General features: G+C 47.6%; 3 protein-coding genes and 1 long non-coding RNA gene across 4 annotated transcripts in view; 3 read left to right on the top strand and 1 right to left on the bottom strand.

Moving 5' to 3' along the window:
- The window catches only part of LOC138731474 (sentrin-specific protease 2-like), a 5321-nt gene extending 2288 nt beyond the window's left edge, over positions 1-3033 (bottom strand). Inside the window, exons 1-6 of the mRNA XM_069877416.1 lie at positions 3004-3033; positions 2494-2525; positions 2287-2338; positions 724-855; positions 394-597; positions 184-266 (exon numbers count right to left, since the gene is read on the bottom strand). Of these exons, the coding sequence (XP_069733517.1) occupies positions 184-266; positions 394-597; positions 724-855; positions 2287-2338; positions 2494-2525; positions 3004-3033 (533 nt within the window). The remainder of the gene's footprint in view (positions 1-183; positions 267-393; positions 598-723; positions 856-2286; positions 2339-2493; positions 2526-3003) is intronic.
- Positions 3034-23399: 20366 nt separating this feature from the next.
- On the top strand, positions 23400-26540 carry LOC138731473 (sentrin-specific protease 2-like). The gene is made up of 6 exons (XM_069877415.1): positions 23400-23528; positions 23655-23858; positions 23986-24068; positions 24554-24638; positions 25764-25859; positions 26478-26540. The coding sequence occupies exons 1-6, from the start codon at positions 23400-23402 to the stop codon at positions 26538-26540; spliced, it is 660 nt and encodes a 219-aa protein (XP_069733516.1).
- A 16425-nt stretch (positions 26541-42965) lies between these two features.
- LOC138731626 (uncharacterized) lies at positions 42966-45412 on the top strand. The gene is made up of 3 exons (XR_011339180.1): positions 42966-43846; positions 44243-44341; positions 44726-45412. It is a non-coding gene; the product is annotated as an uncharacterized lncRNA (long non-coding RNA).
- A 15409-nt stretch (positions 45413-60821) lies between these two features.
- On the top strand, positions 60822-61778 carry LOC138731471 (olfactory receptor 14C36-like). The gene has a single exon (XM_069877414.1). It carries the CDS (start codon positions 60822-60824, stop codon positions 61776-61778), a length of 957 nt encoding a protein of 318 aa, XP_069733515.1.
- The last annotated feature ends 8511 nt before the right edge of the window (positions 61779-70289 follow it).

Here is a 70289-nt window from a genome sequence, read left to right as displayed (position 1 = left end):
GGGACTGTGTGGTACAAGCTAAGTAGCCAATGTCACACGACTCACAGCAAGGCAAAGATTCCTGCTTCGTTATCTAAAAGAAATGTGGAAACTTGCAGTTGTGTTCCAGTGACAAGTTTGGACAAGGTCCAAAAGCCTTCTGATAATTCACAACTTGAAAGCCGCACCAAAGCCATTACTTACAATAGAGTTTCACAGATCTCCTTCTTTCTTTTTACTGCTGCAGAATCAAAATATTTGATTGTCTTTTTTCTCATGTCGATGACCTGTGATTACAAAGGGACTGTCAGACAAAGCACAAACTTCCACTGCACACACGTCAAAACAGACACAGCTTTTGTCACCAGGTTTCTCTCCCTGTCCAATTCCAAACGAAAAACCAGTTCGACTCACCGCAAGAGTAAAATGGCAGTTCATGAAGACAGGCACAAACACAATATGCTTCGTGAAGAGATTAACATCTTCGGTATATTTCTTTACTGCTGCATAGCCACGAGTAGCTAGTTTGCAATAGAAGTAAATAGTAAAAGCTTGAACTGCAGGATACTCTTCCTTCTTGCTTCTTTCAGTGACAAGGTTCAAGTAAAAATGAATGATCTGTACCATAAAGAGTGAGCTTGAGATGTAAAACAAGACACTAGCTTACCAAAAGAATGATACAGCAACAACGGCCATGAGGCTTTGCGCCGGATGAAGATATCGTCATGCTTTGGTCAGTTTTACCTGAGCACTGAGCCAGCGAGATCCCTTCAGCCTCCAGATGTCAAGACGAATGATGTCCATTTCGAAGGCACTGCTAAGGACATCATTTGGATTCCCGCGGCTAAATGCGGCCTCGATCTCTCTCTCCATGGCCTAAACCAATTAAATGGGGAAGGACTCATGAAATGGAGTAATGAGCACACTAACAAGCTTTCAGCTGCAAGAAAGCCTGCAATGAATCTCAGGCACTAGCTTTTTGCTAAGTTAGTAACAGCACTTCATTGTCAGTTCAGCACCCCAACTTTCAACTTCACAGCCCAGCTTTGCCCCAGTTTGTTTTCACAAAAGGAAGCCGATAGCCAACATGTGGACACCAAACACACTAAAGGAGCTGAAAAATTAACAGAAGTAGAGAGAACCCTTTTCCCACGTGATGCTGCAGCTCTCGCCATGCTGAGGGTTACGTAAGGTAAACTGAGGCAGCTACACTAGAGTCATGCAACCACAAGTCCACGCTGTGCATCCAGCTATCTGCAAGATGGATGTTGCCATCTAAGCCTGCGTAAGAAATGCAAATAGACCACTAGGTCCCCTTCTTGGTTGCATCTGGGCTGGCAAATTAAGCACAACACCTGGTTTTCCTTCTACTGAGCAGACTTTGTAAACCCTTGGAAAGGACAAGTTAGCCTCTGCCTTTCTCCTCAACAGGCAAAACCAGAGGTGGTCAATTAGGTCAGCACTCCAATGAATAAAAGCAGCCAAAATTCAGGTAAAAAGGGGAACCTGGACTCCCACTCCCCGTTGAACAGTGTAACTAAGATAACTCCTCCAGCCACTGCAATGCTCAGCACACACAAAGGGCTCTGCGGGGTCCTGAGCGCCCACACGCAGCTCTGTGGGACCCTGAGAATGCACCCAAGATGCTCAGCTGACCCCCAAGCAATGCAGCGCTATGGATCAGCCAAAGCTCAGTTTTCAGGTTCCACCAACACAGTAGGATAGGACAAAATCATTTAAGAGGCTCTGCCTCTTAACCAGGTGAATCGGGTTAGCACTGCTGTGTTGTTAAGCCTGGCCTAGCTTTTGTCCTGGTAGCAGAAGCCGCATAAACTCTTAGGTGAGCTCTACTGAAGGAGCACGTAAGCATATTAAATCCTTAAAAATCAGCTTTACTGCTGACACTAGCACTGTGTCCTGTCTAACAAACCATCAGCTATGGTAAGTGAGCAAGGAAACACACTTTTTTGCTAGGTGATAGTGCAGAAAATCTTGCTGATGTATAAAATTGGAAGGATTTTTGTACACACATCCAGCCAGCAAACTGCAAAGTTACTTTTTATTGAAAATAAAAGCGTGGAGAAGAGAAAGAGCATAGTGCTTGTGATAGTCCAGAAACTAAACAAAGGACAGCCGGAACCCCTTGGTGATAGCACTACTTCTCACACATTCCCTCTTTCCCTGAGCAAACCAATCGCCACAAACACATTACTCACTCAGCAATATGTGAGTGAGGAGGACGAGCATTTCTGATCACAAAGAGCTGCATTTGCTTAAGAAGTGAAATCACGAATAACACAAACTTACCTCTGCAGCGGCAAGCTGCCCTGGCCTCCCATCCTCCACAGTGTTTTCCACCCTGTGAGGTGAGGGAGAGAAAAAGAGAGAGGAGTGAGCTATGTATCCGTACTGTCCCATGGAATTGTTCTGGATAAGAGACACACGCAGAGCTAAATGACAGGAGAACAGTGATTACAAGAGACACTACCTGGTCACATCTCCTCTCGGAGGCACCTGTGAGCTGCAAACATCTCCATCTTTGAAACCTGCACAGAAAAGCAGTCTTATGAGAACAAGAAGCCAGCTTTCATTTACCATCAGATGCACAAAGTCCTCGCTTCCTGGGTGATAAATACAAAAAAACACTGGTAATGACGACTGCACGGTCAGGAAGTTTGAACTTGGGCAGTTTCATAGAATATCATAGAATTGTTTGGTTGGAAAACACCTTTGAGATCATCAAATCCAACCCATTCCCGTCCACTCCTAAACCAGATCCCTGAGCACCTCATCTCTGAGCAGCCTGGTCCAGTGGGAGGTATCCCTGCCCATGGCCGAAGGGTGGGACTGGATGGGCTTTAAGGTCCCTTCCTACCTAAACTAGTCCATGATTCTATGAAACGCAGAGCACTAACACAGTGCTGGCACCAAAGGAAACCACCAGTCAGCAAACCACTTTAACGAGCCCACTCTGCAGAAGGGAACTCCTTCAGCAGTTACCCATCTTCAGCTCACTAACTGTACCTGCTGTGGTACCGTGCAGTCAGCTGACATCGTTCCGAAGCTCTGCTGTCACTGAAATAGTCACACACAGCACTAGAAATGGACTAAAGGCTGACAACTCCCAGTCAAGCAAGGGGTGCCTGAGGGCGAGCAGCAATATATCGCACTCCGCTGCTGCAAACAGCCACGTGCTGTGACGTTCTGCATGGGGCAGACTCACATCTGCAGCCATAAACATCACTGGCACAATAATGTGTCTTGAGGGCCAGTTTGAACAGTTTTTCAGTACACCAAAATTCTTTCAAAGGCATTTTAGTCAGTAGCTACTGTTGGGGCTGGTGCTGTCCTCCTCTTTCTTTCCCAACTCCCCACCCCCTGCCAAAAAAAAAAAAAATCACTAGGATTTACAAGCTGAAATTAGCATTTAAAACAATTTCTTCTGGCAAGCCAATGGTGGACATAGAACTGCAGTACTGCCCCCAAGGCAGCTCTTGCACCAAGATGACGAGATAAACGCCCCAGTGCAGAGACAACGCAAGGATGCAGGGAAGAATTCATATTCAAGCATTGCCAGACGCAACCTAGATGTCGTGACTTCAACACTCTAAGCTCAGAGGGTGGAGCTGCACCTCACACACAGCAGGCCTCACACACAGCAGGGTGAAGAAGAAATGCTAGAGTTCCCTCCACTACAGGAAACCTAAGGAAAAAGGGGCACATTAAATCCTCGTGTCACATGCAGTACCTGTCCTTGCCTTCTTTGCTGGTGGCTCATCAGCACTGTCCGACGGAGCTCTGAGGAAAGAACACGGAACACAGTTTCACAACTGCACATAACCTTCCAAGACACTGACTGCCCTCCACAGTGCCATGTTTCCAAAGGGAGGTTCCGTATCGCCAAGGTCTCCCCTCTCCGTGCACCCCTGATCATCCCGGAGCAGCCACTGGCCCGGTGGGCCACATAACACAGCTAGCTGGCTGTGTTGGAGTTGAGGGAGGCAAAGGAGATGGTGAGAGCCCAAGTTCCTACTGCTCCTCCAAATCTGTTTGCAGTGTGGTTCCTTGCACAGCGCCACCACAGCTGGCTAAGCTGTCATGTAAGAGGCAAAGGACCACTGGTGTGTTTTGAACCTTGGCTTCAAAGGACTAGGAGGTGCCTTAACGAGGTAGGAAGCTTAAATGAAGATTACAGCAAGTTCCTTCTGTTTCTGTATGTTGTTTTGTTTTGTTTTTCCTGAGGTTTTAATTTTGGCAAACTGCTCTTTGTCTAAATTCTGGTGATCCCTCTGCTTATATTTGAAGAAGTTCCAGTCTTTAGAGCACTGTGTTTTATTGGAGACTTGGATGCTGAAGGTGCTCAGATAATTATACTGCTCTAGCTAGGGGGGATGAGAGGCCCAAGCCCCCGTGTCCCACCCAGCGGGGCAGTGCCAGCACCCATCTCCCCCATCCCACCCGCGGTGCCGGATGCTGCTCACGGCCCGGGTGCCGTCACGGGTAGGAGGTGGTGGCAGGGCAGGCAGTGGCAATGGGCGCGTGGGTGCCTGGGGAGGGGAGAGAAAGGCTGGGTTTGCTCTGGGGGCACATGGATCGCAGGCAGCAGCGAGGGGGCAGGCACTGCCCTGTAGGGAGTTACTGCATTTGCAGGGGGAACCGTGGGGGGTTGAGCCTGGCTTATTCCCCACCACCCTAACACGGTTCCTCCCGGCTGGATGCTTCCAGATTCAATGGGTTTGGAGCAGGGAGAATGATGTTTGTGGGCTGGGCATCAGCTCAACCTCATATTAGCCACCAGAGAATCCACAGAGGGGAGCCGGCAAGGCCAAAGGAATCGAGTGTCATAGCTCTTGCTGAGCTGAGATGCTGCCGGCCTGGGAGCAAGCACTAAGGGATTTAGTGAGGGCATTTAGGGTAAAAAAGATGGCGTTCACCCCGAATCCCTTCCCCAAATTCCCCTAACCCATGCCTTTCATCTCTGATCTCATGACAAATGCCCATAAAATATGACTTTCTCCCAAAATCCCTTCCCCAAAGTTCCCTAACCCACGCTTTCACCTCTGATATCATCGCAAATGCCACAAAAGATTACTGCAACCTAGGGAGGGGGCACAAACCCTGGGGTGTGGGGGAGGGGGTCAAAAAGAGGGTGATGGAGGGGGAAAAATGGAGGGCTAGAAGTATTTTGGGGGCAGGAGGGGGCTGGGGGGGCCAAAAGGGGGAGTTTCTGGGTGCTGGGGGAACAGAAAAAGGGTGCTGGGGGGGCAAAAAGGGGGTGCAAGGAGTATTTGGGGAGCAGGGGAGGGGGTTATGGGGCTGAGGGGTCAAAAAAGCAGGTGGGATGGGGGGGTCTGACATGCTGCCCTCCGCAGGGCTCACTCTGGGCTGTGGAACCTCTTTCCCAGAGTCTGGACTGGCTGGGACCCCCCTGCAGGGCTGTGGGAGCCACTGCCAGAACTGACTCTGCCTCAGCCGCCACCAGGTGGGTAAGACCCGACCCCCCCGGGACCCCCTGGACCCTTTTGTGCCCAAAAATCCACCTTTTCTGCCCGAAAACCCGCCTTTTGTGCCCCCATATCCACCTTTTGTGCCCCTAAATCTTCCTATTGTGCCCCAAAGCCCACCCCTGCAACCCAAAATCCATTTGTGTCCCCAAATCCACCTTTTCTGTCCCAAAACATATCCCCGTGCCCCAATTCCTGCCTCCTGCCCCCCATTCACCCCCACAGGAACCACAATTGCCCCCCCCAGATTCCCTCCAGGAACACCAATTTCCCCCCAGTTGCCCCCCAGCATATCCCAAACGCCCTTGCCCCCCCCATTTGTCCGCAATTGCCTCCCAGTTTCCTCTCAAGAACCCCAGTTGCCTCCCCTTCCCCCCCAAGTGCCCCCCAGGAACCCCAGTTACTCCCCAATTGCCTCCCAGTTGCCCCTCAAGAATCCCAATTCCCCCTCAGACCCCACCCAGGAACCCCAATTCCTCCACTAATTGCCCCCTAGTCCCCCCACAGATGCCCCCCCCCCCAGATGCTCCCCTAACCCCCCAGTTGAGCCTCAGGAACCCCAATTCCCCGCCAACTGCCTCCCAGTTGCCTCTCAGGGACCCCAATTGTCTCCTCAGGTCCCCTCTCCAGTTGCCCCCAGTCCCCCTAAATTCCCTTGCCCCACCCCAATTGCCCCCCAGGAAGCCCAGTTGCCCTGCCTTGCCCCCCAGTTGCCCCTCAGGAATCCCAATTGCTCCCCCAAGTCCCCCCCAGGAACTTGAATTCCTCCCCAGTTGTACGGCAGCCCCACCCCTCCACCCCCAAAATGCCTTTGCCCTCCCCAGTTGCCCCCCTCAGCCCCCTAATTTCCCCCCAGGAACCCTAATGCTCCCCCAATTTTCCCTCCTCGCCCCCCAGTTGCCCCCCAGGTGCTGTACGGGCGCTACATGGAGGGGCACATGGTGGCACACGGGGAGGGGGCCGGGCGCCCCCTGGTGCTGAGCCTGCCTGCCCTCTCGGCCTGGTGCTCCCCCTGCAGGGGCTACGTCCACCCCCCCGTGAGTCAGACTGGGAGCACTGGGAATTGGGGCGGGGGGGTGGGCAACACATCTACCACCTCTTGAGCGATACTGGGAATTGGGGGGGTGCATCCACCACCCCGTGAGGGCTACTGGGAATACTGGGAGAAATGGGAATGGGAGGAGGAGGGGCTAAGACTCTTCTCCACTGCCTCAAGTTCGGCGTCAACCTCCCCTCTTTTTTACATGCCCCCCCTCCAAAAAATCCTCTTTTTAATGCCCAGCACACACCCCCATCACCAGCACACCCAACCCCCCCGCCCAGGGCCACAGGGGTTTGGATCTCAAGGAGAGGAAAAAAGTGCTCAGCGACGGCTGTTTCCCCCCTGTCTCCAGGGGCTGCCTCTGGCAGAGCCGGCATGGAAGCCACACAGTGAATTTGGAGAGAGGGAGGGAGTTCCCGTGACCAATTGCAAGGGGAGAGGCTGATGAATTCTCTCACTCCCCAAGCTGGCTGCACACAAACAGCTCCCACAACCATGGCAGCTCCAGAAGAATTCCCAGAAGTCCCTTAAAGTGCTCCACATGGCACAGGCAACATTGTGCCAGCGAGACTCCCAGTTTACAAGAGCAGAGAATCCCATTCCCTTCCCTGGGCACTGTTTAACCTCAAGCACAAAATCATGGAATCACTAGGTTGGAAAAGACCCACAGGATCATCAAGTCCAACTGTTCCTATCAAACACTAAACCATGTCCCTCAGCACCTCATCCACCCATCCCTTAAACCCCTCCAGGGAAGGTGACTCAACCACCTCCCTGGGCAGCCTGTTCCAGTGCCCAATGACCCTTTCCAAAAAAATGTTTTCCTGATGTCCAGCCTGACCCTCCCCTGGTGGAGCTTGAGGCCATTCGCTCTCGTCCTGTCCCCTGTCACTTGGGAGAAGAGCCCGGCTCCCTCCTCTCCACAACCTCCTTTCAGGGAGTTGGAGAGAGCAATGAGGTCTCCCCTCAGCCTCCTCTTCTCCAGGCTAAACACCCCCAGCTCTCTCAGCCGCTCCTCTTAAGACTTGTTCTCCAGCCCCTTCACCAGCTTCGTCGCTCTTCTCTGGACACGCTCTGTTCTACCATGTGCTTAAACTTAAGCAAAAAAACATGAAGGATCTAAAAATCACAAATGTCTCAACAGCTTTTGAAGCCACATGACACAGTTATAGGGTTCACCACCTACTTACTCACGTGTCTCCAGAGTGCCAATCAACCTTAGAGAGTATAGAGCAAAACACATGTTGTACCACAGAGGAGCTGGACAACGCATGCATTTGCTTTGCAAAGAGGTATTACAGAATATTATTATTATTATATGGTCCAATTATCATACACATTTCAAGGGAACCATGAAAAAGAAATCAGATCAGTAAGTTTCCCAGACAACAGACTGGAAAAATAAAAGTCCCCTTGATAATCTAATGCGATTTCAAAATAACCAAGAATGTGTTGCTGGTTATTTGTCCTCATTGGTAGAGATCTGTTACTTAAATGAGGCAACGGTAAAGGTAGAGAGAGAGATATAGATAAAACCTTTCCATAACAGCAAGAGGTTTCTGAGGAAATAAAGAAATCTTTATCCAATCCTAAATTAGGAACAAACACATAAGAAAATCTAGGAAAGCCAAATAATCTAAAATTCCATGGAAAGTTGGTGCAGGCAGCCTGGTTGAAAAATCTGGGGGTTTTGTATATGAATGAGGGCAGTTAATATTTCCCTGAAGTTTCACTAATGTGAAAGCCTGAAAACAGGAAAAGAGGATTCCTGTTTCAGGCTTGTTGGCATTTTCAGAGGCACCCAAGATCAATACCAATCATTCCACTTCTGTTTTCACAGTTTGCATCTTTCTATGCCAACTTAGGAAAGAGAAATCTCTGTGCATTTTATTGGAAATTCTCTTTTCATGCGAAGACAGTGAAATCCCAGAGGTGCATTAAATTATTGTGAATGAAGTTCTGAAAGAACTCTAATTTAAACAACCTTTCTACTAAATACTTCCATGAGAATATGACCAGTACATTTGGATTTCACACTTTTTGTGGGTATCAAGTCAACAGTTGTTTTGCCAAACTTCAATTATCTGGATGTGATTAATCAATACAAACATATTCACGACATGACAAGAGAAGAAAAGATAAACAGTAAAAGAAGAGATTACAAATGAGTAATTGATGCAAAACATGTCTGTTCTTTTGAATGCAAAGTCTCTTGCTCATGCAAGAAATATCCAACTATTAAGGATTTGATAAGAAGAATATCAGTACACCAAGTCTGGAGCAGGAGCAGCCTGATCCAGTGGGAGGTGTCCGTGCTGTGGCAGGGGTGGGGCTGGATGGGCTTTGAGGTCCTTTCCCACCCAAACCATTCCATGATTCTATGAATCAGATTTAGTGGGTTGATCCCTAAGGCAAAGAACTGCCAAGATTAGCAAGCCAGCAATGTGAAAGCATCAGCAAGCACGTGCTTCTGCGACTCGCCCCGCTGGTTTGGGAACCGCGAGCTGCAGCCCAAGCCCCTGCTGGTGGGCACTGAGCGAAAGCCGGGGCAGCTGCAGGGTTTGCAGGGCGCGATGCCCAGAGCAGCGATCGCAGCTGCTGAACCCGCCCCGGCCCCTCCAGGGGTGAGAGCAGGGATGGGGGAAACAGCTTTTTGGCCACCATCTCTTTGGTAGGGGCTGCGCCAACAGGCGCCATCCCAAATACACATAAAGTGGAGATAATTTAATGACAGATTAAGCACATTACGCTTTATATGCCTAAAGGCTTACGATTCTGTATAGCCCTAAAATTACCAGTCATTCCTCCAGCCCCCAAATGAATTATTCAGTGGAATTACTTTGTTATGTGGGGGCTCAGCCACCCTCCCCGGCCGAACCCCGACGTGCTAATTAAGCCCCTAAATCACTGCTCGGGGTCCCCCCCAGGCGCAGGTGGGCGGGGCCCGGGCTGGGGCGGGGGGGGTGTCATGAGCTGCGGCCGTTGAACCGTTGGGCGAGTCCCCGGCCACTGACTGCCAGCAGTCGGTAGCTTGTGCTCTCCTGGCGCGATACTTTGTGCTCGCGTGTGCAATACTTTGCGCTCTCCCAGCGCGGATACTGTGTGCTCGCCTTGGGCGACACTTTCTGCTCGCCTTGGGCGGCAGTTTCTGCCAGTTCCTGCTCGGCTTCTGCTCAGTTTCTGCTCAGCTTCGGCGGCAGCTTGCTTGGCAGCAGCCACGATGTGGAGCAAGAAGCGACAGGTGGCGCGGAGCGCTCGGTAAGCACGGGGACCGCCCGGGGAGCCGGAGTGACTGCTCCACGCCTCGTCCGGGAGCGGGGCCGGGCCGGGAGCAGAGCGGGCGGTGTGAGGGGCGGGGCTGGGGGTGCGACCGGGGCGGGTGTTGGGGGGGGTGGGGTGGGGCCGTGGCCTTAGGGGGGAGGCATGTTGGGGTGCAGCCACATATGGTGATAGGGGTGTGGCCATATATGGTGATAGGGCGTGGTCATATATAGTGATAGGGCGTGGTCATATATAGTGATAGGGCGTGGTCATATATAGTCATGGGGCGTGGCCATATATGGTGATGGGGCGTGGCCATATATGGTGATGGGGCGTGGCTGATGAGTGGTGGGGGCGTGGCCTCTGCGGGGCGTGTCCATATATGGTGAGAGGGGGCGTGGCTGGGGAGCAGCAGGGGCGTGGTCTCTGCCGAGGGGGCGTGGCTAACAGCAGAGACCCTGCAGGGCGCTCCCCGGGTGCAGCCAATGGGAGCACGTGGTGCCGTGCTGGGAAGGATTTAGCAGGGAAAGTCATCTTTAAGGGGCATTTGTCATGAGATCAGAGCTGAAAGGCATGGGTAAGGGCAGTTTGGGGAAGGAATTAGGGGTGAAAGTAATCTTTTTAGGTATTTGTAAGGAGATCAGAAATGAAAGGCATGGGTAAGGGGAGTTTGGGGAAGGAGTTCAGGGTGAAAGCCATCTTTTGTGGCATTTGCAAGGAGATCAGAGGTGAAAGGCATGAGTAAGGGGAGTTTGGGGAATGATTTAGCAGTGAAAGTCATCTTTAAGGGGCATTTGTCATGAGATCAGAGCTGAAAGGCATGGGATAGGGGAGTGTGGGAAAGGGTTTCAGGGTGAAACCCATCTTTTGGGGCATTTGTGAGGAGATAAGTGATGAAAGGTATGGGTAAGGGGACTTGAAAGAAAGGATTCTGGGTGATAGCCATCTTTTGGGGCATTTGTGAGGAGATCAGAGGTGAAAGGCATGGGTTAGGGGAGTTTGGGAAAGGGATTCAGGGTGAAAGTCTTCTTTTGGGGGCGTTTTCAAGGAGCCGCGCGGTGAGGCCGGGGGCAGCCATGTCCTCCCGTCCGGGCCGCGGTGCGCACGCAGCGCCCCCTGCTGGGCGAGTCTGGGATGGCCGAGAGGGGCCGCAACTTTTACCACACATCTCCTCACAAATGCGCCCAGAGGACAACTTTACACCCCAAGGCCTTTCAAACCCCGCAAAACCATGACTTTCACCTCAAATCTTCTCAAGTTTCCCCTCAAGCTGCCCCAAAACTTGATTGTTTTACCCCACATCCCCTCACAAAATCCCCCAAAATGCAACTTTTACCTGACCACATCTCTAAGACTCTTTACACCCCAAATCTCTTCCCCAACTTCCCCCAAACCATGTCTTTCACCTCAAATACTCTTACATTTTGCTTCAAACTCCCCCATATGTGATTTTTTACCCTAAATGCCCTCACTAAATCCCTTAGTGCTTGCTCCCAGGCCGGCAGCATCTCAGCTCAGCAAGAGCTATGACACTCAATTCCTTTGGCCTTGCCGGCTCCTCTCTGTGGATTCTCTGGTGGCTAATACGAGGTTGAGCTGATGCCCAGCCCACAAACATCATTCTCCCTGCTCCAAACCCATTGAATCTGGAAGCATCCAGCCGGGAGGAACCGTGTTAGGGTGCTGGGGAATAAGCCAGGCTCAACCCCCCACGGTTCCCCCTGCAAATGCAGTAACTCCCTACAGGGCAGTGCCTGCCCCCTCGCTGCTGCCTGCGATCCATGTCCCCCCAGAGCAAACCCAGCCTTTCTCTCCCCTCCCCAGGCACCCGCAGGCCCATTGCCACTGCCTGCCCTGCCACCACCTCCTACCCGTGACGGCACCCGGGCCGTGAGCAGCATCCGGCACCGCGGGTGGGATGGGGGAGATGGGTGCTGGCACTGCCCCGCTGGGTGGGACACGGGGGCTTGGGCCTCTCATCCCCCCTAGCTAGAGCAGTATAATTATCTGAGCACCTTCAGCATCCAAGTCTCCAATAAAACACAGTGCTCTAAAGACTGGAACTTCTTCTGGAACTTCAGTGGCTACTCCGGGATGATCAGGGGTGCACGGAGAGGGGAGACCTTGGCGATACGGAACCTCCCTTTGGAAACATGGCACTGTGGAGGGCAGTCAGTGTCTTGGAAGGTTATGTGCAGTTGTGAAACTGTGTTCCGTGTTCTTTCCTCAGAGCTCCGTCGGACAGTGCTGATGAGCCACCAGCAAAGAAGGCAAGAACAGGTACTGCATGTGACACGAGGATTTAATGTGCCCCTTTTTCCTTAGGTTTCCTGTAGTGGAGGGAACTCTAGCATTTCTTCTTCACCCTGCTGTGTGTGAGGTGCAGCTCCACCCTCTGAGCTTAGAGTGTTGAAGTCACGACATCTAGGTTGCGTCTGGCAATGCTTGAATATGAATTCTTCCCTGCATCCTTGCGTTGTCTCTGGACTGGGGCATTTATCTCGTCATCTTGGTGCAAGAGCTGCCTTGGGGGCAGTACTGCAGTTCTATGTCCACCATTGGCTTGCCAGAAGAAATTGTTTTAAATGCTAATTTCAGCTTGTAAATCCTAGTGATTTTTTTTTTTTTTGGCAGGGGGTGGGGAGTTGGGAAAGAAAGAGGGGACAGCACCACCCCCAACAGTAGCTACTGACTAAAATGCCTTTGGAAGAATTTTGGTGTACTGAAAAACTGTTCAAACTGGCCCTCAAGACACATTATTGTGCCAGTGATGTTTATGGCTGCAGATGTGACTCTGCCCCGTGCAGAACGTCACAGCACGTGGCTGTTTGCAGCAGCGGAGTGCGATATATTGCTGCTCGCCCTCAGGCACCCCTTGCTTGACTGGGAGTTGTGAGCCTTTAGTCCATTTCTAGTGCTGTGCGTGGCTATTTCAGTGACAGCAGAGCTTCGGAACGACGTCAGCTGACTGCACGGTACCACAGCAGGTACAGTTAGTGAGCTGAAGATGGGTAACTGCTGAAGGAGTTCCCTTCTGCAGAGTGGGCTCGTTAAAGTGGTTTGCTGACTGGTGGTTTCCTTTGGTGCCAGCACTGTGTTAGTGCTCTGCGTTTCATAGAATCATGGAATAGTTTAGGTTGGAAGGGACCTTAAAGCCCATCCAGTCCCACCCTTCGGCCATGGGCAGGGATACCTCCCACTGGACCAGGCTGCTCAGAGATGAGGTGCTCAGGGATCTGGTTTAGGAGTGGACGGGAATGGGTTGGATTTGATGATCTCAAAGGTGTTTTCCAACCAAACAATTCTACGATACTCAATGAAACTGCCCAAGTTCAAACTTCCTGACCGTGCAGTCATCATTACCAGTGTTTTTTATATTTATCACCCAGGAAGCGAGGACTTTGTGCATCTGATGGTAAATGAAAGCTGGCTTCTTGTTCTCATAAGACTGCTTTTCTGTGCAGGTTTCAAAGATGGAGATGTTTGCAGCTCACAGGTGCCTCCGAGAGGAGATGTGACCAGGTAGAGTCTCTTGTAATCACTGTTCTCCTGTCATTTAGCTCTGCGTGTGTCTCTTATCCAGAACAATTCCATGGGACTGTATGGATAGATAGCTCACTCCTCTCTCTTTTTCTCTCCCTCACCTCACAGGGTGGAAAACACTGTGGAGGATGGGAGGCCAGGGCAACTTGCCGCTGCAGAGGTAAGTTTGTGTTATTCGTGATTTCACTTCTTAAGCAAATGCAACTCTTTGTGATCAGAAATGCTCGTCCTCCTCACTCACATATTGCTGAGTGAGTAATGTGTTTGTGGCGGTTGGTTTGCTCAGGGAAAGAGGGAATGTTGTGTGAGAAGTAGTGCTATCACCAAGGGGTTCCGGCTGTCCTTTGTTTAGTTTCTGGACTATCACAAGCACTATGCTCTTTCTCTTCTCCATGCTTACTGTTTTGGGCACAGCTTGGAAGTCTTGCACTCAGACTTAGTCGTCCTGCAAAGCTGGGCTGCGGTATCTTTAGTCCTGGCTTGTTTTGTGAGGCTGGCTCTACACTTCCAACTTTCATCTCTGCTTGGGATTGAGATCACACAGTTTTACTAGTGGAAATGGGAGCTGTTAATTTAAATCTCAATTTGATACGCACAGGCGGAGGCTCTGCTGGGGTTCTTTAATGCCAAACTGACCTGGTGCCTCTCCTGCCTCTGCTTAGCTTTGAGGGCAGCGCTGCACGGCTGGAATGCATTCCTCAATAAAAAGTAACTTTGCGGATTGCTGGCTGGATGTGTGTACACAAATCCTTCCAATTTTATACATCAGCAAGATTTTCTGCACTATCACCTAGCAAAAAAGTGTGTTTCCTTGCTCACTTAATGTCCTTTTGCCCAACAGAACCAGAATGGATGCGACATCTCAGGAGATGGGTTATACGAATTACATCCAGCATCTGTTCCTTCCAGAAAATCACCCACCCTTGAGGTTGAAGCAAACAAATCCCCAGACTTGGGAAAAAAAGGAGATGACTTTCCTCCAATCACAGAGGTACCATAGCTGATATTTTGTTAGACAGGACACAGTGCTAGTGTCAGCAGTATAGCTGATTTTTAAGGATTTAATATGCTTACGTGCTCCTTCAGTAGAGCTCACCTAAGAGTTTATGGGGCTTCTGCTACCAGGACAAAAGCTAGGCCAGGCTTAACACCACAGCAGTGCTAACCCGATTCACCAGGTTAAGAGGCAGAGCCTCTTAAAAGGATTTTATCCTATCCTACTGTGTTGGTGGAACCTGAAAACTGAGCTTTGGCTGATCCATAGCACTGCATTGCTTGGGGGCAGCTGGGGAGCAGAGCTGCGTGTGGGCCCTCAGGACCCCGCAGAGCCCTCTGTGTGTGCTGAGCCTTGCAGTGGCTGGAGGAGTTAACTTAGTTACACTGTTCAACGGGGAGTGGGAGTCCAGGTTCCCCTTTTTACCTGAATTTTGGCTGCTTTTATTCTTTGGAGTGCTGACCTAATTGACCACCTCTGGTTTTGCCTGTTGAGGAGAAAGGCAGAGGCTAACTTGTCCTTTCCAAGGGTTTACAAAGTCTGCTCAGTAGAAGGAAAACCAGGTGTTGTGCTTAATTTGCCAGCCCAGATGCAACCAAGAAGGGGACCTAGTGGTCTATTTGCATTTCTTATGCAGGCTTAGATGGCAACATCCATCTTGCAGATAGCTGGATGCACAGCGTGGACTTGTGGTTGCGTGACTCCAGTGTAGCTGCCTCAGTTTACCTTACGTAACCCTCAGCATGGCGAGGGCTGCAGCATCACGTGGGAAAGGGGTTCTCTCTACTTCTGTTAATTTTTCAGCTCCTTTAGTGTGTTTGGTGTCCACATGTTGGCTATCGGCTTTCTTTTGTGGAAACAAACTGGGGCAAAGCTGGGCTGTGAAGTTGAAAGTTGGGGTGCTGAACTGACAATGAAGTGCTGTTACTAACTTAGCAAAAAGCTAGTGCCTGAGATTCATTGCAGGCTTTCTTGCAGCTGAAAGCTTGTTAGTGTGCTCATTACTGGATTTCATGAGTCCTTCCCCATTTAATTGTTTGGTTTAGGCCATGGAGAGAGAGATCGAGGCTGCATTTAGCCACGGGGATCCAAGTGATGTCCTTAGCAGTTCCTTCAAAATGGACATCACTCGTTTTGACATCTGCACGCTGCAGGAAGCTCACTGTCTCAATGATGAGGTAAAACTGGCCACAGCATGACGATATCTTCATTTGGAGCAAAGTCTCAAGGCCCTTGTTGCTGTATCATTCTTTTGGTAAGCTAGTGTCTGGTTTTACATCTCAAGCTTACTCTTTATGGTACAGATCATTCATTTTTACTTGAACCTTGTGAGTGCAAGGAGCAAGAAGGAAGAATACCCAGCAGTGCATGGTTTTAGTACTTTCTTCTATCTCAAATTAACTTCTGGTGGCTACGCAGCAGTGAAGAGATGGACAAGAGATGTTAATCTCTTCGAGCACGATATTGTGTTTGTGCCTGTCTACATGACCTACCATTTTACTCTTGCGGTGAGTAGAACTGGTTTTTCCTTGGGAATTGGATAGGGAGAGAAACCTGGTGACAAAAGCCATGTCTGTTTTGACGTGTGTGCAGCAGAAGTTTGTGCTTTGTCTGACAATCTTGTAATCACAGGTCATCGACATGAGAAAAAAGACCATCGAATATTTTGATTCTGCAGCAGTCAACAGAAAGAACGAGATCTGTGAAACTCTGTTGTAAGTAACGGCTTGGGTGCGGCTTTCACGTTTTGAATTATCAGAAGGCTTTTGAACCTTGTCCAAACTTGTCACTGGAACACAACTGCAAGTTTCCACATTTCTTTTAGATAACGAAGCAGGAATCTTTGCCTTGCTGTGAGTCGTGTGACATTGGCTACTTAGCTTGTACCACACAGTCCCCTCCAGTCAGGGCCTTGGGTACCTGGGTTCTGCCACCTTCCCACCACACACACGCACACACAGCCTCGCTGCCAAATACACGGTAGCCTGGTGCCACCTGTACTGACCCTGTTAGGAGCAAATGCAACTGGGCTTTAAGGAGTGAGCTTATGCTTTTGTGGAAGCCTCTGTTGGAATCACTGGTCTCATTCCTGACTAGTAAACTTTAACTCGCAGCCTCTCATTATGTCTGTAAATGTAAGACTTGGATTTTTCCTCTGAAAGCATTAAGTCAGCTGCTGTATGGATGCTCTGACGCAGTGCTGGCCTGCTGCTCAGCTCCCCGTGATCCTACAGCAGCTCTGTTTTTGTTGACCTGCATTTTAGAGGCAAAGAGTTATTTTGATTTGCTCTCAACAGCAAATACCTACAAGAAGAAAGTCAGCAAAAAAGGCACCTGGAGCTCGATCGTTCGGAGTGGACGCTTCGCAGCATGCGGTCACATGTACGTGAGCACTTCTGGGATGTGAAATGTGAACTCTCAACTCCTTCTTCATAGAGGTCTTGACACTCTCTAAGTCCAAGCTTTTAGAAAAGAGCCATATGCATCTCATGTTCTTACGGTGCCACCTTAGGCTGCGGCTGACCCAGGAAACCATGGAATCGCAGAGTGGTTTGTGTCAGGAGGGACCTTAAATCCCGTCCAGTTCCAGCCCCTGCCATGGCCAGGGACACCTTCCACACCAGCTTACTCAAAGCACCATCCAACCTGGTCTTAACCATGCTGGGATGAAATCTTTCAGCATAACCTCTCCTTGCTAGATGTATGCTTCAGTTTTTCTATTTAGTCTGCCGTATTCAGGTGAATCTGACTTTTCCCCAACTTCCCAAGACAAACTTAATCAGTTTAGCACTTGTTGGCGAACACAGGCTTTGGAAATGTGTTTGGAATTTGGGGTAATTATTCTGGTTGGGAGCACAAGTCCTGGTGTGTGACAAAGCAGAGGGTTGAGTGGGTGTTTCCCTGAGTTGGGCTCCAGGAAAGCTGGGGAGGGGCTTACCAAGGGCATGGAGCGATAGGGCAAGGGGGGATGGCTTTAAATTGGAAGGGAGAAGATTTTTGTCCTAATGTGCAATCCAAATTCCTCATGATGAGGGCAGTGAGGCCCTGGCCCAGGTTGCCCAGCGCAGTGTTGGCTGCCCCGTCCCTGGAGGTGTTCAAGGCCAGGCTGGATGGGGCTTGAAGCAGCCTGATCCAGTGGGAGGTGTCCCTGCCCAAGGCAGGGGTGGGACTGGGTGGGCTTTGAGGCCCCTTCCAACCCAAACCATTCCATGATTACTTAGTCTCTTCTAAAATTGTGGAGAGAGAGAATTTGACTCCTGTATCTTGGGTCTGCCGGAGCAGGGAGGGCATCTTTCTTAGGAGGCTGCTCTCCCTTCTCAGCCTGCCAAGAACTTGGATTGTAACACCCAAGTGAAGAGCTGATGTGTGGTCAATCAGGTCTGTTCCTTGAGTTGTGTGATGGTGATTGGATTGTCCCAAGTGTCTGTTAGGATGGGTAACAAGTAGTGCTTCCAAACTGCCTCTCTTTTACGGTATTGGAAAATTCTGCTTCTTTGCATTCATTAGGAAATCCCTCAGCAAGAAAATGGAGATGACTGTGGAGTTTTTGTATGCAAGTATGCAGATTACATCAGCCGAGACAGACCATTAACTTTTACACAGGTGAGTGGGAGTTCAAACTGGCTCCAGACATCTTTGCTCAGATACAAGAGCCAGGGAATGTTAGAGATTCCTAGACTGTCCTGAGCTGGAAGGGACCCACAAGGCTTATTGAGTCCAAGTGCTGTCCCTGCACAGGACACCCCAACATTCCCACCGTGGGGCTGAGGGCGTTGGCCAAAGCCTTCTGGAATATTGTCAGGCTGTGACTGCTTCCCTGGGAGCTGTTCCAGGGCTCCACCACCCTCTTGGGGAAGAACCTTCTCCCCGTGCTCAACCTAACCCTCCCGTGGCATCTTCCTGCCATTGCATCGGGTCCCGAGTTCCACAGCAGCTGCTGATTGTGCCTGGAGCAGGGATGGTGGTTCTATCCCTTGCTCTGGTGTTGGTGCGTAGCTGGTGGGGTTGGAGCTCCACGGTGGCCTTGGAAGGGCAGAGCTGTGTTCTCTATCCTTATATCTGGTGTCTGCTACCTACTTCACTTCATGCGATGCCACAGGTGGTGGGGTTTGGATACCTGGCCCTTATATCTTCTGGAGAAATGGATTTTCTGCTTTGAGATGTTTGTGCCTATTTTCTGCCTTGACTTTGTGTTTAAAGGATTTTTCCTTTTCTTTCCAGAGTGATATCCCTTACTTCCGGAAGAGGATGGTCTGGGAGATCATCCACCATCAGCTGCTGTGAGCCATTGTCTTAGCTGACAGGAAGGCTGGGGAGAGGCCCTTCATCAGGAAGGGCTGGGATTGGGCAAAGGGGACCAGTTTTCAGCCAAAAGAGGGGAGATGGAGATGAGATCGTAGGGAGAAATATTTTGCTGTGAGTACGGGGAGGCCCTGGCCCAGGTTGCCCAGCGCAGTGGTGGCTGCCGCATCCCTGGAGGTGTTCAAGGCCAGGTTGGATGGGGCTTGAAGCAGCCTGGTCCAGTGGGAAGTGTCTCTGCCCAAGGCAGGGGTGGGACTGGGTGGGCTTTGAGGCCCCTTCCAACCCAAACCATTCCATGATTACTTAGTCTCTTCTAAAATTGTGGAGAGAGAAAATTTGACTCCTGCATCTTGGGTCTGCCTGAGCTGACTGTAGCCAAGCCTCTGAATGGAAGCTGCCTCCTTGTGGAAATACCCTTTGCATTTTGTCATGACAGCAGTGCATGAGACAGGGTGTTTCTGTCAAGGGATTAAATGAAAATTGTGATTTTTCTGGTTTTTGCTGCACCGCAGGGGTCAAGCCTATGTGAAGCCACCAGTGCTTATTGAGAGTCCCCTGGAAGAACACAAACCTGAAGGAACCCTCTACCCGAGCGTCCCACGGAAGTCCGGTGAGTATCGCCGTGATTCATAGCTGTTCCCCTGCGCAGGAAGACTTCAAATCCATACACCATATTCCCCTAAGTCTCAAGAGCATAGATTGTGCTGAAGAGATTTGTCAGTGATGGTGTGCAATTAATCCATGTCTTTTTATAGTGAAATATGTACCAGGCAGCGTGTTTGTGCTGGTGTAGCTTCTGTCAGATCCTAGAATGGAATGAGCTGGAAAGAACGGGAAAGAAAGAGGAGGACAGCACCAGCCCCAACAGTAGCTACTGACTAAAATGCCTTTGGAAGAATTTTGGTGTACTGAAAAACTGTTCAAACTGGCCCTCAAGACACATTATTGTGCCAGTGATGTTTATGGCTGCAGATGTGACTCTGCCCCGTGCAGAACGTCACAGCACGTGGCTGTTTGCAGCAGCGGAGTGCGATATATTGCTGCTCGCCCTCAGGCACCCCTTGCTTGACTGGGAGTTGTCAGCCTTCAGTCCATTTCTAGTGCTGTGCGTGGCTATTTCAGTGACAGCAGAGCTTCGGAACGACGTCAGCTGACTGCACGGTACCACAGCAGGTACAGTTAGTGAGCTGAAGATGGGTAATTGCTGAAGGAGTTCCCTTCTGCAGAGTGGGCTCGTTAAAGTGGTTTGCTGACTGGTGGTTTCCTTTGGTGCCAGCACTGTGTTAGTGCTCTGCGTTTCATAGAATCATGGAATAGTTTAGGTTGGAAGGGACCTTAAAGCCCATCCAGTCCCACCCTTCGGCCATGGGCAGGGATACCTCCCACTGGACCAGGCTGCTCAGAGATGAGGTGCTCAGGGATCTGGTTTAGGAGTGGACAGGAATGGGTTGGATTTGATGATCTCAAAGGTGTTTTCCAACCAAACAATTCTATGATATTCTATGAAACTGCCCAAGTTCAAACTTCCTGACCGTGCAGTCTTCATTACAAGCTTTTTTTTGTATTTATCACCCAGGAAGCGAGGACTTTGTGCATCTGATGGTAAATGAAAGCTGGCTTCTTGTTCTCATAAGACTGCTTTTCTGTGCAGGTTTCAAAGATGGAGATGTTTGCAGCTCACAGGTGCCTCCGAGAGGAGATGTGACCAGGTAGAGTCTCTTGTAATCACTGTTCTCGTGTCATGGTGGTAAATGGAGTTTACTCCAGCTGGAGGCCAGTGACAAGTGGTGTCCCCCAGGGCTCAGTGCTGGGTTCAGCCCAGTTCAATGTCTTTATCAATGACCTGGAAGAAGGCATCGAGTGCTCCCTTATCAAGTTTGCCGATGACACTAAGCTGGATGGATGTGTGGATCTGCTGGAGGGTCGGGAGGCTCTGCAAAGGGATCTAAACAGGCTGGACCGCTGGGCGGAGACCAATGGCATGAGGTTTAACAAGGCCAAATGCCAGGTCCTGCACTTGGGGCACAACAACCCTAAGCAGTGCTACAGACTGGGAGAAGCCTGGCTGGAAAGCTGCCTGGAGGAGAGGGACCTGGGGGCGTTGGTTGACAGCGACTGAACATGAGCCAGCAGTGTGCTCAGGTGGCCAAGAAGGCCAATGGCATCTTGGCCTGTATCAGAAATGGTGTGACCAGCAGGTCCAGGGAGGTTCTTCTCCCTCTGGACTCGGCACTGGTAAGACTGCTCCTCGAATCCTGGGTTCAGTTCTGGTCCCTCACCACAAGAAGGTTGTTGAGGCTCTGGAGCGAGTCCAGAGAAGAGCAACAAAGCTGGTGAAGGGGCTGGAGAACAAGGATTACGAGGAGTGACAGAGAGAGCTGGGGTTGTTTAGCCTGGAGAAGAGGAGGCTGAGGGGAGACCTCATTGCTCTCTACAACTACCTGAAGGGAGGTTGTGGAGAGGAGGGAGCCGGGCTCTTCTCCCAAGTGATGAGGGACAGGACAAGAGGGAACGGCCTCAAGCTCTGCCAGGGGAGGTTCGGGCTCAACATAAGTAAAAAATTCTTCACGGAAAGGGTTATTAGGCAATGGAATGGTCTGCCCAGGGAGGTGGTTGACTCGCCCACCCTGGAGGTGTTTAAGGTACAGGTGGATGAGGTACTGAGGGGCATGGTTTAGAGATTGGTGGGAATGGTTGGACTCGATGATCTGGTGGGTCTCTTCCAACCTGGTTATTCTGTGATTCTCTTTAACTCTGTGTGTGTCTCTTATCCAGAGCAATTCCATGGGACAGTACGGATACATAGCTCACTCCTCTCTCTTTTTCTCTCCCTCACCTCACAGGGTGGAAAACACTGTGGAGGATGGGAGGCCAGGGCAACTTGCCGCTGCAGAGGTAAGTTTGTGTTATTCGTGATTTCACTTCTTAAGCAAATGCAGCTCTTTGTGATCAGAAATGCTCGTCCTCCTCACTCACATATTGCTGAGTGAGTAATGTGTTTGTGGCGATTGGTTTGCTCAGGGAAAGAGGGAATGAGTGAGAAGTAGTGCTATCACCAAGGGGTTCCGGCTGTCCTTTGTTTAGTTTCTGGACTATCACAAGCACTATGCTCTTTCTCTTCTCCACGCTTAATGTTTTGGGCACAGCTTGGAAGTCTTGCACTCAGACTTAGTCGTCCTGCAAAGCTGGGCTGTGGTATCTTTAGTCCTGCCTTCTTTTGTGAGGTTGGCTCTACACTTCTGACTTTCATCTCTGCTTGGGATTGAGATCACACAGTTTTACTAGTGGAAATGGGAGCTGTTAATTTAAATCTCAATTTGATACGCACAGACGGAGGCTCTGCTGGGGTTCTTTAATGCCAAACTGACCTGGTGCCTCTCCTGCCTCTGCTTAGCTTTGAGGGCAGCGCTGCACGGCTGGAATGCATTCCTCAATAAAAAGTAACTTTGCGGATTGCTGGCTGGATGTGTGTACACAAATCCTTCCAATTTTATACATCAGCAAGATTTTCTGCACTATCACCTAGCAAAAAAGTGTGTTTCCTTGCTCACTTAATGTCCTTTTGCCCAACAGAACCAGAATGGATGCGACATCTCAGGAGATGGGTTATACGAATTACATCCAGCATCTGTTCCTTCCAGAAAATCACCCACCCTTGAGTTTGAAGCAAACAAATCCCCAGACTTGGGAAAAAAAGGAGATGACTTTCCTCCAATCACAGAGGTACCAAAGCTTATGCTTTGTTAGACAGGACACAGTGCTAGTGTCAGCAGTAAAGCTGATTATTAAGGATTTAATATGCTTACGTGCTCCTTCAGCTGAACTCACCTAAGAGTTTATGGGGCTTCTGCTACCAGGACAAAAGCTAGGCCAGGCTTAACAACACAGCAGTGCTAACCCGATTCACCTGGTTAAGAGGCAGAGCCTCTTAAATGATTTTGTCCTATCCTACTGTGTTGGTGGAACCTGAAAACTGAGCTTTGGCTGATCCATAGCACTGCATTGCTTGGGGGCAGCTGGGGAGCAGAGCTGCGTGTGGGCCCTCAGGACCCCGCAGAGCCCTCTGTGTGTGCTGAGCCTTGCAGTGGCTGGAGGAGTTAACTTAGTTACACTGTTCAACGGGGAGTGGGAGTCCAGGTTCCCCTTTTTACCTGAATTTTGGCTGCTTTTATTCTTTGGAGTGCTGACCTAATTGACCACCTCTGGTTTTGCCTGTTGAGGAGAAAGGCAGAGGCTAACTTGTCCTTTCCAAGGGTTTACAAAGTCTGCTCAGTAGAAGGAAAACCAGGTGTTGTGCTTAATTTGCCAGCCCAGATGCAACCAAGAAGGGGACCTAGTGGTCTATTTGCATTTCTTATGCAGGCTTAGATGGCAACATCCATCTGGCAGATAGCTGGATGCACAACGTGGACTTGTGGTTGTGTGACTCCAGTGTAGCTGCCTCAGTTTACCTTACGTAACCCTCAGCATGGCGAGGGCTGCAGCATCACGTGGGAAAGGGGTTCTCTCTACTTCTGTTAATTTTTCAGCTCCTTTAGTGTGTTTGGTGTCCACATGTTGGCTATCGGCTTCCTTTTGTGAAAACAAACTGGGGCAAAGCTGGGCTGTGAAGTTGAAAGTTGGGGTGCTGAACTGACAATGAAGTGCTGTTACTAACTTAGCAAAAAGCTAGTGCCTGAGATTCATTGCAGGCTTTCTTGCAGCTGAAAGCTTGTTAGTGTGCTCATTACTCCATTTCATGAGTCCTTCCCCATTTAATTGTTTGGTTTAGGCCATGGAGAGAGAGATCGAGGCCGCATTTAGCCGCGGGAATCCAAATGATGTCCTTAGCAGTGCCTTCGAAATGGACATCATTCGTCTTGACATCTGGAGGCTGAAGGGATCTCGCTGGCTCAGTGCTCAGGTAAAACTGACCAAAGCATGACGATATCTTCATCCGGCGCAAAGCCTCATGGCCCTTGTTGCTGTATCATTCTTTTGGTAAGCTAGTGTCTTGTTTTACATCTCAAGCTTACTCTTTATGGTACAGATCATTCATTTTTACTTGAACCTTGTCACTGAAAGAAGCAAGAAGGAAAAGTATCCTGCAGTTCAAGCTTTTACATTTTACTTCTATTGCAAACTAGCTACTCGTGGCTATGCAGCAGTGAAGAAATATACCGAAGATGTTAATCTCTTCACGAAGCATATTGTGTTTGTACCTGTCTTCATGAACTGCCATTTTACTCTTGCGGTGAGTCGAACTGGTTTTTCGTTTGGAATTGGACAGGGAGAGAAACCTGGTGACAAAAGCTGTGTCTGTTTTGACGTGTGTGCAGTGGAAGTTTGTGCTTTGTCTGACAGTCCCTTTGTAATCACAGGTCATCGACATGAGAAAAAAGACAATCAAATATTTTGATTCTGCAGCAGTAAAAAGAAAGAAGGAGATCTGTGAAACTCTATTGTAAGTAATGGCTTTGGTGCGGCTTTCAAGTTGTGAATTATCAGAAGGCTTTTGGACCTTGTCCAAACTTGTCACTGGAACACAACTGCAAGTTTCCACATTTCTTTTAGATAACGAAGCAGGAATCTTTGCCTTGCTGTGAGTCGTGTGACATTGGCTTCTTAGCTTGTACCACACAGTCCCCTCCAGTCAGGGCCTTGGGTACCTGGGTTCTGCCACCTTCCCACCACACACACGCACACACAGCCTCGCTGCCAAATGCACGGTAGCCTGGTGCCACCTGTACTGACCCTGTTAGTAGCGAATGCAACTGGGCTTTAAGGAGTGAGCTTATGCTTTTGTGGAAGCCTCTGTTGGAATCACTGGTCTCATTCCTGACTAGTAAACTTTAACTCGCAGCCTCTTATTTTGTCCATAAATTTAAGCTCTGTTTTTGTTGACCTACATTTAAGAGGCAAAGAGTTATTTTGATTTGCTCTCAACAGCAAATACCTACAAGAAGAAAGTCAGCAAAAAAGGCACCTGGAGCTCGATCGTTCAGAGTGGACGCTTCGCAGCATGCGGTCACATGTACGTGAGCACTTCTGGGATGTGAAATGTGAACTCTCAACTCCTTCTTCATAGAGGTCTTGACACTCTCTAAGTCCAAGCTTTTAGAAAAGAGCCGTATGCATCTCATGTTCTTACGGTGCCACCTTAGGCTGCGGCTGACCCAGGAAACCATGGAATCGCAGAGTGGTTTGTGTCAGGAGGGACCTTAAATCCCATCCAGTTCCAGCCCCTGCCATGGCCAGGGACACCTTCCACACCAGCTTACTCAAAGCACCATCCAACCTGGTCTTAACCATGCTGGGATGAAATCTTTCAGCATGACCTCTCCTTGCTGGATGCATGCTTCAGTTTTTCTATTTAGTCTGCCGTGTTCAGGTGAATCTGACCTTGCCCCCACTTACCAAGAATAACTTAATCAGTATAGCTCTTTTTGGCGAACACAGGCTTTGGAAATGTGTTTGGAATTTGGGATAATTATTCTGGTTGGGAGCACAAGTCCTGGTGTGTGACAAAGCAGAGGGTTGAGTGGGTGTTTCCCTGAGTTGGGCTCCATGAAAGCTGGGGAGGGGCTTACCAAGGGCATGGAGCGATAGGGCAAGGGGGGGTGGCTTTAAATTGGAAGGGGGAAGATTTTCGTCCTAATGTGCAATCCAAATTCCTCATGATGAGGGCAGTGAGGCCCTGGCCCAGGTTGCCCAGCTCAGTGTTGGCTGCCCCATCCCTGGAGGTGTTCAAGGCCAGGCTGGATGGGGCTTGAAGCAGCCTGGTCCAGTGGGAGGTGTCCCTGCCCAAGGCAGGGGTGGGACTGGGTGGGCTTTGAGGCCCCTTCCAACCCAAACCATTCCATGATTACTTAGTCTCTTCTAAAATTGTGGAGAGAGAGAATTTGACTCCTGTATCTTGGGTCTGCCGGAGCAGGGAGGGCATCTTTCCTAGGAGGCTGCTCTCCCTTCTCAGCCTGCCAAGAACTTGGATTGTAACACCCAAGTGAAGAGCTGATGTGTGGTCAATCAGGTCTGTTCCTTGAGTTGTGTGATGGTGATTGGATTGTCCCAAGTGTCTGTTAGGATGGGTAACAAGTAGTGCTTCCAAACTGCCTCTCTTTTACGGTATTGGAAATTTCTGCTTCTTTGCATTCATTAGGAAATCCCTCAGCAAGAAAATGGAGATGACTGTGGAGTTTTTGTATGCAAGTATGCAGATTACATCAGCCGAGACAGACCATTAACTTTTACACAGGTGAGTGGGAGTTCAAACTGGCTCCAGACATCTTTGCTCAGATACAAGAGCCAGGGAATGTTAGAGATTCCTAGACTGTCCTGAGCTGGAAGGGACCCACAAGGCTTATTGAGTCCAAGTGCTGTCCCTGCACAGGACACCCCAACATTCCCACCGTGGGGCTGAGGGCGTTGGCCAAAGCCTTCTGGAATATTGTCAGGCTGTGACTGCTTCCCTGGGAGCTGTTCCAGGGCTCCACCACCCTCTTGGGGAAGAACCTTCTCCCCGTGCTCAACCTAACCCTCCCGTGGCATCTTCCTGCCATTGCATCGGGTCCCAAGTTCCACAGCAGCTGCTGATTGTGCCTGGAGCAGGGATGGTGGTTCTATCCCTTGCTCTGGTGTTGGTGCGTAGCTGGTGGGGTTGGAGCTCCACGGTGGCCTTGGAAGGGCAGAGCTGTGTTCTCTATCCTTATATCTGGTGTCTGCTACCTACTTCACTACACGAGATGCCACAGGTGGTGGGGTTTGGATACCTGGCCCTTATGTCTTCTGGAGAAGTGGGTTTTCCCCTGTTAGATGTTTGTGCCTATTTTCTGCCTTGACTTTGTGTTTAAAGGATTTTTCCTTTTCTTTCCAGAGTGACATGCCGTACTTCAGAAAGAGGATGGTCTGGGAGATCATCCACCAGCAGCTGCTGTAAGAGGTGTCCGATGAGAGCAGCACTGTGATCACCTCAAGGTGACTGATAAGGCTTTTAGTTATTTTTCGAATACTTTATTTGGATGGGTAGTAGGCACACAAATTTTCCTCTTTAGGCTATGCAGTAGTGGTTAAGGTGGGGTGGTGGTTTCCCGGTTATGGAGGCAGTAACTCTTGTTGCTGTTAGCTAAGGCACCTGACAACACACAAGCAGAAAGGTGGCTGTGATGGGGAGGAGCCAGCACTGTCAGCCTCCGTCACTGAGATGCAGCACACGTGGCCACGTTACAGGCAAAGAGGACTCTCACCCGCGGTGCTGGCGACCCCTGCGTTTGCTGAGCTCATCTGGGCTCCCTGCTTGGCTCCTCGAGGGGACAGGGTTTTAAAAATTCAAGAAATCTTACGACAAAATCAATTTATTATGATGGGGAACAAAGAATTTCACTAATAATAGATTGAAGCAGAAATGTAAATAGTACTTAGAAAAGCTCTTTTTAAGATACGCAGGAACCACATGCTTTTTTTGTAATTCCTCATAAATATTGGTCAACGTTATTAAAAAAAAAGTTATCATAAAAAAAGGTTACGAATCATTTGAAAGAGACACATTTCAAAGTTATAAGTGTAACACTCAATCTCCATTCTAATAATAGTTATCATTTAGCATGTGTTTTAACAGGAAATTTCAAAAAGATCAGGAATATTTAATGAATTATTACAATTTACTGAAATTATCTTAGTATTACCATTGCTTTATATTCCTGGTTTTACTTCTTTAAAAGGTGGACAAACTAAATGGTAGACCTTTTCTTTATAGTGTCTGTTGTTTCTTATGAATATAGTAATGATGGAGCAGAATTTCTCACCCTTAATTTTTTGTTTGGACCTAGAAATATTGTCATTTAGTGACATTTATGTTCATTTTGGCAGAGAGATATTTAAAGTATGTTATAATTCTTTTCTCCTTCCTCTCATTTTTCTCCTAGGGTGGGTGCAAACATACAGTTTTCCTGTGAAGACAATTATGTGCTGTAAGGTTGTAAAAGCATCACTTGTCAGAGATACGCTGACAGATGTGCTGGCTGCCTGGAGTGACCACAGGCCAATTTGCAGAGGTAGGTGTTATTCCTGGAATTTTTTTCCTGAAGTTTAAACGGGTAATTTATAATTTCTGCTTCAAAATACAACTAAATTCCATTCAAAACAAAGCAAAAACTGTATATATCCTATATATGTGTGTGCATATATGTGATTATGTACATTCAAACATCTTTCTGTAGTTTGAAGCATGCAAGTAAAGATGCAGAAACAGTATCAATTCAGGGAACTCATTTCCTTTTAATAGCTTTTCTTCTTTTTGTCATGTTAAGCTTCTTTTAATTAGAACTTGTTAGCTAGGTTTCAGTTAATTTTTCTAATTAAATTCCAAAAGAATAGCTCCTCACAATCATATTGCATTTCTATCAGTTCCAGATATGTACATATTCCTCATTGTATGGTGAATTCCCTTCTAATTCTTCTGTTTTGTGCAACCTTACATAGGTTATTACCTAACCTTCTGACTTCTTTTCTAATTGTTTTCTCATCCTGCTTTGAACTAATGAATAAGTTCCTCCCGTTGCTTTAAAGCAGGAGAGGGGAAGGTGGCTTTTTATTTGTTTGTTTGGGTTTTTTGCATTACAGTCTACAATCTAAAATAAAAGCAGAGAAAAATATGTAAATCCTGTCAAAGTGGTCCAAAACTGAAGTATATAGGAAAAGTAAAGAGTATCTCTGTATGTACGGAACTTTTCCTTTTTCTTAGTAGAAAAATTGAGTTGCAGATTTGGATTGTACATATTAATGGCATTCTTAACTCTAGAAAAGTGCTTGCCTTATGCCCTCCTAGAACCAGATCACCTAGCCAGGACAGGCACTAGAAAACAGGTGAACCCACCACCATGAATATCAAACAAATGAAAACATAAAAAATCCCAAAGAAAAAAACTAACAAAAAATGCATACAAATTTTTTCATATACTTTATTTTTCATTTTGAGGTAGATGAAAGAAGTACTTCTTATACTCACAAATTCCTATGCTGAATGGCAGTTACCGGGGCAGCAAATGATAGGCTGTGGAGGGAAGGAATTTCAACACCTGGACTGAATTTTTCCTAGTTCAAGAATGAGCTAAAGCATAATCTCACTTATATAAAACTCAGATACTTATTAAAAAAAGTTCTATTACGTAGTTATTTCATAATACCAAAAGAAAAACAATTTTTCCTGTTGCTAGAATAAGTTTTTTCAACTTCTATAATGACAAATGTAATATACTTGTAAATTATGCTTTCTTCATTAAAGAATATAAGCAGCAGTAGTGGGTTGATCCCAAATGACATTTAAAAGTCTACCCAGCCCCTCACTGTCTTGCCCCCAGAAGGATGGGGGAGAGAACTGGCAGAGGAAAAGCTGTGAATTCATAGATGGATATCAAGACCGTTTAATACGCAAAGAAAATCTGTACAAGCAACCAAAGCAAAAAAAGGTTTTTATGTTTAGCCATTTCCTGGGAAGCAGGGCCTCAGCACAAGTGATGGTTACGTGGGAAGACAAATCTGTAACAATGAACATTCCCACTTCCTGCTTCTTTCCCTGAACTTTTATTGCTGACCATGTTGTTATGTGGTATGGGATATCCCTTCAGTCACTTGGTACCAGCTCTCCCAGCTGTGTTCCCTCCCATCTTCTTGACCACTCCCAGCCTACTGGCCGTCGGGGCAGCGTGAGATACAAAAAAGCCCTTGATGTTGTGCAAGCAATGTTTAGCAACATCCAAAATCCTGTTGTGTTCTCAGCGCTTTTCTAGTTACAAGTGTAAACAACAGCACGTATAAACTGCTATGAAGTAATTTAACTCCATTACAGTCAAATCTAATAAAATTACGTAAATACAGCTCTTGGGTAGTTTACTACAAACTATATGCAACATGAGTAGTATTACATAGGCGTATCATGTAAAGACTGTAGAATCTAAAACATAGTAAAAGATAAATAAATAACACTCCTACACTTTCCAGAGCAGCAAAGCAGCTGTGATTCCTAAGTGTCTCTTGAGCTCAGTGTATGTATGTATGTGAAAAATGGAAATATACCTTCTCAGTATTTGATTTCATGCTACTGCAGAATAACGTGTCCATGCAACTCCACTGTTCCCTCGTTAGTCTTTTTTTGTCTTTGTTTTTTATTCTATCTCCTGAATGTGTTATTCTTTGCTAATACATTGCAGAAATGAGCTGAAGTAATCTATGCCTGGTAAAAGTAATGCTCAGCAGAAAGGGGCTATTTGCTGCTGAATTATCTGTGTGTTATTACTGGTGTTTGCTGTTCCTTCCAATTTATTATCTGCAAATATCTTTATAATGCTTTACTCCCTCCAGTAAACTTCTAACAAAATAAGCTAAATTACTCCCGTACCACTGTTAAAACCTCGGTTGGAAAAACAAGTTACTTTCTGCAAATACAGAGTCATAGAAAGGTTTGGGTTGGAAGGAACCTTAAAGATTATCTAGATCCAACCCCTGCCATGGGCAGGTACTAATAGATCAGGTTGCTGAAAGCCTCACACAACCTGGCCTTGAACACCTCCAGGGATGGGGCATCCATGACCTCTCTGGGCAACTTGTTCCAGTGCCTCAACGCCCTTGTGGTGAAGTTTCTTCCTAGTCACAGGAATCATCTTACTGAAAGCAAGTTCCTTCATTATTGATGTTAAACAACATCCATGTAATGACCTTACTTACCAGGGCACAGGATGGGCTGGTGGCTACTTGGAGACTTAGAGCTACAGAGCCTGCCTGAGGCAGCCGTGCAGGGGCATGTCTTGAAACAAGGGCCCATCCCACCACTTCAGGCATGGAGCAGGGCAGACCAGGGGCATTTCCAGCCTTGGACATTGGGCGCCTTCCTGGGATTCATAGAATCACCAGGTTGGAAACAACCTCTGAGGTCACTAAGTCCAACCATACTGATCTGCTACTAAACCATATCCTTAAGTACCTCATCTACCTGTCTTTTAAATACCTCCAGGGATGGTGACTCAACCACCTCCCTGGGCAGCCTCTGCCAGCGCCTCATGACCCTTTTGGTGAAAAATTTTTTCCTACTATCCAACTGAACCTGCCCTGGTGCAACTTGGGGCCATTCCCTCTCGTCCTGTCCCCTGTCCCTTGGGAGAAGAGGCTGACACCCACCTCACTACAGCCTCCTTTCAGGTAGTTGTAGGCAGTGATAAGGTCTCCCCTCAGCCTCCTCTTCTGTAGGCCAAACAACCCCAGTGCCCTCAGCCACTCTCCGTAAGACTTGTTCTCCAGGCCTGTCACCAGCTTTGGTGCCCTTCTCTGGAAAGGCTCCAGCTTTCCGTAAATTTTTAATGGAAAGGGTCACTGGGCACTGGAACAGGCTGCCTAGGGAGGGGTTGAATCACCTTCCCTGGAGGGGTTTAAAGGACAGGTGGATGAGATGCTGAGGGTCGAGGTTTAGTGATTGGTAGGAATGGTTGGACTAGATGATCCTGTGGGTCTTTTCCAATCTTGTGATTCTGTGATTCTCAATGACCTCCTTGTAGTGAGGGGCCCAAAACTGAACACAGGATTCAAGGCGGGTACAGGCCACGGCTGAACGGAGACATCAGAGCCTAGATGAGGGTCAGCATCAGCAGAGACTGGGCAGGCACAGCCACGACTGTGGTGGAACCGCAGGCAGCTGCTCAGTGCGATCGCTCAGGCAGGGACTGATAGACTAATCCCACCCTGAAATCGATCCCCTGAGCACACAGAGAGTGGCCCCAGGCGTGGCTGATCAGGGCAGTTTAGGCTTGTTAGTGCCCTCAGGAACTGGATGGACCTAATATAAATGTTCCCAGGTGGTTTGAATCCCCTGAATCCTTACAGCATTTCATCCTTGTATTAAGTACGTGCTGTGCAAGGTTATCGTAACAATTTTTGTGCAATGTTTTGGAGTAACTCCATTTCCTAAACAGACCTCTGGATGGAACTTCAATTGCAGTTCTTGCTTAACATTTTTTTATTATTATTATTTTTCTTTTTTTCCCTCTTCCTTAAGATCAGATGGGATAACAGTAACATAATAACAACTTGGCTTTAAAAAGAGCTGAAAGAGAGAAGTTTTCTAGACTTTCTTCTTTGTGAATAGCTAGAGGAGTTACAAACTGGATTCAAAAGCTTATTGGGACAATGTTGCACTTCTGCTCTGCATTAATTCCTTTTGTGGCAGACTTCATGCAGGGAGAAGTGAAAAAAATTAATGTGTAAAATAAATTCTACTAGTTGTAATGCTGGAAACGCGTGGCGCTTGCTTCAGTTAGGAATAAGAATATTCTCTTCAGCCTAGGAATGGGCTCTTGTCAGACTGTGTTAGGAGAACGTGTTTTGCTTGATACACAGAAGATGCCAAGCTTTCTGTATTGCTAGTAGGCACCATACAGTGACATACTTACATGTGTTCTTTTTTTCCATGTTAAAGCACCAACAGCTTGTTAATAATCATCAGTATGCTTCAGTAGAATTTCCTATATGGTTGAGAGGGTTTTTTGGCTCCTAATGAGATCATTGTGGAAGATTTCCTTGTGATGTGTATGAGACTTAAATGAAATTCATGGAAGAGTCATAAGACAGTTTGTTACCAAATCCCTTTGAGCATGAGGTGTCTCTATAACAGAGTCAAAAACATTTGCAGGATCAGGTTACTTTCTAATTCTACATAGCAGCAGAGAGAAGATGCAGAGTAGTAAAACACTATTATATTTGAAGCCAATATGTCAATGACGCAGAGTAACCTCCAACAGTTGCAAACAGCTTTCATCAAGAGCCTTTATAATGAAACCATTTTCTGCTTACAATTTTAAAACTTCAAACTAAAGATCATCAGTTCTGTTTCCCCGTTCTTCATACATTTTACTGTAGTTTTCCTGAAGCAACAAATTCTCTCTATTCATTTTCTCATCTTTAAGAAAAACTTCTTCAAGGATACCCTGTTTATTTTTTCACTTCTGGCTTTTTTTAGACCCATTTCCACTAGCATGTGTGCTCTTTTCAAAGTTGTTTGCTTGATCTCCTTGTAAAGATCAGAGTAATTCACTTTTGTGCTGGCATCCTAAAACATATTTAGAAGCTAATAAAACAGGTCATCTTAGTAGTGAAAAGAACAGGTAAACCCAGGAATTTTTGAAATGTCACCTTGCCATGTTCCCTATTTCCATTCAGGGAGAATGGCTATAGAGAAATTTCTGTTACTATTCCTAAAAATCTGGTTCTGCTTTTTCTAATTACTTGCAATAGCAATTAAGCAAAACTATAAAGTGTGGAAGTGGCTAGGTTAAAGGAAAATGCATCTAAGGAAAAAGTAATTATAACAGGAAATTTGCTTGCAGAGCTTCCATTTGGTACCTCCTTAGGTGTCTCATATTTTTAAGCTTTTTTTCTTTTCACAGTCTATCTATGTAATCGCAAGTAATTTTTCTGAATTGCTTCCAAGGGAATTTTGCCTCATGCGTTTTAGAAAGCAAACAGGTTAGCTGGGTGGAAGTGTCGATCTGCTGGAGGGTCGGGAGGCTCTGCAAAGGGATCTGAACAGGCTGGACCGCTGGGCAGAGTCCAATGGCATGAGGTTTAACAAGGCCAAATGCCGGGTCCTGCACTTGGGGCACAACAACCCTATGCAGTGCTACAGACTAGGAGAAGTCTGTCTAGAAAGCTGCCTGGAGGAGAGGGACCTGGGGGTGTTGGTTGACAGCCGACTGAATATGAGCCAGCAGTGTGCCCAGGTGGCCAAGAAGGCCAATGGCATCTTGGCTTGGATCAGAAACGGCGTGACCAGCAGGTCCAGGGAGGTTATCCTCCCTCTGTACTCGGCACTGGTGAGACCGCTCCTCGAATACTGTGTTCAGTTCTGGGCCCCTCACCACAAGAAGGATGTTGAGGCTCTGGAGAGAGTACAGAGAAGAGCAACAAAGCTGGTGAAAGGGCTGGAGAACAGGCCTTATGAGGAGCGGCTGAGAGAGCTGGGGTTGTTTAGCCTGGAGAAGAGGAGGCTGAGGGGTGACCTCATTGCTCTCTACAACTACCTGAAAGGACGTTGTAGAGAGGAGGGTGCTGGCCTCTTCTCCCAAGTGACAGGGGACAGGACGAGAGGGAATGGCCTCAAGCTCCGACAGGGGAGGTTTAGGCTAGACGTTAGGAAAAAATTCTTCACAGAAAGGGTCATTGGGCACTGGAACAGGCTGCCCAGGGAGGTGGTTGAGTCACCTTCCCTGGAGGTGTTTAAGGCACGGGTGGACGAGGTGCTGAGGGATATGGTTTAGTGTTTGCTAGGAACGGTTGGACTCGGTGATCCGGTGGGTCTCTTCCAACCTGGTTATTCTGTGATTCTGTGATTCTGTGATTCTTCTGTAAGAAGTCTAATAGATTAATATTGTTTCCAGTTTTTCTTAATGAAAATTGATTCTTTATTTTAATCACTTCCGAGTAAGCATATTTAATGATGATGAACACATTATTGTTGCTTCTTTTTTTTTTAATTGCAAAACAGTGTTGAATCTGGATTAGCATCTTGGAGCTGCTTTTTTCCCCCCAGCATATAAATCAATATTCTTTAACCATGTATAGGCATATTGTTCCTGCTGATGTTGATCCAATCCATTGAAGACAGACGAAGACTGAAGATCTATGTCTATGCAAAGCTGTCTTACATTCATTCTCAAAAAAATACCTGACAAATAACCCTCTCTCCACCTAACAAATCTTAAAAATCGCTCTGATGATTCAGAGCTTTATCAACAGAAGAAATATTTTTGTCTAAGTATGTCTGTGTAAGTAGATAAGTAGATATGTCTAAATATATCTGTTACTCTCCCATAGACATCCCCGTAGTCAATTGAAAGGGTAACTAAATGGCAGTTTTGTCCACCTTAATGCAGGTATGTGACTGTAGATGGAGCCATGATATTTAGTTGATAAAACTTACATATTATGAATCAGATTAAAGGAATTGAAGTTAGACCTCTTAACTGTCAACCACTGGAATGTCTTTCCAACACATTTTGTGTGTTAGCATAGAATAACAATTAGCATGGAAGTGAAGGTAACAAGATTTTGTTTAACAGTCTAATATTTCTTCACACACAATATATTTCCCAAAACCAAACCTTTCTTGTGACATTTCCTATGAGCTTCAAAAGGCCTTTAAATCCTTCATTTATTGTTTATATCATATTACTTTTTTATAAATGATTTTACTATTATTAAAGGGGTGACCATTCACATTTGTTTTTAAACTGTAGTGTAAAAGAGCTTGCGAGTTTAACCAAACGGAGCATATTTAAATAATACTTCAACGTATTTTCTCAAAGATTATTCTATCAGGTTCCCCCACCAAACATAACATAGAACTTGCAATAAAAAGTAAAAGTCTTATATGCATACATATTTTTATTGTTGGAAACAATTCTGCTTTTATGCTTCCATATAATATTTTTTCTTTTCTTTGCCTTTATTAGACTTGACTTAGTAATGAAATTTTCCATGTTAACCACTGCATACTCTAGGAATGCTAGAAAGTACATCAGGAGCAGATGGAAAAGCGTATTATTTTATCTACAGCATATTGCCTGCAATTCTTGTCGTTATTGAAACATAATGTAGATAATGCAGGATACTTTAACTCAAAACCTGGCAGGTCTGCAAAGAACCTGTGTTAGATCACTAAACAAAATCTCTGACCCACTGCCAAAATAATATAGAGATCTTTGGGATAAATATGTTTTTTATAGCTATGAATATGCTGGGATCATCCAGCTTTTCTTGAAACCTCCTACTCTTTTCCCTTCCAATGACCCTCATGTCAATATTAACTCCACTTTAAAACATAGAGAATCACAGAATGGCAGGGGTTTCAAGGGACCTCTGGAGATCATCTAAACCTGCTAAAGCAGGTTAACCAAGAGCAGGCGGCACTGGGAAATATCCAGGCGGGTTTTGAATATCTCCAGAGAAGGAGCCTTCGCAGCCTCTCTGGATAGCTTGCTCCAGTGCTCCATCAACCTCACAGTGAAGACGTTTTTTCTCTTGTTGAGGTGGAACTTCCTGTGCTCCAGCCTGTACCTCCTGCCCCTTGTCCTGTTACTGGGCACTGCGGAGAAGAATCTGAGCCCATCCCCTTGACACCTGCCCTTTAGATATTTATAAACAGAAACCTCAGTGTCAAAATAAAACAAAGGTACGGTGTAAATATGTACACACACGTGTAACGTACAACTAATTCTCACCAGTACAGACCTCGAAAAAAGTGCTTGTCTTAGAAGTACTCTTGTATGAAGAGGATGAAAAATCCATTTTCACACATTTATCTTATGTAATTACACTTTCAGTAAATTATAAATACTTTTACAAACACTAAATTTTTTTTCAATATTCTGGCCAATTAATGATTGAACATTGAGTGAAATAAGAGTTTAAGGTTAGTAATTTCTGTAAGGAAATTTCTACTTCTGTATTTCCGTGCGTGACACTTCTCTACCTTCTTATGAATTGATTGTTCACACCTGCCATCTTGTTGTTATAGAATTCAAGAGACCAGTTTTTAACTTCCTGTACTTCCAATATTGTGCTGCCTCATTTTTACATAGTTACTCTAGTAAAAAGGAAAAACAGTTTTACTGATGTCTATAATAACTTTCCAATTACAAGAACAATTATCACCAGTTCCTGGTTTCTTTAGGAAATGATGCTTCAAAAACAGTATAGAAAGTTTCCCCACTTCTGCTTTTTCTATGTCTCTTTCTCAAACCATATAAGACTAATTGAAATGATGAGTGCTCTGTGACTTGATTTATGGTCCCCAAGTAATTTCTTTTAAGCTTGGGGCAGATCAGGTAAGCTGTGGGTATATTAGGAAATAACTGACATTTCATTTGAATAGGTCATAAAGCTGCTTTTGAAGAGTTTGAACTGGAAAGAGGCTGTGATACTCTTACTATTGGAGATGCTGGCTGAGTTGATGATTCCAGAACGGTGTTGTATGTGTAAGTACAGAACTTCAAATGCTTTCCGTGGAAGTTTCTTGTCATATATTGTTTCTTCTGTGTCATGAGCTATCTATTTACCTTTGTAGTTTTGATATGTGCTATTTATTTACATACTTTAGGCTTCAAATTCCTGTACTGTCCAAGAAAACTGTGCATTTCAGAATTTCACTTCAGATATTTAACATCTTCATAGGCTTTAATAGCAGACTAAAACCTGACGAGAACTGAGCTTAGACCTCTTTGAAGCAAAAAACCTGCTTCTAAGAAACAAGTGCTCTGTGCACCATTCTAACTGTAGCCAGAATCAATTAAAAGAACAAAAAAGGCCTAGATTTCAGCAAACAGAAAAGACAGCTTCTGTAAAACAAATAGAAATAGATTCATTTCAAAATGTTTTCGCATAGAATTTGATTTGTGAACGAAATGCTCATGAAATCTCATAGGCTACTTTACAGTAAAGTTAAACATAGGATAGAGTCACAGGATCATAAATCACCCGGTTGGAAAAGACCTACTGGGTCCTGCATTGCATTAAGTTAACCAAAGTTCACTTAAAATGAATAATCTCCTCTATTTCTGGTTTTTATTTCTGTGCTAGTGTCTTTTCAGTTAGGATCTGTGAATAAACAGTTATTTGCTCTTACCAGTGAGATTTCCTTAGTTATAGTTTCTTTCATCTTTCTTCAGATTTTAAAAGAAATACAAGGGCTATGCATTTACCAAGACCCAGAGATGCATCTTTTTTGTGTGGAGTTGTAATTATTTTTGCCTCGTGCATTATTTAATATTTATCTACATCAAATTCTGTCTGCTAGCCACTCCATGTTATAACACTCTTCTGTTTTTTTCACAGCAGAACCTTGTTGCTCCCATTTTGAGAAAGGCATTTCTCATTAATAAACTTTCTCACTCTACTTCTATTACGGTGTTCCAGATTGTCTGTGAATGTGTTCAACAGCACAGCTCGTTCCAGAACTCTACTGGTGACTCTGTCAGTGCTGGAACAAACAGTTTACTCGTATTTCTAGTTTCTGGGGTTCTAACTTTTTTTTTTTTTTTTTTCCCCCCCCTCAGAAAGACCTTTTGTGCCATGGCTACCTAATTTCTGCATGAAGCTGCTGAGAGACAGGCCAAACAGCAAAGCCTCGTAATTTCTTTGTGGACGCTGACTTTCTTTTAATGTGAGTAGGAATGGAAGGGCCTATCCAGGGAGGTGTGGGCAATGGGAAACGCATGGTGCGAGAACAAGCTTGGCACTGTATAAGGCAGCGTTGTGGGTTAAACCTGGCAGTCAGCTCAGCTCCACACATTTGCTTGCTTGCTTCCCTCCAGTGGGACAGGAGAAAGGCTTGGAAGGGTAAAAGGGTGATGAAATTTCCTTTTCTGTAAGGAAATTTCCACTTCTGTATTTCCGTGCGTGACACTTCTCTACCTTCTTATGAATTGATTGTTCACACCTGCCATCTTGTTGTTATAGAATTCAAGAGACCAGTTTTTAACTTCCTGTACTTCCAATATTGTGCTGCCTCATTTTTACATAGTTACTCTAGTAAAAAGGAAAAACAGTTTTACTGATGTCTATAATAACTTTCCAATTACAAGAACAATTATCACCAGTTCCTGGTTTCTTTAGGAAATGATGCTTCAAAAACAGTATAGAAAGTTTCCCCACTTCTGCTTTTTCTATGTCTCTTTCTCAAACCATATAAGACTAATTGAAATGATGAGTGCTCTGTGACTTGATTTATGGTCCCCAAGTAATTTCTTTTAAGCTTGGGGCAGATCAGGTAAGCTGTGGGTATATTAGGAAATAACTGACATTTCATTTGAATAGGTCATAAAGCTGCTTTTGAAGAGTTTGAACTGGAAAGAGGCTGTGATACTCTTACTGTTGGAGATGCTGGCTGAGTTGATGATTCCAGAACGGTGTTGTATGTGTAAGTACAGAACTTCAAATGCTTTCCGTGGAAGTTTCTTGTCATATATTGTTTCTTCTGTGTCATGAGCTATCTATTTACCTTTGTAGTTTTGATATGTGCTATTTATTTACATACTTTAGGCTTCAAATTCCTGTACTGTCCAAGAAAACTGTCCATTTCAGAATTTCACTTCAGATATTTAACATCTTCATAGGCTTTAATAGCAGACTAAAACCTGAGGAGAACTGAGCTTAGACCTCTTTGAAGCAAAAAACCTGCTTCTAAGAAACAAGTGCTCTGTGCACCACTCTAACTGTAGCCAGAATCAATTAAAAGAACAAAAAAGGCCTAGATTTCAGCAAACAGAAAAGACAGCTTCTGTAAAACAGATAGATTCATTTCAAAATTTTTTCGCATAAAATTTGATTTGTGAACGAAATGCTCATGAAATCTCATAGGCTACTTTACAGTAAAGTTAAACATAGGATAGAGTCACAGGATCATAAATCACCCGGTTGGAAAAGACCTACTGGGTCCTGCATTGCATTAAGTTAGCCAAAGTTCACTTAATATGAACAATCTCCTCTATTTCTGGTTTTTATTTCTGTGCTAGTGTCTTTTCAGTTAGGATCTGTGAATAAACAGTTATTTGCTCTTACCAGTGAGATTTCCTTCGTTATAGTTTCTTTCATCTTTCTTCAGATTTTAAAAGAAATACAAGGGCTATGCATTTACCAAGACCCAGAGATGCATCTTGTTATGTGTGGAGTTGTAATTATTTTTGCCTCGTGCATTATTTAATATTTATCTACATCAAATTTCGTCTGCTAGCCACTCCATGTTATAAGACTCTTCTGGTTTTTTCACAGCAGAACCTTGTTGCTCCCATTTTGAGAAAGGCATTTCTCATTAATAAACTTTCTCACTCTACTTCTATTACGGTTTTCCAGATTGACTGTGAATGTGTTCAACAGCACAGCTCGTTCCAGAACTCTACTGGTGACTCTGTCAGTGCTGGAACAAACAGTTTACTCGTATTTCTAGTTTCTGGGGTTCTAACTTTTTTTTTTTTTTTTTTCCCCCCCCTCAGAAAGACCTTTTGTGCCATGGCTACCTAATTTCTGCATGAAGCTGCTGAGAGACAGGCCAAACAGCAAAGCCTCGTAATTTCTTTGTGGACGCTGACTTTCTTTTAATGTGAGTAGGAATGGAAGGGCCTATCCAGGGAGGTGTGGGCAATGGGAAACGCATGGTGCGAGAACAAGCTTGGCACTGTATAAGGCAGCGTTGTGGGTTAAACCTGGCAGTCAGCTCAGCTCCACACATTTGCTTGCTTGCTTCCCTCCAGTGGGACAGGAGAAAGGCTTGGAAGGGTAATAGCAAGAAACCTCGTTGGCTCAGATAAAGACAGTTTGACAACTAAAGCAGAAGCTGCATGTGTAAGCAAAGCAAATTGAGGAATTCGTTCACTGCTTTCTATCTGCAGGCAAGTGGTCAGCCATCTCCAGGAATGCAAGGCTCCATCACAGATAGTACGTACTGGCGTAAACAAACACCGTAAGTATGAATGTCTCCCCTTTCCTCTATGTTCTCTCAACTTATATAGATCAGAACAACATCACATGGTATGGGATATCTTTTTGGTAATTTGAAATCAGCTGTCCCAGATGTGTCCTCTCCCTGTTTAAGAATTTCTGCACATCCAAATCGCGTGTTCCCATAAGTCTTGAGAGTATAGATTTTGCTGAAGAGATTTGTCAGTGCTGGTGTGCAATTAATCCATTCCTGTTTCTAAGGAAATCTGCACCAGGCCGCGTGTTTGTGCTGGTGTAGCTTCTGTCAGATCCTAGAATGGAATGAGGTGGCTCTGGGAGGAAAGGGAAAGAAAGCAAGGGACAGCACCACCCCCAACAGTAGCTACTGGCTACAATGCCTTTGGAAGCATTCGGGTGTACTGAAAAATGTTCCAAAATGGCCCTCAAGACACAATATTGTGCCAGTGATGTTTATGGCTGCAGATGTGAGTCTGCCCCGTGCAGAACGTCACAGCACGTGGCTGTTTGCAGCAGCGGAGCGCGATATATTGCTGCTCGCCCTCAGGCACCCCTTGCTTGACTGGGAGTTGTCAGCCTTTAATTCATTTCTAGTGCTGTGCGTGGCTGTTTCAGTGACAGCAGAGCTTCAGAATCATGTCAGCTAACTCTATGCAGTCCCACCCTCTGGCCACGGACAGGGACACCTTCCACTGGACCAGGCTGCTCAGAGATAGAATCATAGAATCATAGAATAACCAGGTTGGAAAAGACCCACCGGATCATCGAGTACAACCATTCCTATCAAACACTAAACCACGCCCCTCAGCACCTCGTCCAGCCGTGCCTTAAACCCCTCCAGGGAAGGTGAATCAACCACCTCCCTGGGCAGCCTGTTCCAGTGCCCAATGACCCTTTCTGTGAAAAATTTTTTCCTAATGTCCAGCCTATATCTCCCCTGGCGGAGCTTGAGGCCATTCCCTCTCGTCCTGTCCCCTGTCACTTGGGAGAAGAGCCCAGCTCCCTCCTCTCTACAACCTCCTTTCAGGTAGTTATAGAGAGCAATGCAGTCTCCCCTCAGCCTCCTCTTCTCCAGGATAAACACCCCCAGCTCTCTCAGCCGCTCCTCCTAAGACCTGTTTTCCAGCCCCCTCACCAGCTTCGTTGCTTTTCTCTGGTCTCGCTCCAGAGCCTCAACATCTTTCTTGTGGTGAGGGGCCCAGAACTGAACCCAGGATTCAAGGAGCGATCTCACCAGTGCCGAGTCCAGAGGGAGAAGAACCTCCCTGGACCTGCTGGTCACACCGTTTCTGATCCAAGCCAAGATGCCATTGGCCTTCTTGGCCACCTGGGCCACTGCTGGCTCATATTCAGTCGCTGTCAACCAACACCCTCAGGTCCCTCTCCTCCAGGCAGCTTTCCAGCCAGGCTTCTCCCAGTCTGTAGCACTGCTTAGGGTTGTTGTGCCCCAAGTGCAGGACCCAGCACGTGGCCTTGTTAAACCTCATCTGTTGGTCTCAGCCCATGAATCCAGCCTGTTCAGATCCCTTTGCAGAGCCTCCCGACCCTCCAGCAGATCAACACTTCCACCCAGCTTAGTGTCGTCCGCAAACTTGCTCAGGGTGCACTCAATGCCTTCATCCAGGTCATTGATAAAGACATAGAACAGGAGGTGCTCAGGGATCTGGTTTAGGAGTGGAAAAGTATGGGTTGCATTTGATGGTCTCAAAGGTCTTTTCCAGCCAAACAGTTCTATGATATTCTATGAAACTGCCCAAGTTCAAACTTCCTGACCGTGCAGTCGTCATTACCAGGTTTTTTTTGTATTTATCACCCAGGAAGCGAGCACTTTGTGCATCTGATGGTAAATGAAAGCTGGCTTCTTGTTCTCATAAGACTGCTTTTCTGTGCAGGTTTCAAAGATGGAGATGTTTTGCAGCTCACAGGTGCCTCCGAGAGGAGATGTGACCAGGTAGTTTCTCTTATAATCACTGTTCTCGTGTCATTTAGCTCTGTGTGTGTCTCTTATCCAGACCAATTCCATGGGACACTACGGATAGACAGCTCACTCCTCTCTCTTTTTCTCTCCCTCACAATATTGTGCCAGTGAATTTTGTGACTGCAGATGTGTCTGTGCCCCATGCAAAACATCACAGCAGAGCCTCTTAAAAGGATTTTGTCCTATCCTACTGTGTTGGTGGAACCTGAAAAATAAGCTTTGGCTGATCCATAGAGCTGCATTGCTTGTGTTCTCCATCGTTACATCTGGTGTCTGCTTCCTGCTTCACTACACGAGATGCCGCAGTCGGTGGGTTTTGGATACCTGGCCCTTATGTCTTCTGGAGAAGTGCATTTTCCCCTGTTAGATGTTTGTGCCTATTTTTTGCCTCGACTTTGTGTTTAAAGGATTTTTCCTTTTCTTTCCAGAGTCACATGCCTTACTTCCGGAAGAGGATGGTGTGGGAGATCATCCACCAGCAGCTGCTGTGAGAGATGCACGATGAGAGCAGCACTGTGATCACCTCAAGGTGACTGATAAGGCTTTTAGTTATTTTTCGAATACTTTATTTGGATGGGTAGTAGGCACACAAATTTTCCCCTTTAGGCTATGCAGTAGTGGTTAAGGTGGGGTGGTGGTTTCCCGGTTATGGAGGCAGTAACTCTCGTTGCCGTTAGCTAAGGCGCCTGACAACACACAAGCAGAAAGGTGGCTGTGATGGGGAGGAGCCAGCACTGTCAGCCTCCGTCACTGAGACGCAGCACACGTGGCCACGTTACGGACAAAGAGGACTCTCACCCGCGGTGCTGGCGACCCCTGCGTTTGCTGAGCTCATCTGGGCTCCCTGCTTGGCTCCTCGAGGGGACACGGATGAAAAAAAGGCAAGTAATCTTACAACAAAATCTGTTTATTATGATGGGGAACAGAGAATGTCACTGATTATAAATGGAAGCAGGAATGTAAATACTTTTTAGAAAAGCTCTTTTTAAGATACGCAGGAACCACATGCTTTTTCTGTAATTCCTCATAAATATTGGTCAACGTTCAGAAAAAAATTATCATTAAAATAAAGGTTACAAATCATTTGAAAGAGACACATTTCAAAGTTATAAGTGTAACACTCAATCTCCATTCTAATAATAGTTATCATTTAGCATGTGTTTTAACAGGAAATTTCAAAAAGATCAGGAATATTTAATGAATTATTACAATTTACTGAAATTAATATTTCTTAGTTGTACATCTAACTATTTATTTTCTCAGTTAGGCCTTTAGGGAGGGATTGAAATTATTCATGAAGTAAATTTTGTTGCCTGAAAGAATAGCGGTTATATATTCTTTTAAAAAATATATCGCAAAATGCATTTATTGAAGTCGTAGTTTGAAGGATGAAACTTAGTATCGCCATTGCTTTATATTCCCGGTTTTGCTTCTTTAAAAGGTGGACAAACTAAATGGTAGACCTTTTCTTTATGGTATCAATAGTTTCTTATGAATATAGAAATGATGGAGCAGAATTTCTCACCCTTAATTTTTTGTTTGGACCTAGAAATATTGTCATTTGGTGACATTTATGTTCATTTTGGCAGAGAGATATTTAAAGTATGTTATAATTCTTTTCTCCTTCCTCTCCTTTTTGTTCCGAGCGTGGGTGCAAATGTACAGTTTCCCTGTGAAGACAATTACGTGCTGTAAGGTTGTAAAAGCATCACTTGTCAGAGATACGCTGACAAATGTGCTGGCTGCCTGGAGTGACCACAGGCCAATTTGCAGAGGTAGGTGTTATTATCTGAACTTTTTCCTGAAGCTTAAGCGGGTAATTTCTAACTTTTGGGTTGGTCTAGTGGGATTGAAAGGGTCCTGGAGGAGGTTTGAGGGGGTCTTATGGGGATTGGGCGGGTCCAGGTGGGTTTTGGGGGGTGCTGGATGGATTTGGGGGTTTTAGCGGGATTGAGAGCCCTGCTGGGAGTCTCTAGTCCAGCCTCCGGGGTGGCTGTGGCTTTGCAGGGCTGGGAAGACTTCCAAAGGTGGAGATCACAGGAACGTTCCTCCCAGTGCATTTCAGTTTTCCTAAGGCTCAGCCTAAAGCTCCCAAGAGGTTGGTTGTGGCTGTCACTTCTGTCATATCATTGGACACTGCAAAAGGGACCTTATCTCCATCAACTTTCCAGGTCGATGTAAACTCTTACTTGGCTGCTCATGCTGTGGGACCCTAACTCCATCCTGGCAGACCTCCTCCAGGGCCTCTCCAGTTTCTCCACTTCTGAAATGTGAGTCTCATTGGGTCATTCTCCCAGTTAAAAAGAGTGAGGGCAGCAATTGTCTCCTTTGTGCAGCATCAGTTGTTGCTCCCTCTGCTCCTCCCAGGGAGGGGCTGGGGGTGGGCGAGAAGTTGTCAGGGGGAGACAGGCAGGAGCAGGCCCCGGCTGACCAGAGGGAGATCCCATAACATAGATGCCACGCTCAGCGATAAAAACTATGGCAGGAGAGGAAAGGAGTGGAGATTTTTATTGTTCAAGGTGATGGGTGGTGGTAGACCAATGGATTGTCAGTCTGCCTGAGGGAGGTGGCAAGTGAAGGTGTTTGCATTGGTTTTGGGTTTGGATTATGGGTTTTTTTATCTTTTTTTCTTTCACCTATTAAACTATTTTTAGCTCAGCCCTCATGGATCACCAAGGGGCAGCACGCGCAAAACCCTGGCCAGCTGAGGAGCAACCTGAGGAGAGCTCCACCAATCCCATGCCCTTTCACAAGAGATTTTCCAAAGAAATATTGATCTTCTCCTGCAACTTCCTCAGCCTGCTTCGGGGAGACCTTATTTGTGCCTTTAGTACTTGAAGTTGGTCATCAAGAAAATGGGGAGGGAAATTTCCAAGGGCATGGAGTGATAGGATTACATGGGGTGGCTTTCAGGCTTAGGGAAGATTCAGGTTAGACATTAGGAAGAAATTGTTCTCAAAGAAGGTGATGAGGCAGTGGCCCAGGTTGCCCAAGAAAGCTGTGGCTGCCCCCTCCCGGAGGTGTTCAAGGCCAGCTTGGATGGGGCCTTGAGCCCAGTGGGAGGTGTCCCTGCCCACGGCAATGGGGCTGGAGCTGGATGGGCTCTAAGGTCTCTTCCAACCCAAACCATTCTATGATTCTGAAAAAAATTAAATATAAACTTTAAACTCAAACTAAAACTACAACTACCTGAAAGGAAGTTGTGGAGAGGAGGGAGCTGGCCTCTTCTCCCGAGTGACAGGGGACAGGATGAGAGGAAATGGCCTCAAGCTCGGCCTGGGGAGGTTTAGGCTGAACATTAGGAAAAAGATTTTCATGGAAAGGGTCATTGGGCACTGGAACAGGCTGCCCAGGGAGGGGGTTGAGTCACCTTCCCTGGAGGTGTTTAAGGCACGGGTGGACGAGGTGCTGAGGGACATGGTTTAGTGATTGATGGGAATGGTTGGACTCGATGATCCTGTGGGTCTTTTCCAACCTGGTGATTCTATGATTCTGTGGTAGCAGATCTGGGTCATAGGTGATTCAGGTCATAGGTGATTCAGGTCATAAAAAGGCCATAAAATATTTGTGCCGTGGAAGAGTCAAGTCACAGAATTGTGAGTCTATTTGGATTTTAGGAGGGTTTGGCCATAGAAGGATCAGAAATGCATTGTTTCATAGTACGGTTGGTTCATCAAAGAGTCGTAGAACAGTCAGGTCATGGAAGAATCTGATCACAGAGGGTTAATAGAAGAGTCAGGTCATGGATGTAGCATCATAGAACAGTCAGACAACAGTCAGGTCTGCAAAGCCCTGCACTACGGGACCCTCCTGGGCAGCAGAGCTTGTGTCCACATGGCAGCAGCTGCCTGGGGTGCTGGGTTCTCACTGCTCTGCTGCACACGGCCAATACATTTTCCCTGCCCCTCTGCCAGGGCAATGCAATGGAACAGTTCTTCTGTGAGATCCCCCAGATCCTCAAGCTCTCCTGCTCAGATGCTTACCTGAGGGAGTTTGGGCTTATCCTGTTCAGCCTCTTATTAGTATTCAGCTCTTTTGTTTTCGTGGTGGTGTCCTATGTGCAGATCTTCAGGGCCGTGTTGAGGATCCCCTCAGAGCAGGGACGGCACAAAGCCTTTCCCACGTGTCTCCCCGATCTGGTTGTGGTCTCCCTGTCTACAAGTACTGGCATGACTGCCCACCTGAAGCCCCACTCCATCTTCTCTCCATCCCTGGACCTGGTGGTGTCAATTCTGTATGCAGTGCTGCCTCCAGCACTGAGCCCCTTCATCTACAACTTGAGGAACCAGCAGCTCAAGGATGCAAAGTGGAAACTGTTAACTGGATTGTTCTATCGAGCAATAAACTGTCAGGCTTCTGCATAGCAGATCTAATGTAACTCACCCACTCACTTCTATATTGTTTGGTTTTGGTGGTATTTTTTAAATTATAATAATGTTCTCATCCTCTCTGTCATTCACTCTACGCTTGCCTTTTCTGATTGAGTGGCTGTGTAAATGAGAACCTGTGCTCCCTGTGTGTTTGAACAAAATAAAGGGACCTGTATCACCCTTTATTTTCTTGGGAGGGGCCCTTCATCCAAGGCCTTTTTGGAGCCGCAGGGACAGTTTCTGTGGGCATGGGGAGAAGAGTCCCGGCACGGCAGCACTGCCAGGCACCAGCGCTTGATCTCCCAGAGCTGCTCTCTCTCCCCTTCCACAGTCTCCTCCTCCCCCCTTGCCTTGCTGTGAGGCCTGAGTGCTCTGAGCTTGGTCGCAGCCGTGCTGCGTGGCAGTGCTGTGCCCGCAGGCAGGGACAGGCAGTGGGCACTTGTGGGACACAACAGCCTTTCCATAAATCAAGGGGATCTCCTTGGGGCAGCGCCTAAAGGCTTAAGGCTTCTTTCAAGGTTTCCCTCAAGGGCATCTCCAAGAACACGAGCCGCAGATGAAAACAGCAGTGTAAAACTAAACAGTGAGGCAGGGTGGTGGGCTGAGGAAGGCTGCAGTTTCCTTGAACAGACCAGCAGAGCAGGGTCTGGTCTGTGCCCATGTGCACTAGATCACCTGGGAAATCTGCGCCAGGGCAACCATCCTGGAAGTAGCCCCTCAAAAACCACCATTCCCAGCACTGCCCTCTCACCCCAGCTTGGAGAGATTCTTTGTCCCTCCCTGGAAGGACACGGAATGGGGAGGTCAGTGTCTATGTTCTCACTGTACAGATGAGATGGGAGCACGTACATCATGTGCGTGATGTGAGGTGAAGCCAAGCGAACACAAACAGCCCTTCCTTGAGTCTCCACGAAGGCCTGGGGGGCAGAAAGTGTCTCAAGGTCACTTTGAGTTGAGAGCGACATCCTAAGTTCCCGAATGCAGCTCTGGGATGTGATTCCTTCAGCCAAGGTCCCTGTGTCTGTTCCTCTTGCTGTGGGCATCTCAGATGAGTGAAGAGCAGGGCAACACACCTCAGGGCTGAGACGCTTCCCAACCTCTGGAAGTGGCAACAGGAAGTCAGAGAAAGACTATGACCTTTATCTCCCCATGGACAAGGGCCTGACGCTGTCTCTGAATATCCCCGAGTGCATAAGGAGACCACAAGGCCAGCTCAGACGTGGATTCCTAACAGAACCCTGACTATTCTGTGTGTGACCCCAGGAACAAACCCCACTGGCCCAGGGAGATTCATCTCAGCTCCCCTGGACAAGCTCAGTGCAAGTGTTCCTGTCTGCTGCATCGCCCTTAGGTGATGGAAGTGCCAGAACAGAGAGGTTCCGGGGTCCTTGGAAAAGGAACTCATTGAACACACCTTAAAGGACAGGAAGAAAGAGAATTGGGAGAACTGCATGTGGAAACCCCTGGAAGGTGAGGGAGTTGAAATGCACAGTGTGCCAGACAGAGAGCTGGCAAGGCAAGGACAGGGCAAGGGCAAGGCTGCTTCTCCCACAAAACTCACATGTTCTGAAAACTCATATTTTGGCAGCATAGAAGCTCCATGGACATTTTGTTGGAAGTTTGGAATCATTCCAGTTGATGAAAAAGAGTAGTATGAGATATCTCTTTAGGCACTGAGAGCAGTTGTCATGTTTTCAGACCGAGCTCCATGCTCTGACCATCAGCACCCAGTGCAAACCTCTAGAGGCCCCGGTGTGTCTGAGGGGTTTGCCTGGGACTGCAGCTGCCAGAGAAGACTGACAGAGCCGTGTCATTGCCATCATTTCCATCCAGTCCTGAACAGTCATACACTTCACTAGGGGAGTAACAAGAGTGTAGGTAAAGGGGCAGTACAGGGAGAGCTCTTTGAAGAAGCGACAATAGAATTCTCCAATTGATATTGATGCAGGGTGTCTCCTAAGGAGGTGTGGACATAGAGGGAAATGGCCTCGAGGTCAACCACTACATGGACAACCTTGCCCCTCGTCTCCCCAGCCCTGTCACGTGTCTCTGTTGGTCTGGTTGTCTCTGTCAGTGAAAAATACATCTCCATATGACAAACAAAGGGTTTGGATCCTTCCCAGAGCAGGTCTTAGATTTGCAGTCTATTGAGACGTAGACCTTGGATTCCCTCATCTCCTCAGTTACCCAATAAATAAAAAAAATACACAGAGACAAACTCTATTCTTGGACTAGTCTTTACCTTGAAGATAGAATCATAGACAATCTTGAGTGGGAAGGGATCTATAAGGATCATCACGTCCCTTCCTCTAGACTACATAAAACCAAACTTTATCACCAAGAGCATCATCCAGACATTCCTTGAACTCTGACAAGCTTGGCACCACGACCACTTCCCTGGGGAGCCTTTTCCAGTGGCCGAATAGCCAAAGACCCATTTCCTGATGTCCAATGCAAGCTTCCCCTGATGCAGCCTCAGCCCATTTCCATTTCCTATCGCTGGTCACAAGAGAGTAAAGCTCACCCACCGGTTGTGTGGAGTGGCCAGTGCTGGAGAGCTGGCAACGGGAGAGACCAGTGCCCTGGGCACCTTCCCAGTCTGTCCCTGCCACCAAGGGCACCCACAGCCTCCTCTCTCCGGCACCTGCAGGGCTGGGCTCTGCCCTCACACCCTCTGCAGCGTGTCCTCCCCCTGCATGGTCACACAGCTCAGCCAGCACTGGTGTCGTCCTCTCCCGGGCACTTTCCAGCTCAGCCCAGACCCTCCCAGCTCTCCCCACAGCCCTGCTCTCTCTCCAGCCCCGCAGAGCAGCCCCGTCTGGGCTGGCCCCATGGCAGTGCCCAGCGCAGGCTGCAGCAGAGCTCTGGGCTCTCCCCCACAGCCCCAGCCCCTCTGGAGGGCACGGCAGCTGCTGCGGGGCAGAGATGGTCTCAGCCTCCCCCGCAGCCCCAGGGCTGGAGGCTTGACCAGCTTGGCCAGCTCTCCCAGTCTGTATCCTGACTGCATTGATGGAAAACTCCTGGCAAAGACCAGGGAGATGAGCACAAGATGGAATGCACACACTGGTCTCCCTTCAAAGGAAACAAAGGAACAAAATACCAAGGAAACTCAGTTTCATCTCCTGGTTCGCATCAGGTTCCCAGGGCAGCTTGAAGCCTCCTTGTTTCTCCAGCCAGTACAAACCCTCAGTGGACACATCCCTCTTAAGTCAGGCATGTTCACAGCACCATTTTCCCAGGAAAGCAAGAAAACTCCCTTTCAAAACGCGAGAAGAGAACTTTGCATGCTCTCACTCCACATGTTCAGGGCTCCTTACACCCCAGAGGGTCCGTTCTGGGGACTGGCTGCTTCAAGGTTCCACCAGGAGAGAGACCAGGACAATTCCCAAGGGTCTGAGCCCCCGTGCTCTGCAGGGTGAGACCTGACCGCGATGCTGGTCCCTGCCTCCTCCGCCTCCTGACTGGAGAGGTTACGCTGCTAACCCAAAAAAGCAGTGGAACTCCAGGTTGGAATAAAGGGCCATGTTGAAACACCACAGAGCAAACAGGCAGGCGGCTAAATTAGAATGGAACTTGAGCGTCCAGGCCAGGATGGCTCCCTGCACAGCCTGGAGTCAGTGATACAGCACTGGGAAACAAATCTGATCGGGGGGAAGGAGCACAGGGCAAGGCTGGCACACTTAAACCTAAACACACCAGCTGGGCTCGGAACATCCCCGATGCAGAAAATAACCAGGAGCACAGGCTCCACCTCCTAGGAGAAGCAAGAGCAGGGGCTAACAGAGCCCTCAAGAACTGGAGACCCAGCCGTGGAGATAAAACTCCGAGCAGTGACTGTGCAGAAGCAGGCATGGACAGACCTGACCTCCCCCGGCCGTGGGGCAGAGTTTCCTCTCCAGCAGAACCGGCACCGGGCACTGTGACGGCTGAACCGCAGCTGCTTTGTTTCTCACACACAGAGTGAGGCGCAGGCAGCTCCCAGCGGAGAGACCCCCTGCCTCCTCCAGATCCTCCTGGAGAGTGAGTGCAGAGAGTGCTTGGCCCGGACAGCAGAGAGGTCTCCTCGGACACAGGCAGCATCGCAGAGAGGGACATCACAGAGGCCACGGCCAGAACCATTGTAGGGGTTGGAAGGGACCTCGAACATCCATCTAGTCCAACACCTCTGCCACGGGCAACAACACCCTGAGAGGTGCTGAAGGAGGATTTGGACCATTGAAATTGTGGATAATTCTAAAAACGAGTCTTTGTTCCCTTAAAGAGGCTTTGGAAGATAAAAATGAGCTTTGGGAACCTACAAATAAGGGTTTCGCCTGTAAAACTCTGCTGTTGGAAATTCAAAATCAGATTTTGGTCCTTAAAAATGAGGCTTTAAAAAGGAGTGATTAGACACAAAAAATGAGAGTTTAGAACCTCAAAATGTAACTGTGGGTCCTCAAAAGTCTATGGGTCCTGAAAAACAGGTTGGAACCCTAGAACTAAGGATTTCAAAGCATGAGACTTCGGGCGCTGAAGGGATGGATGCACTGCTGGAAATTTGTCTTTTAACCCTGCAAGGGAGGATAACCTCTTGGTTCTTCTGTGGCCCCAAGAAATGAAACTCTCGTCCTCAATGCAGGTCTTTGAGCGCCGCAATGGAAGCTTGAGCTGTAGAATTGGGGATTGGATCCTTTACGTGAGAGCCCGGAGCTTCAAAAGGAGGCTTTGGGTCCTACAAATGGTGTTTTGAAACTGAAACTCAGGCTTTGAGCCCTGACATCAGGTTTTGTGCCTTTACATGATGATGTGGTAGTGAACAGGAAGGCTTTGCACCCTAAAAATGGGACTTGAGAGGCTCAAAATGAGGATTTGAGCCCTCACAACTGTAGACTTGATTCTAAAATGAGACTTTGTTCCCTGAAAAGGAGGCTTTGGGAGCTAAAGATTACCTTTTGAATCCTTTTAGAGGCTTTTGTCTCAAAAAATGAGGCTGTGAGCAGAAAAAATCAGATGTTGTTCCTTAAAATGTGTCATTGAAGCTCAAGAAAGGGGGCTTGGATCTCACAAAGGAGGGTCTGTACCCTCAAACGAGGCTTTTGGCCCAAAAAACGGAGGTGTCCCCCAGCCCCCTGCGATATTGCCAGGCAACGGCTCGGCCCCAGGCCGGGACTCGGGGGGAGCTGCGGGTGCTGAGGGCTGGGGGGCAGGAAGGGGCAGAGCCAGGGGCTGGGACGGGGGTTCTGCACTAAAAAGGGGGTTCTGGCCCCAAAATGGGGCTGGGGGCACTGGTAGGAGGTGCTGAGGCCGCACGGGGCTCTGGCCCCTCAGTCACACCAGCACAGAACCATTAAGGCTGAAAAGCCTCTGGGCTCCCCCAGCCCAGCCCTGTGCACGGAACGTCCCGAGGCGTCAAATCTGCTTAACTTGAACCCCCAGGGGTGGAGAATCCCCCGCTGCCCTGGAGCCTCGGCCAGGGCTGCACCGCGCTCACACAAAGGCATTTTCCCTCCTATCCAACCAAGAAGGATCCTGCTCCTCCGGACAAGAAGGTGGATGTTCTCAGGTGCCACAGGATCTGTGGCCAACCGATAGCTGCGTTCAAGGAGCTGGTGAAATGCCAATATCCTTTCTTCTAACTGTGGCCTCAGTGCCTTGCTGATGTCTGGACTCTCTCTGTGGATGTTGACATGGACTGAGCAGCCTGGTCTGACCTCAGAGCTGGCCCTGCTTGGAGCTGGCACTGGACTAGAGATCACCTGAGCTCTCTTAATGCCCAGGTTTTCCTATGAGCATAAGATGTAGAGACCCACTTAGCAGGTTGCCCCAAGCCTCCCCAGCAGGACAAAGTGTGCCCTGACAGCCCTCGCTGTGGCCCTAACTCCATCCTGGCAGACCTCCTCCAGGGCCTCTCCAGTTTCTCCACTTTCCTTCTGAAATGTCAGACTCACTGGGTCCTGTGGCATCGTCCTGGTGCCAGAAGCGTGAGGGCAGCGATTGTCTCCTTTGCCCAGCGTCAGGAGTTGCTCCCTCTGCTCCTCCCAGGGAGGGGCTGGGGGTGGGCGAGAAGCTGTCAGGGGGAGACAGGCAGGAGAGCTGACCCCGGCTGAGCAGAGGGAGATCCCATAACGTAGGTGCCACGCTCAGCGATAGAACCTGTGGCAGAAGAAGTGGAGATTTTTATCCTTCAAGGTGACAGGTGGTGGTAGACTGGCAGGGTGTCAGTCTGCCTGAGGGAGGAGGCCATTGATGGCATTTGCGTTGGTTTGGACTTTGGATTATGTTGGGGTTTAATTTTTTTCCTCCACCTATTCAACTATATTTTGCTCAGCCACAAGTCAAATAACACTTCCCTGGCGCAGCATGGGTAGAGACCTGGCCAGCTGAGGGCTGCCCTGAGGAGATGGACCTGAGCACCGGGATGCTGGCTTGTCCTCACTCACAAGAGACCTCCACCAATCGCATGCCCATGCAAAAGAGATTTTCCAAAGAACTATTGATCTTCTCCTGTAACTTCCTCAGCCTGGAGAAGAGAAGGCTTCGGGGAGACCTTGTAACAGCCATCCCGTACATGAAGTGAGTAACCAAGAAGGCTGCAGAGGGACTTTTTACAAGGGCATGGAGGGACAGGATGAAGGGGGCAAAGATTTAAACTGTAAGGGGGAAGATTTAGATTAGACATTAGGAAGAAATTGTTCACAAAGAAGTTGGTAAGACTGTGGCCCAGGTTGCGCAGTGAAGCTGTGGCTGCCCCCTCCCTGGAGGTGTTCAAGGCCGGCTTGGATGGCGCCTTGAGCAGCCTTGTCCAGTGGGAGGTGTCCCTGCCCACGGCAAGGGGGCTGGAGCTGCATGGGCTTTAAGGTCCCTTCCAACCCAAACCATTCTATGATTCTGAAAAGTATTGAAATATAAACTTTAAACTAAACCATATTTTTCTTAGGTGCATTTCAAAATCTTCCTCTTTAACCACACTGGGAAATGACTCCAAGGAGCTGTGTGAGCCTTGAAGACCTTAAGAAAACAACAGGAAGGGAAAGAGCTCATTAAGTCTTTCTGTAGTTTAATGAGACCCAGGCTGGATTTGCTGATGAGTCCTTGAACAACCACTGCTGAGAGGAGACTGAGAAAACATCTCAAGAAGTCAAGAGCAAAGCTCTAAATGCCTTGGAAGTCTTAACTGGTCTCAGTGGGGATTGTTAGTGACAAAGCCTCCCCAGGGACTCGTTAGAGCCGAGAATTAGAGGCCATGACTGCAGGAATGCAAAGGTGCTGTGCAGGCAGCTGTGATGCTGAGAAAAGCCGGGGTTTGACTGAGGAAGGAGAAAGGCCAAGCCCTGACCCCCAGGCCCTGGGCAGGCAGATCTGGCTTTGGCTACAAGGGCACTTGTGCCATGGACATTTTGACATTGCTGAATCAGAATCACAGCAGTCATCCCATGTAATTAAAAATACAGGCCTGTAGGGTTATGGGAGATGCCAAGGCTCTCACTCAGCTTCCTGCAGTTGTAGAAGAACTGGGTCCTAGATGGGCAGGGTCATCAAAGGGTTGAGTCATAGAAGAGAAACAGAAATCTTGGGTATGAGAAGGGGAAGCTGAGAGAAGAGTTGAGTCATAGAGGAGTAACTAAGGCATGCAGTCATAGAAGGGTTATAGAAGTTTTGGATCACAGAATTTTCATAGCAGAACTGGAGCATAGATGACTGAGTTCATAAAAGGGTCATAGAATATTCAGGCCATAGAAGAGGTGAGTCATAGAAGTGTGGGTTTTGGGGGGGTTTAGAAGGGTTTATTCATAGAAGGGTCACAAAATGGTGGGTTCAGAGAAGGGTTGGGTCATAGAAGAGTCATAGAACAGTCAGATAATGGAAGAACCTGGTCACAGAAGGTTCATGGAAGAGTCAGATCATGGAAAGTCACATCACAGAAAAGTCAGACACCAGTCAGGTCATGGTATGAAGTGTTGTGTCATAGAAGGCTTGAGTCATGGAAGGGCCTGGTCCTGTAAGAGATGGGTCACGGAACAGTTGAGTTATAGATGTATTAGGTCATAGAGGAATAACAGAAGATTTCAGTCATAGAAGGTTCATAAATGGGTCGGGTGATGGAAGTCTCAGATCAAAGGTAATAGCAGTATTGAGGAATAGAAGCCTGAGAGTTTATTTGGATAATAGAAGGGTTTGGTCATTGAAGGAACATTAAAGAGTCAGGCCATAGGAGGGTCAGGTCATAAAATGGTTGGGTCATAGATTATTCAATTCAGAGAGGAGTCAGGTCATAGAAGAATCATAGAAGAATTGGGTCATAGATGGCTTGATTTGTAGAAGGCTCAGACTCTAGATGAGTTGGATTATAAAGAAGTCACAGAAGAATGGGGTGGTAGAAGAGTTGGTTCATAGAAGAGATCACAGAATCGCAGAATCACAGAATCACAGAACAACCAGGTTGGAAGAGACCCACCGGATCATCGATTACAACCATTCCTATCCAACACTAAACCATGCCCCTTAGTACCTCGTCCACCCGTGCCTTAAACACCTCCAGGGAAGGTGAATCAACCCCCTCCCTGGGTAGCCTGTTCCAGTGCCCAATGACCCTTTCTGTGAAGAATTTTTTCCTAATGTCCAGCCTAAACCTCCCCTGGTGGAGCTTGAGGCCATTCCCTCTTGTCCTGTCCCCCATCACTTGGGAGAAGAGCCCAGCTCCCTCCTCTCTACAACCTCCTTTCAGGTAGTTGCAGAGAGCAATGAGGTCTCCCCTCAGCCTCCTCTTCTCCAGGCTAAACACCCCCAGCTCTCTCAGCCGCTCCTCGGAATCCTTGTTCTCCAGCCCCCTCACCAGCTTTGTTGCTTTTCTCTGGTCTCGCTCCAGAGCCTCAACATCCTTTTTGTGGTGAGGGGCCCAGAATTGAACCCAGGATTCGAGGAGCGGTCTCACCAGTGCCTGAGGGAGAGTCCAGAGGGAGAAGAACCTCTCTGGACCTGCTGGCCACACCGTTTCTGATCCAAGCCAAGATGCCATTGGCCTTCTTGGCCACCTGGGCCACTGCTGGCTCATATTCAGTCGGCTGTCAACCAACACCCTCAGGTCCCTCTCCTCCAGGCAGCTTTCTAGACAGACTTCTCCTAGTCTGGAGCTACTCAGGGTTGTTGTGCCCCAAGTGCAGGACCCAGCACGTGGCCTTGTTAAACCTCATCCATTGGTCTCAGCCCATGGATCCAGCCTGTCCAGATCCCTTTGCAGAGCCTCCCAACCCTCCAGCAGATCCACGCTTCCACCCAGCTTAGTGTCGTCCGCAAACTTGCTAAGGGTGCACTCGATTCCTCCATCCAGGTCATTGATAAAGACATTGAACAGGGCTGGACCCAGCACTGAGCCCTGGGGGACACCACATGGAAATGGCCTCCAGCTGGATTTCACACCATTTCCCACCACTCTCTGGGCCCTCCATCCAACCCGTTTTCCACCCAGGAGAGTGTGCGCCTATCCAGGCCAGAGGTGACAGTTTCCCAAGCAGAATGCTGTGAGAAACCGTGACAAAGGCTTTACTGAAGTCCAGGAAGATCCATCCACAGCCTTTCCCTCATCCAGCAGCCGAGTCACTTTGTCACAGAAGGTAATCAGGTTAGTTTGGCAAGACCTGCCCTTCATGAACCCGTGTGGACTGGGCCTGATCACCCGGTTCTCTTGCATGTGCTTCATGATAGCACTCAAGATCACCTGCTCCATGACTTTCCTTGGCACTGAGGTCGGACTGACAGGCCTGGAGTTCCCTGGATCCTCCCTGCGACCCTTCTTGTAGACGGGCACAACATCAGCCTCCAGTCCAGTGGAACTTCCCCAGTCTTCCAGGACTGCTGGAAGATGATGGAAAGGGGTCTGGCCGGCACATCCGCCAGCTCCTTCAATACCCTTGGATGAATCCCATCCGGCCCCATAGACTTGTGGGTGTCTAGTCGGGCTAGCAAGGCTCTGACCACCTCCTCTTGGATCATGGCAGCCTCATTTTGCTCCTCTAGCTCCTGGGTTTGTACACAGATGGAATGACTTTCTTTACAATTAAAGACTGAGGCAAAGAAGGCATTAAGTACCTCAGCCTTTTCCTCATCCCCTGTCACTGTTGTTCCTTCTGCGTCCAATAGGGACTGTATGGTCTCCCTAGTCCTCCTTCTATTATTTATATATTTATAGAAGGATTTTTTGTTATCTTTCACAGACTTTGCCAATCTTATTTCTAGTTGAGCCTTAGCCCTTCTGATTTTTTCTCTACACAATCTCACTTCCCTCCTGTAGTCCACCCAAGAGGCCTGTCCCCTCTTGCAGAGCCCATAAATGTTTCTCTTCTTCATGGGTCATGAGATGGGTCATAGAAGTCTCATAGAAGAGTAGTGTTGTACAAGAGGTGTGTCATTGAAGTGTCGGGTCATAGAAGCACTAGGCCATAGGTTGGTGATAGAACTGTTGGATCATTGAAGTCATAAAAACACAGGTGGTGGCTCATTTAAGCGTCTGGTCATACAGGAGTCAGGTCATAGAGGGTCAGTTAATAGTAGGTTTGGTTCATAAAACAGTTGGGTCATCAAAGGGTCGGGTTGGGTCATAGAAGAAGTTGGGTCACAGAAGCATCAGGCATAGATGATTTGTATCACAGAAGAATCATAGAAGACTTGGGTCATAGAAAGTAAAATCACAGAAGAGTCAGAGGATAGTCAAGTCATAGGACATAGAAGGCTCATGTCACAGAAGTGTCTGATCATACAAGAGCAGGTCAAAGAAGAGTCAGGTTATAGATGAGTTGTATCGTGGAGGAGTAATAGTATAGTTCAGTCATAAAAGGCTCATAGAAGTGTCGGGTCAGAGAAGCCTCAGGCAATAAAAGATTTGGGTGGTAAGAAGGGTCATAAAAGATTTGGGTCATGGAATAGCTGAGTCATCGAAGCATGAGAGTTTAGTCAGGAAAAGGAAGGAACAGGTCATGGAAAGGCCTTAGAAGAGTCACGTCATAGAAGTGTTGGGTCATAGAAGAGTAGGGTCAACAATTATTCAGATCATAGAGGAGTTAGGTCATAGAAGGATGGTGAGACACAATATGCCCAGGGGAAATCCCGTCCACTTCTCTTTCAGATACCCAGAAATGCAATCCAAGGAGACAACGTCTGGGCAAAGCCTTTAGATCCCCTGCCCATCCACTGGCCATTTCTAAAAAGGGCATGTCATGTGGGGGTGATGGCAGTGATCAAGGAGTTCCACTCATCTCCATGACCTTCTGAAAATGATGGAGAGTGGCCTCATGTGACATCGTCCTCCTCACTCAGCTCCCTGGGATGCTGCTCCTCCTGTCCCACAGACTGGGAAGGATTGTGTTTGCTCAAGTGATCCCTGACTTGATCCCCAGTCACCACTGGTTGATCTCCTCCAGAGTCCTGCCTCGAGTCACAGGGGCCTGGGAGATCTTGATGGGCAAGACAGAGGCAAAGAGAACAGAGAATCTCAGATCTGTCCATACCTGCTCTTCCTAAATTCAGCACTGCCCACACAGTGCCCTTTACTGTTCCTTAAAAAGCAAACACTCATCATGGGGCACTTGAATGGCCTTTCAAGTCGAGGTGGAGTTTTGGTGAGGACTGTTGCTCAGCTTGGAGGATGCTGTTCTTGAAGCCCGTCTTTCCTGAGCTCTGTGACCTTATCACAGCTCTGCCTCCCACAGAGGAGGCTCCAGCTTCTGCTGCCTGTGCCCCTGGCTGAGGGCATTGCTGCCCACTGGGGCTGAAGCCCTGCAGCTGCGGCACCAGGCAAGCTCATCCCTGCCATGAGGAAACCTGGGAACAAGCTTCCAGCAATCCGTGTGTGCAAAGGCTTTTCTTAGAGCAGAGACACAGCCAGGAGAGAAGGAAGCTGAGTGTGTTTCCAGCCCTGAGTCTAAAGACCCAGGATGAAATGTCTGAATTCACTCAGTGGAACAGATCCCCCCAGCTTGGAGAAATGAGATCATTCCCTGTTACCCTCCTGCTGTCCTGTCTAATGATGGGACAAAAATATTGATTTTCATGCCCAGTTATTTTTCTAACAGGAGCAGTGACACTGCATGAAAGAAGTTTCTCTTCCCAGCTGAGGGAGGGAACATCAGGGATGGCTTCAGCCTGTTTCTCAGCAGTTTCTCCTGGAGCCCCAGGGACACCTCGAGGGAGCCCAGAGGGGGCAGACAAAGCGCTGCCTTGGGCTGCTCCTCTGCTGCTGAGCTGGGCTGGGCTCCTGGGACAGTGTGAGCTGATAACGAGAGGGCAGTTCTGGAAAGAGCCAGGGCTGGCCAGGAGCAGCCCCTCTGCAAAGCTCAGCAGGGCTGAGGGCACTGCCTGCAGGGAGCAGAGCTGAAGATTCACTCGGGGAGAAATCATCACAGTCACAAATACAGTAAGTCTCTGGGTGCAGGGCAGTGCACTTCTGGGAAGATCTCCTAAAGCTGCCATGTGCCACAGCTTTCGGAATCTATGAGGAGGACTTTCAGAGTTTGTCTAGTGCAGAGGAGAGGGACACCGCTCCAGAGCCAGGGTTCTCCTCTGCACCCCCAAAGGACTGGGTGTGAGGGCTGCGAGTGCAGCCAGGGGTGCCCTGGGCTCTCCTTCAGCTCCCTGCCAGGAAGCTCCCTGCGCTCCTGTCGGGGAAGGAGCGACCCCCGGCAGGGCAGGGCAGGGTCCTCCTGCTGTCCAGAGGGGGCTGTGTGTGTCAGGGCTGCTCACAGCTCCAGGTCACCCCCACAGCACTTGTAGAAGGTCTTTTTGGAGAATGACATCGGGGCAGCATCTACCTGTAAGGGATGGAGTCTGTGCTTTCAGGTTTCCACTCCTGGTGTTGGGGGGGCAGTGGGGATGGGAATTTATTTCTTTTTCTTGAAAGGCACCAGTACTCCAGTTCCCGTTAGGATTTCTGTGAGCTGCTCCTCAGCCCCTGCACTCCCAGAGATGTCCCTGGGCAGGGCCCCACTGCCAGGAAGGGTCTGCAGGGCAGGGCAGAGCACACGGTGTGCTCTGTGAGCACAGACACAAGGAGATCCAGGGACAGAGAAACAGCTCCCAGCAGGGACAAGCTCCAGGCAGCAGAGACATGGGCAGGGATGGAGAAGGATCTGCTCCCATTGACACCATGGGATGCAGGATTCGGGCATCTCCCTGCCACCCCCTGCAGTGCAGACATCTATGATGGAGCGAACCCACTCTCTTGTCTCCCACCTCCTCTCTTCAGACCATAGGTGGTCAGTCACCTTCTCAGCATCCTCACCCTTTCAAAGGAGACATTACCAGCCCCCTGATTGTTTCTCTGCTCTTTCAATCTGCAGCAACTCTGTGCATGTCTCCCTCTTCCCTCTCCTTCCTTGGCTCCCCAGGTTCTTACCACTGGACCATCTGGGATGGGGTTTGGGTTAAGCTGCAGTTCAGAGACCAGTCCTGTGGTTCCTGCCATGCAGGTGTAGCTGTAGGAGTAAGAGTCTAATCCCTCTCCCAACTGACAAGTTCAGGCAATGCAAATGAGCAGATTCTCTTTTCAGGACACCCCACATTTGTGACATGTGATTCTTTGCTTGCAGTGTCCTGCTGTGCTTCAGGCTGCCCTCCAGAAGGCACATTTCTCCCGTGGTATCTTTGTGTCATCTGGCAGTGCCATGGATACCTCACACAAAGGCCATGGAAGTGCTGCTCATCGTCTGTGTGGGGGAAGCATCAGTGAGCCCTCTGTGTCCCTGACTGCGAGAGGAGAGCTGAAATCCCCACTCCAGTAGGATAAGGTGAGGGTATTAGGAGATCTGCACAGGGAAACTGGATTGCTCAGCTTCCAGCAGTGCCAGTTTTTTGGGGAGGGAACACCCAAGTGCAAAAGTTCTCCATCACAGGGCAGCTGAGACCAGGGCTGATGGACAGACCGGCTGTGCTCACTCTGCATGAAGGGGCAGCCCGTTTGCCTGTCAGGATCCACAAGATATCACTTGGAGTGAAGCAGAGAAGCCTGGAGTTTCTTCATCCTGAGCTGTGTTGGGGCAGTGAGAACAGAAGACAAAACAAAATCCCCTCACCTCTGCTCTGCAGTTGGGTGAATGGCGAGGGACAGTGCTGGAAATCTCTTTGATATCAGGAGTGGATTCATCCTGAGATCACCCTTTGTTCTGTTCCCCTGTTGCTGTAGGGCAGGACCGACTCCTGTAGAGCCCACATCACAGCCTCCTGCTCCCTGTGGCAACCTCAGAGAGGAGCAATCAGAGGTTGTGAAAGGGACCTGCCAAATATACTCCTTCCTGAAAGGGTCAGTTTGGGGGTAGTTCTATGAAGAAGAGCATTGATTTTGGTCAGAGAAATGTCCCCTAAATTGTCTTTCTCTTTTCCCTCTTGGACACTGCCCCATACCCAGAGGCAGCACATGTCCAACAGCAGCTCCATCACCCAGTTCCTCCTCCTGGCATTCGCAGACACACGGGAGCTGCAGCTCTTGCACTTCTGGCTCTTCCTGGGCATCTACCTGGCTGCCCTCCTGGGCAACGGCCTCATCATCATCACCATCGCCTGTGACCAGCACCTCCACACCCCCATGTACTTCTTCCTCCTCAACCTCGCCCTCCTCGACCTGGGCTCCATCTCCATCATTGTCCCCAAATCCATGGCCAATTCCCTCTGGAACATCAGGCCCATCTCCTATACAGGGTGTGTCTCGCAACTCTTTCTGTTTGTCTTTTTCATTACAACAGAATTTTGTATTCTCACCATCATGTCCTACGACCGCTACGTTGCCATCTGCAACCCCCTGCACTACGGGACCCTCCTGGGCAGCAGAGCTTGTGTCCACATGGCAGCAGCTGCCTGGGGTGCTGGGTTTCTCTACGCTCTGCTGCACACAGCCAGTACATTTTCCCTGCCCCTCTGCCAGGACAATGCTGTGGACCAGTTCTTCTGTGAGATCCCCCAGATCCTCAAGCTCTCCTGTTCACACTCCTACCACAGTGAAGTTGGGCTTATTGTAGTAAGTGTCTTAGTAGCATGTGGCTGTTTTGTTTTCGTGGTGGTGTCCTATGTGCAGATCTTCAGGGCCGTGTTGAGGATCCCCTCAGAGCAGGGACGGCACAAAGCCTTTTCCACATGCCTCCCTCACCTGGCTGTGATCTCCCTCTTTATCAGCACTGCAGGATTTGCCTACTTGAAACCTCCCTCCATCTCCTCTCCACCCCTGGACCTGGTGGTGTCAGTTCTGTATTCAGTGGTGCCTCCAGCACTGAACCCCCTCATCTACAGCTTCAGGAATCAGCAGCTCAAGGATGCAGGGTGGAAACTGATAACTGGATGGTTTTCTGAAGCAATGAACTGCTCATCACCTACTGCATAAGAGTTTATCATGAAAATCATGGCAGGCTCAGACTGGCTTCTCTATTTGTTGTTGGTGTTCCTGGTTTTTCAATAGCAATAATCTTGTAATCCTGTTTTAAATTCACTGCCACCTTCTCTTTTCTTACTGATTGGCTGTGTAAATGAGTAGCTGTGCTCTCTGTGTGCTTAAATAAAATAAAGGGATATTCAGCACCTTCTGTTTCCTGATATCTTTTGTCCAAGGCCTTTTTGGAGCTGCAGAGACAGTTCCTGCAGACATAGGTGGAGGGGAAAGGAGTCCCAGCACAGCAGCACTGCCAGGCACCAGCACTTGATCTCCCAGAGCTGTTCTCATTCCCCTTCCACACACCCATTGCCCTGCTGTAAAGCCTGAGTGCTCTGAGCTTGGTCACATTGCCTATAGTTTGCATCATGTCATCATTGCTGAAGGTTTGCATCATATTTGGGTGTTTAAAAACATGATTATTGCACTAATTTAAACTAACGGATGTGATCTACATGGACTTCTGTAAAGCCTTTTACGCAGTCCCTCACAACATCCTTCTCTCTTAATTGGAGAGATCTGGATTTGATGGGTGGATGGTTGGTGGATAAGACTTTGGCTGGATGGTCGTATTTAGAGAGTAGCGATAAACGGCTCAATGTCCAGATAGAGATCTGTGATAAATGGTGTCCCTCGGGGGTCCATACTGGGACCAGTGCTGTTCAATATCTTCATCAGTGATATAGAGAGCGAGATTGAGTGCACCCTCAGCACGTTTACTGATGACACCAAGCTGAGTGATGCAGTTGCCACATTGGAAGGACAGGATGTCATCCAGAGGGACCTGGAGAAGCTGGAGAAGTGGGGCCGTGAGAACGTCATGAGGTTCAACAGGGCCAAGGGCAAGGTCCTACAGCTGGGTTGGGGCAATCTGCAGTTTCACTGTGCTTGAGATTGAGATGTGATTGAGAGCAGCCCTGCAGAGAAGGACTTGGGGGTGCTGGTCGATGAGAAGCTCGACATGAAGCAGTGTGCCCAAGCGGCCAAGAAGGCCAGTGGCATCCTGGCTTGGATCAGAAATGGTGTGACAAGCAGGTCCAGGGAGGTTATTCTCCCTCTGGACTCGGCACTGGGGAGACCGCTCCTCGAATCCGGGGGTCAGTTCTGGCCCCTCACCACAAGAAGGATGTTGAGGCTCTGGAGTGAGTCCAGAGAAGAGCAACAAAGCTGGTGAAGGGGCTGGAGAACAAGAGGAGCATCTGAGAGAGCTGGGGGTGTTTAGCCTGGAGAAGAGGAGGCTGAGGGGAGACCTCATTGCTCTCTACAACTACCTGAAAGGAGGTTGTGGAGAGGAGGGAGCTGGGCTCTTCTCGCAGGTCATGTGGGACAGGACAAGAGGGAATGGCCTCAAGCTCCACCAGGGGAGGTTTAGGCTGAACATTAGAAAAAAAATTTTCACAGAAAGAGTCACTGGGCACTGGCAGAGGCTGCCCAGGGAGGGGGTTGAGTCACCTTCCCTGGAGGTGTTTAAGGCACGGGTGGACGAGGCGCTAAGGGGCATGGTTTAATGATTGATAGGAATGGTTGGACTCGATGATCCAGTGGGTCTCTTCCAACCTGGTGATTCTATGCTTCTATGCTTCTATGAGCCGGCAATATGTGCTTATAGCCCAGAGGACCAACTGTGTCCTTGGCTGCATCAAAAGAAGTGTGGCCAGCAGGTCGAGGGAGGTGATTCTTCCCCTCTATACCTCTTTTGTGAAACCTCATCTGGAGTACTGTGTCCACGTCTGGAATCCTCAACAAAAGAAGGATGTGGAACTGTTGGATCGGGTCCAGAGGAGGCTACAAGGATGATCAGAGGGCTGGAGCACCTCCCATACGAAGACAGTATGAGAGTATGGGTTGTCCAGCCTGGAGAAGAGAAGGCTCTGAGGAGACCTTATAGTGACCTTCCAGTACCTGAAGTGGTTACAAGAAATCTGGGGAGGGACCCTTTACAAAGACTTGTAGTGATAGGATGAGGGGCAATGGGTATAAACTGGAGAGGGGCAGATTTAGGCTAGACATAAGGAGGAGTTTCTTCGCCATGAGGGTGGTGAGGCACTGGAACAGGTTACCCAGGGAAGTTGTAGCTGCCCCATCTCTGGAGGTGTTCAAGGCTACGTTGGATGGGGCCTTGGGCACCCTGATGTAGTGGGACAAGTCCCTGCCCATGGCAGGGGGGCGTGGAACTAGTTGAGCTGCAAGGTCCCTTCCAACCCAAACTATTCTATGAGTCTATGATTCTATAAATCTCTGCCTCCCAGGCCAGAGGAGATATGGACAGGGATGCTGAGCAGCTGGTGTCAGGAGCAGCTGATGCCCTGGTGTTACTGTGCTGCTTTGCAGGACACGTTTATCTGAACCAGGGTGAGAACCAGACAGTGGTTCCCCCCAAAACAGCCCTGCTGAAGGTGCTGCAGCGGGCACCTGCCTGTCGGGATGGCAACCCAAGGAGCACCCTTCTCCACTGTAGGTTCCTGAGAAAGAAGTGGATCACAGAATGTCGTGGAAACAGGCTGAATTCCATACGTGCCCATAGGTGAAGGCCACCTGAAGCTCTGCCCTGGGAAGCTCTTTGCCAGCCCCTCCCACCCTGCTCTGCTTCCAGTACTGGCTGCAGAGCTGGTTGGGGCTGAGCTTAGAGCTGGTGTGAGCTCCAGGGAGTGTTTTCTCCTGACAGCACCATGCCTGGTTTATTTTGGATCAGCACGGTCCACGCACTCAGTAACTGTCCAGACTTTGTTCCTGAGTGGAAGGGAGAGATGAGGGCCATGGAGCAATCCTGCATCTGAACTGCATCCACCTCCATTCCAATGGGAAAAAAATAGATTGGAATGTTTCCCAGGAGCTGATCTCTCCTGTTTCTTTACAGATGTGGCTGGAGGTGACGGATCTCGGGCTTCCTGTCTGAGTCCCAGCGCTGATGCGCAGGGAGATCACATGGGCACATGACGGCTTTTGAATTCCTTTGGGAGCTGCCAGCTCAAAGCCCTCACAGGAGCGAGGCCTCTTTCGTGGGTGTGAGAATACCGACCATCATCGCATGTGCCAACCCATTCCATGATCCTCTCTTGTCCTGCTGTTCAGTTCTGACAGGGTGATCACCATGTGAGATGGGATCTTCTCATGGAGGCTTGGGTGCAGATGTGGCTCCTGCTCCCGCTTCTTGGCTGGATCCTGTGCTGGAGCCCTATTGTCCTCCATGGTGTTTGAGGGCTCTGGGTGGTACCTCAGAGCCAGGGCCAGATGGAAGCCAGACACCCAGCTTGAGGTGGGACAGCCGGCTTGAAGGCAGCAACCATGAACTGTGTGGATTCAGACTCAAGTAGTTACTCTCTCTTTCTAGATGTATTTTAGATAATTCGGTTGTGCTTTTCCTCTGGCTTTGAGGGTCTGTGGCCTCTTCGAGGCCACTAGAAAGTGCCCAGGACATGGTGACCAGAGCATGGGGTTCAGTCTACTGCATCCTTCCCATGGGATGAGGTGGCAGGATGGGATGTGCTGTTTCCCAGCTGAATTGGCTGCAGCATCTCCCTGTCCCCTCTAAAGCTTGTGGTTTTCCAAAAATGCGCTGAATGTTGCAAGAAGATCCCATGCGATCTCCTGGTCTCTCAGCAGCCTGGGTTTTGATCTTCATGGGAACACAGGGTAGTGTCAAGCTCTTAGATTTTCATCCAGGAAAGACACATCATCCCATCATAGGTGGGATCTCTTCTTAGGGAGAGCATTTCACATAACACACAATTACATTTCTACAGCATGTATTGGGTGTAAAGGAGAAGATTTTATTGTGGTGAAGCATACTTAACCATAAGCACACACTTTTTGCACCTATCTCTTTCCTCTCAGGAATAAAAACTTCTTTAAGTGCCTCTTTAAAGCAGAGATGATCCCTAGATGGAAGCCATTCTGTGACACAATGGAATCTAGAAAATAGAGCAATAAAGTTGAATTTTTAAAACAAGGGAAACTAGATTGCACTTTTACAGAGGAAAAGATTTCATTTACATCTATTCAGCTGTTCAATCTTGAGCACATCTTGCTTTCTTCTTCAGAGAAGCATGCTCCACTTCAACATCTCACTACAATGTATTATCAAATTACCTATCTTTTTCAGTTCAACTGTTTTTCAATTGAAAGTGATTATCTACATTTCCCTTCATTTCGATTCTTCTTTTTCCTGGATGCCTCATTATTCCCCTAATTTGCATATTAAACCAGTCTTCCTTTTAAACTGGGAATTATCTCTGCTTCCCGGAGAGGACAGAATACTGAGCCTGTAATGGACTTCTTATGAACTATACAGGATAAGACCATACCATACAGAACAGGTCTTAAAATATTAATATGCCTATATAGATTACTTCAGGTCAAAAGTAATAAAGGTATTTTAAGTATTAACCACCGAGATGAAACTGAAAACAGCCAATCTGACAGCACAAGCAGGCTCAGATGATGCTGATCACAGTGAAGTATCTTCTGGAAATTAGGGGGGTGAGCAGGCTATTAACCTGCTCATACCTGCCTGGTTTTTCCACTAGGCTACTCTGCTGTCCTGTCCAGCAATGAGCGGAACAAAGCAAAAGCCATAAAGCCAGCCTCAGAGCAGCATTTTCATGCACACCTTTAAGTGTTATAACCTAGAAGTTGGCCCTTCCAGTCTAAGTTGACCTCCCCAGCCTAAAAACAGAATTGGTAGAAATGAAGCATGTACTGCCAGAATTGTTTACCATACACAAGAAGGTACCTGGACTCCTTGTTTCCTCATTGGGCTTGTAAATACTCTGGGTGCCTAACCTTACATCTTCAGGCATACTCAAAGCCAGGAAGATCTAACCAGCCTGTGTGGAAGGCTGAGGCAAGGCAGAGGGAGTCCAGTATCTGCCCTTTGGATGCACAGCGTGTATTTAAAGGACTGAGTCTGTCTGATTCAGCAAGGCTGCAGAAGCCAGACTGGAAGCAGGGCACAGATGATGGACTGCCATTTCCTAAGGGATGGGGAGCTGAGCAGGATGCATTTCAGCTCTGTCCTGGGCCCATGGGCAGGAGCTTTGAGCCTCATGAGGGCTATTAAGGATCTGACCCCCACTTCAGGAGCCATGCCTTCCTTCCCACCTGCATCACACTTCCCTCTCTTCACAGCAGCAGCTGTGAACAAACATGCACCCAGCACAGCCTCCTTCAAGAGACGCCTGCACCCATGGAGCCTCCCCAGCCAGCACTCTGCAGCCATCACCCTGTGCCTGGCTGGGGCAGCCCAGGATGGCGCCGTGGTCAGGCACAAAAACATACAGGCATGTCCCGAAGGGTTACAGAGATTACCTCTGTATAAACGACAAAACACACACACAAGCCAACCTAGAACAAACTAGAGCTGCAGATGTATTTTTTTGGCTTGCCTACCCTACTAGGCTAGACTTGAGTTTATTCTTGAAGATGACCTAATGATCCAGTGGAAGGTGTCCCTGCCCATGGCGGGGGCCTTGGAACTGGATGATCTTTAAGGTCCCTTCCAACTCAAACTATTCCATGATTTCATAAAAAAAATGGACTGTGTATCATAACTGTTTGGAACACAAGTATTAACTTTCTTAAACAGAGAGAGAAAAAAACTTGAAGAAATACTCAGGCATCATCTACCGACTTTCAAACTAGCTACAGTTATAAACTATTCTGGTATAGTTTAATTTAGACCGATTCCTAATTCAGCTTATCAAGAGAGTAAGCTAAATACATTAGCAAGCATATACTAAAATAGATCGTTCTGCCTTTGCAATCAAAGTTACAAATGACAAAAAGAATTTGCTTTGTGAAAGAAGAACAAAGCAGCAAAACACTTCTGGAATTTTTCCAAACTAAGAAGTTCACTTTACTGTCAAATGCATCAAATTCATGAGTTTGAAACCAAGAGCAGAATATTTGAACAGCTTCCTATTTACCTAATATAGGCAAATCCACACATTGCAGCATAAACCCTGCACCTCTCTTATGGCATTTTGTCTCACTCTCACTCCTTTCTATTTATTATGACCTAGTTCACTTATTTAGGAGGCAGTTCACATGTCTTCCTTTTATTTTTTTTGCTATGATCCTCTTTATAGGTTCACTTAGAGACAGTCTATTGTCTAACAATAACTCCTCTCAATATCCCAAAAACCCATGCTCTCCACTGCAAAATATTGTTTACAAAATATTTTTGGCACTCAGAAAGAATTAGAGGGTGTCATTTAAATTTTATTACAGGGAAGCCAGAAGCAGCATTAAAATTTTTAGGTCTAGAAGGGACATCCAACTGCCATCTCAAATTCTAGACATATGCTGCTGGGACATCTAGTTTTGTAAGTGTGTCTTTTGGCAAGGAGAAAATCCTTGGAGTAGACATCAAAAACTTGTTTTCACATCTGGCATTTCCAAGTGGAGAGTCACATTTCTGCTCCTCTCACTTTCTTGCTTATCTTTACCCAATTCCTGTGAGAAACGCTGAAACACCTTTGCCTCCTGACCGCACAAGAGAACACAGGAAAAAAAGCTTTATGTACACAAAGATGGGTCGATCAGAAACTACATCCAAGTATTGAACCATCTAGGAAGATTTTAATATGAAGTACACACCAGCTGGAACTTAGATTTGCCTCCATGCCTTGGAGGGAAGCATCTAGTAAATGCTTAACATCAGCCTCATCTCAGAACAGCTGCATTTCAGCATCTGTGTTACATGCACAGACTTCAAAGCAGCACATTCCATCACGCACACCACTGCACAGTCATCTAGCAAAACATTCTAATTTTAGCACATGGTCTGACATTTTCAATAGTACCAAGCAGAGGCATCTACCCAAGCAATCAGCAGGTACTGGCATCCTCAGGACCTCCCAGCTCAAGTGCAAGGTTTCAGCTGCTGCATTTTCCTTGCGTGTCAGGATTGGGGGACCAGGAGCTACAGCTGAGGATCCAGGTCATGGACCAGCTCTTTGGTGCTACTGTTTAAGTCACTTCTGAATTTCCTCCCTTTGCAAAGTATTCTTCACCCCAATTCAGTTAGCATCCCTCGTGTACAAACGATTATCCGCTTTCCATTTTACTGCTACTTTTACTTACAATGGGATCGGCCTTTACTCTCACCTTTTTCTACTCTCAACTTTTTTTACCCTCAACACAGAAAGGTGTTTTTCTGCAACAAGAATAAAAGCAAATATTAACAATTATATTTTTCTTCAGTAGCTTGAACTTGCTTCTTCCTGGATGTTTAACTTCTCACTTGCATTAAAAACTCCAGTTATTTTCCTCCAAACCAATATTAAAATGTCTGTAGCACTTTTCTCAAGCATGGCAAGAATGAAGTATGCATTTTCCTTATTTCTGTGAAGCTCCTGCAATAGTCACTATTCCAGGTATTCCCTGTAACATAAAAAAGCTAACTCTAAATGTAGAGTTTGCAGCATTTAACACTTTTACTTATCCCACACCTCAGTCCGCTGTGTTTTTCTCAAATCCTTGGGTCATAACCTCATGTGATTACATAAACTCAAGCTGAATTTCTTTTGCCCTTTTTTTCAAATCTATTTAGAGTTTTGTGATTGCTGAAAAAAATGTCAAAACTCGATTCAGATGTTCCCAAACAACCATTTATATGCATACAGCCTTTCATATCACCTGTTAAATCACCTGAAAACTGAGCACATTTGATAACTGGGGAACCTCAAAAGGAAGAATAACACAGGTCTGACCAGCTTCAAGTCAGTCCTTAAGCAGAGTAACCAGCCCCAACGTTTGATATCCTCTAGCCAAGGAGTGCAGATACACACATGATGACTCCGTGTTTGAGAGGAACTGACAGCTAAGCACCTTGTAAACACTGAACTTCAATGTTTTGGTTTTGCATGCTGAAAACTGGATGTTCTCCAATCACACATGCAGCAGATTAGAAGCTGTTATACAGCTACACACATGCGACTCGGATACTTTTCTTCGCACAGCAATGTGAAAGTTAAAGTGTTTCACCTTCCCCTCCCTCGCCCTCAGGTTTATCGTCTCCTCAGGGCAAAGGAAAACGCATTTTCTCTTTCTTTCAGGAATAATACTAAGATAAAAGAAAACCAAACAGATACAAGGAAGAAAAATGAGTATTCAAATTCTATAATTTGAATTATAATTCAAATATTTATATTTTGAATTGGACTACTATGTACCACAACTCCATTTTACAATGTGTAATTTTATAGAGTTTTTCCTGAGCAAAACCTTTTTTTTTCCTGTGGTTGCTCTCAGATTCATTGCAGCTAATTTTGTTACACATTCTGGTGATTAAAGTTGGAGTCACAAGGTCCTTCTTCAATTTAATTAATGCCCAGTTGACTCAGGGTTTTGTTCAGCACCAGTAATACCAGGTTTTCCAGGAGTTTAATGGTCAAATACAGTTTCCAGAGTAGTCCAGGGACTGCCTATCAAGAACACTCCGTGAGGTGAACTCCTCCTGGTCCT

This window comes from Phaenicophaeus curvirostris, chromosome 27, assembly GCF_032191515.1.
Source record: "Phaenicophaeus curvirostris isolate KB17595 chromosome 27, BPBGC_Pcur_1.0, whole genome shotgun sequence".
Classification (NCBI taxonomy): domain Eukaryota; kingdom Metazoa; phylum Chordata; class Aves; order Cuculiformes; family Cuculidae; genus Phaenicophaeus; species Phaenicophaeus curvirostris.
This window is presented reverse-complemented; position numbering and strand designations above follow the sequence as displayed.

What these genes read in the sequence shown, in the direction of transcription:
- LOC138731473 (XM_069877415.1), top strand. Translation starts at nt 23,400, where the DNA reads ATGGAGAGAGAGATCGAGGCCGCATTTAGCCGCGGGAATCCAAATGAT. An exon ending in CTCGCTGGCTCAGTGCTCAG is followed by an intron (nt 23,529 to 23,654) that starts GTAAAACTGACC and finishes TTTATGGTACAG; the next exon opens with ATCATTCATTTTTACTTGAA. An exon ending in TTCGCAGCATGCGGTCACAT is followed by an intron (nt 24,639 to 25,763) that starts GTACGTGAGCAC and finishes TGCATTCATTAG; the next exon opens with GAAATCCCTCAGCAAGAAAA.
- LOC138731471 (XM_069877414.1), top strand. Translation starts at nt 60,822, where the DNA reads ATGTCCAACAGCAGCTCCATCACCCAGTTCCTCCTCCTGGCATTCGCA.